Raw genomic sequence first — 72,089 nt, 5'->3', positions numbered from 1 at the left:
TTATTTCGGTGGTATGATGCCACTGTCAGCCGCCATATTGAACTTTACAACGTCACTAATTCTCCAACTTCCCGTGTAGGTAGAAGGCTGAAATTTGGTACTTATTTCGGTGGTATGATGCCACTTTTGGCCGCCATACTGAACTTTTAACGGAAACTGATGTCCGTACTTATTTCGTTGGTATGACACCACTGTCGGCCGCCATATTGAACTTTCCAACGTCACTAATTCTCCAACTTCCCGTGTAGGTAGAAGGCTGACATTTGGCAGGCTCATTCCTTACAGCTTACTTACAACAATTAAGCAGGTTTCATTTCGAAATTCTACACGTAACGGTCATAACGGTCAACAACGTCTGCCATGTTGAACTTTCTTATTTACGGCCCCATCTTCACGAAATTTGGTAGATGGCTTCCCTGAGCTAACCGAAACCAATGTAATGTACTTATTTCGTGGTATGACGCCACTGTCAGCCGCCATATTGAACTTTCCAACATCACTAATTCTCCAACTTCCCGTATAGGTAGAAGGCTGAAATTTGGCAGGCTCATTCCTTACAGCTTACTTACAAAAGTTAAGCAGGTTTCATTTCGAAATTCTATGCGTAATGGTCGTAACGGTCAACAACGTCCGCCATGTTGAACTTTCTTATTTATGGCCCCATCTTCTCAAAATTTGGTAGGCGGCTTCCCTGCACTAACCGAAACCAATGTACGTATTTATTTCGGTGGTATGATGCCACTGTCGGCCGCCATATTGAAGTTTTCAACAGTCTTTGTTACTTATGGGCCCATCTTCAAGAAATTTGGTACACGGGTTCCCAACGCTAACTGAATCCTACTTACGTACATATATACGTCCATAGCCTGCACCTCGGTCAACATGTGAGGTGGCGTTGGGTCCCCCATCCCAACGCCTCCCATGATGTTGGCTGCCTGCCTATATAAGACCGTCCGTCTCTACATTCCCTTCCTTACTTTGCCACGGGATTCACGTCTCCCTACTGATAACTACAGCCTTTTTGTTTAATCCACGGCTTCTCCGCTGTTTTATTGTTTGTTTATTACAATTATAGTTATTGTATAGGTATTTTACACTTACTTTACATTGCTCAGGTACCCATTTCCTTTATCATTCCAACCCCATTACCATGTCTATCGAGATGATCACTATCAATCAAACAACTGTCACTTACTGAGTGGTTTCCATGCCCGGAGATACCACCTACCTTTTCCATTCTCTTTGTTACATATTGCACGGCCATATCAGGCTCACTCTTGATATCCGGAGGAACATTGTGTCTTATGTATTGAATGACTGGGAAAGGTTCAAGGTGTGGACTGATGACGGTACAGGAGATAATTATACTACACAGGAGCACTAGAAGAGTGAAATGCTTAAGCCCTTCACCTATGGTTCTGAATGTGAGTTGATGGCTGTCGCTGAACTGTTTGGTTGTCGCTTTCAAGTGTACCGAAATGGCCAAATATTTTACACCTTTCGACAACCGCCATTGCCTCTTAAACATCTTAGATTCACAGGTGACGATTTCAGTAGTGGACACTTTGATGTTTATGAATGTTTAAACTCTCAATAGCTGGATGTGATTTTATCGATGAAACCGGTTGTGTGTTTACAACGCTTGACAGATGCCAAATGTCACTTCAACACAACAAATCCTGCAAATACTGTCATAATTGAAACAAACCATGAGACTCAAACCGATTATGACAACAGCAATCCAAGCTGTGAGATTTGAGACAAGATTACTGTTCACATGGCCAACTGTACGTTACATGCTCAAGAGTAAGCTCAGCACACAGCTAGGTCATATTACAACCGGAGGGCCGAACTGACAACATGGTATACAAAGAGATCCTTAACAAATAATTATTGGCATATTTTCCCTCAGTTTAAAAAGGTTTATTTTTCTTCTTAATAAAAATTTTAATGCAGTACTTCGCCGCTGCGAAGAGCGGGTATTTTGCTAGTCTATACTAATAAAAGGCAAAGCCCTCACTCACTCACTCACTCACTCACTCACTGACTCATCACTAATTCTCCAACTTCCCGTGTAGGTAGAAGGCTGAAATTTGGCAGGCTCATTCCTTACAGCTTACTTACAAAAGTTGGGCAGGTTTCATTTCGAAATTCTACGCGTAATGGTCATAACTGGAACCTATTTTTTCGTCCATATACTATAATAGACTTTTGCTCGATGCTCGTGGGAGGCGGAGTTACGCCTCCCACGTAATTTAGTGCCTGCCCATATAAGGCCATCCATCAGCAGCAATCCAATAGAAACACTGCCGCTAAATATTCAAGAGTGAAGGACTGTGCTTATGCAGAGGAAGATGAAATGGTCAGGTTGGTGTTTGGCACAAACTCGGCGAATCTGCGAGAGAAACTTTTAAGTGCCGGGTCTTAGCTAACATTAAATACAGCCGTGGACATCACACAAGGTGGCACCAGCACAGCTGGGAACCTTCGATGCATGTTCACCGAGCGGCTCACGTGAACTGACGCAGTGCACAGACAAAAAGCAACAGTTCCAAAGAGTGCTGAACAAAAACTGAATTACACAATTGAGAAGGCAGCAAAAAAATATGAAGCATGTGATACATACAAGCATATTCATAAGTGCAGCTACTGCGGAAGCAAAGCATATGGTGGAAAAAGTCAATGTCCCGCTAAAGGAAGACAGTGTAAAAAAAAAACATGCATGCAGTGTGTCACGTCTCAGATAAAGAGGAAGACAAGCTGTTTATTGATGCAGTAAGAAACAAATCGATGAATGAAACCTTGTTATTTTTACAACGATTGACAAACACGGAATGTAACTTGAACACAACACATCCTACTAATACAAACCTAATTGAAAGAAATAATAATAATCAAATCCTTGATGACAGCAACACTCAGTAACACTCACAAAACAATTACTGTATATTGACAGTCATGTTACGTTATTTTTAAAATGTTCCCTTTTCTTTTTCACAACTTCTTTAACACACTACTTCTCCGCTGCGAAGCGCGGTATATATATGTATATATATACCCCGATCTACATACTCTCAAATAGACAAACCACACGCCGTGGCGCAATGGTAGAGGCTTCGCCTCTAGTGTCGACGTCTGAGGTTTGATTCCAGAGAGGGGGTGCACTGAGTATGTACGCGCGCTTCCCGATTCATTTTACCCTCGCATCCCCTTGGTTTGAGACGTATGAAAAAATATGCGGTTAACGCAGAAAGACAGATCACCAATAGAAGCTTTATGAATAATGGATACTTTATTCGCCATCAATGATTGTTTTGGTAAAGCCATACTCAGTGTATTCATTAGATGAACGGTAAAAAAGTAAGAGCGAGGGGAGGGTGACTTATTGAGGCACGCAGGCAAAACCACAATAGCACGCGGGCTCGATGTACTGTAGTGCACGTCAACTCAAACCTGCATTGCGCGATCACATTCGAAAAAATATATCTTTTCAAGTTCTATTTAGTCGACACAAATATCTTTGGTTGGACTGTAATTCGAATTTACTCTTTACATTTGTATGGTGAAGAAAAATTTATGCAATGATGCCTACATTTAACTTACATTCCTACCAAAGATATTTCTGTCGACTAAATAAAAATTCCTTTTATTTAAAATTTAAATAGAACTTGAACAGATACGATAGTTCATAATATCCATGCAGACTTGCATGTAAGAGCGGAAGTCACCCGTTTTAACAAACAGCATATTGCACTGATATGAAATAGCCTGCCCATTTAATTATTTAGGAATGGATAAATAAATTAAGATTTTGTACAAATAATGTTTTTCATTTTTCTTTCTTGATGGATTCTGGCACCCCCAGCAACAGCTGCTCGCACCCCAAAGAGTGTATATATATATATATATATATATATATATATATATATATATATATTGTGGACTCGAACCCAGTGCCTCCAGCACCGATTCCACCCGACTTCTGCCGATAACTGGAGGGAGGCAGCCCCTTAAATGGGAACCCAGATGGGCTCCAGCTGCTTCCTGGCATTCCTCCGTAGCCACACCCCAGTGTGGCGGAAGTGCCAGCTGCTCACCCGGAAGCCGTCCGGGTGTCCCATGTTATCTTCCCCCCAGCACTTCCTGGTGTGGCGGAAGTGCTGGGCTCCCGGGATATTCAGGCACTGGGGCGCCGCCTGGCGGTGGCCACAGGTCCCTACAGGGCTGGGCTTCTAAGCCATTTACCCGACGCCCCTAACATAACCAGGGCGGACGCCCCCTCGCGGTCTGGAGGAGGCACAAGCCCCGGCCGGGTACCACTATATATATACACAGACAGGCAGACATGTTGTTTGTCACCATCACACGTATTTTATTTACAATATTTACAAAAGATTACGTCACTCAGACTTAGTCCAAACAGTGCACAAACCCCAACACACACAGTCCTGGCCACAAATGCCTTCTTCTCGGGCCGCCTCCACACCTCTCTCGTGCCTTGTCCTTCTTCCACCCGACTCCAGCCTCGAATGAAGGGAGACGGCCACTTTTATTCTCTACTGGATGAGCTCCAGATGGCTCCCGGCATTCCCCTCTTGGCCACGCCCCAGCGTGGCAGAAGTGCCGGCTGTTCTCCTGGCAGCTCCCTGGGTGTCCGTCTAATTCTTCCCCCCAGCACTTCCTGGTGTGGCGGAAGTGCTGAGGTCACAAGTCCCCAAGGCATTGGGGTGCCTCCTGGTGGTGACCACGGGCCCCTACAGGGTGGGGCTTCCATGCCCTGAACCCGTGGCTTCCAAAGCAACCAGGAAGGCGGCCCCCACTTGATCCCAGATGGGCACACGCCCACTTCCGGTCCTTCAAGGCGTCCCGACCGGGTCGTGGCCCCTGGTATCCTCGACAATATATATATATATACTAGCAAAATACCCGCGTAATGTGTTAAAGAAGTTATGAAAAAGAAAAGGAAACATTTTAAAAATAACGTAAGATGATTGTCAATGTAATTGTTTTGTCACTGTTATGAGTGTTGCTGTCATATGTATATATACAGTATATATTTACATATCTATATATATATCTACACATATATATTGTGGAGCCAACCCGGACACAGACAGGTGGACATGTTGTTCAATACCACCATATTGTTCAATATTGTTTTTATTAACAATATTTACAATAATTTCTCTGGTCACACAGACCCAAATAATGGTCACTAAGACCCAGTAGTACACACCTTAACCCCAATACAAAGTCCTGGCCACAAATGCCTTTCTTCGGGCCGCCTCCACACCTCCTCTGTGCTTCGTCCTTCCTCCTCCCGACTCCAGCCCTGAATGAATGGAGACGGCCCCTTTTATATGGTTCCCGGATACTAATAAAAGGCAAAGCCCTCACTGACTGACTGACTCACTGACTGACTGACTCACTGACTCACTGGCTCATCACTAATTCTCCAACTTACCATGTAGGCAGAAGGCTGAAATTTGGCAGGCTCATTCCTTACAGCTTCCTTACAAAAGTTGGGCAGGTTTCATTTCGAAATTCTACGCATAATGGTCATAACTAGAAGCTATTTTTCTCCATTTACTGTAATGGAGTTGAGCTCGAAAGCCGTGGGGGGCCGGAGTTTCGTGTGACATCATCACGCCTCCCACGTAATTACGCAGTACGTAGAAAACCAGGAAGAGCTACAAAAAGCGCTGAAGAAAACATGCATTATATAATTAAGAAGGCAGCGAAACATTTAGAAGCGAGCGAGTGACATATAAAACCATATTCAGCGGCTCACATGAACTGACGCAGTGCGCAGACAAAAAGCAACAGTTCCAAAGAGTGCTGAACAAAAACCGAATTACACTGCTACACTCAAATAGCTAAACCACACGCCGTGGCGCAATAGTAGAGGCTTCGCCTCTAGCGCCAAGGTTTGATTTCCAAGAGGGGATGCACTGATTATATACGCACGCATTTTTATTCATTTTACCTTCGCATCCCCTTAGTTTGAGACGTATGAAAAATATGCGGTTAATGCAGAAAGACAGATCACCAATTGAAGCTTTATGAATAATGGATACTTTATTCGCGATCAATGATTGTTTTGGTAAAGCCATACTCAGTGTATTCATTAGATGAACGGTAAAAAAGTAACAGCGAGGGGAGGGTAACTTATTGAGACACGCAGGCAAAACCACAATAGCACTCGGGCTCGATGTACTGTAGTGCGCTTCAACTAGATCTGAATTGCGCGATCACATTTGAAAAAATATATCTTTTCAAGTTCTATTTAGTCCATATGTGTCAAACTCAAGGCCCGTAATTAAAGGTGTAATTAAATTCGGCCCACGAGATTATTTTATAGTACTGTATTATTTTAATGGCCTGGGGAGACGAAGCGCTGGTAACACAATAAACTACAGATCCCATAATGCAGCGCTTCAGCTGCCTTGCCGAACACTTACCGCGTTAATCAAGTCTAGCTTATGATGCTGCAAGTTATTGCGAAGCTAGCCCACACGATGCCAAAGAGAAAAGGTGATTCTGAACATAGAGCCTTTAAAAACCGATGGGAGGCTGAGTATATGTTTACTGACATTGCTGGTAAACCCGTGTGTCTCATTTGTGGAGCTAATGTGGCTGTAATTACAGAATTTAATCTAAGACGGCACTATGAGACAAAACATCAAGATAACCTGAAAGACCTGAATGCAATGCACAAGATACAGAAAGCAGAAGAGTTAAAGAAGAATCTGACACTTCAGCAGACGTTTTTACCCGTGCAAAATCACAAAGTGATTTCAAGTGAAGCTACTTTTATGGGAGACACAAATGCACCAGTGCAACTTGCCCCACTTTCCCTGTTGCCAAGTAATGTTGAACCAAATCGGCACAACGGTGTTCCCAAATACACATTTTGCTGATAAACTGAGCGCACTGCGCATTGAGTTCGCGGCGCTTTGGTGACTTTGAAGAACAAAAAAAGAATTTTGAGTTGTTTCGCAACCCATTTGCCGTCGATGTGGAAACTGCACCTGTGCAGATTCAGATGGAGGTGATTGAGCTGCAGTGTAATGGCACACTGAAGGCAAAGTGAAAAGTACGATACTGCACGGCCCGCACAGTTTATTCACTCCATTCCCGCACAAATGCTCCAGCTCCGTCTACATGCGGCTCGAACCTTGTGCATGTTTGGTACCACATATCTGTGTGAGAAGCTCTTCTCAGTCATGAAGACTAACAAAACAGCACACAGGAGTCGCCTCACTGATGAGCACCTGCAGTCCATCCTGAGAATCTCCACAACACAGAACCTCACACCAAACATAAACGAACTTGTTGCCAAAAAAAGATGCCAGGCGTCCAGCTCTGATAAAATGACATAAGAGCAAAGACAACTGAATGATTTGATTTGTTATTGCTGAAAAGAACATGGTTTTGTTATGCACCATGTTCATATTTGAATTTGTATAATTTTGACAGGATATATTTTTATGGAGAGCAAAATCTTTTGGGATATTTAAAATTTAAGTTTATTTTTATATAAAATTACATAAGAGTAAAGAAATTTGAATGTTTGTTCTTTTAACATTTACTTTATTTCTAACTTGTATAATTTAGACAGGATATATTTTTATGGAGAGCAAAATATTATAAGTTATTTAAGGTTTGAGTTGATTTATTCCGGAATAATATTCTGTCGACTAAATAAAAATTCCTTCTATTTAAAATTTAAATAGAACTTGAACAGAAACGATAGTTCATAATATCCACGCAGACTTGCACGTAAGAGCGAGAGTCATCCGTTTTAACAAGCAGCATATTGCACTGATACGAAATAGCCTGCCCATTTAATTATTTAGGAATGGATAAATAAATTAAGATTTTGTACAAATAATGTTTTTTATTTTTCTTCCTTGATGGATTCTGGCACCCCCAGCAACAGTTGCTCGCACCCCAAAGATTGTATATATGTGTAGATTTGTATATATATATGTGGATGTATGTGTATATATGTATGGATATATATATATATGTATGTATAAATGTGTGTGTGTATATATATGTGTATATGTGTATATGTATATATGTATGGATATGTATATATATATGTTTATATGTGTGTGTGTATATATATATATATATGTGACAGCAACACTCATCAATCACAACAATGACAAAACAATTACATTGACAATCATGTTACGTTATTTTCAAAATGTTTTCTTTTTCATTACTTCTTTAACACACTACTTCTCCGCTGCGAAGCGCAGGTATTTTGCTAGTATAGATATATATTGTCACACACGTGCGCATGGGAGGCAGCTAAAGGGCTTGAGTGAAGGCAGTTCGGAGGCATGCCGGGATGTGGCAGAGTACACTGACTCTTTTTCTCCCTTCCCTGTAGACCATTCCCGGGGGAGTCCACCTGGCTCTATTGACATCACTTCCAGGACCGAGCCAATGGAAGTGGACCTCACCAGCTCCGGCCCCTCTGATGTCACGTCCGGCTGTGATCCAATGGTTGAAGACCACGTGCTTGATCCTTATGACCTCACTTCCTGTCTTCCCCTTTAAAAACCTGCCCCTTTTCCCTTTTCCCTCAGTCTTGTTTTGGACTCGTTTGTATGTACTTCAATGCTGTATATTCCCATAAAAAGAACGACTTTGCAGCCGAGATACCAGATTATACGGATGGCTGCCCCAAATCTTTATCTTGAGTATGTCTCGTTATTGTGACACTCGTTATTGTGACAATATATATTGTAGCAGACAGAGGCGTGGTCCACCTCTAACACCCTCAGGTACCACTCTGAACACCAGGTGAAAGTATAATAACTCTTCTTTTTATTATTATACTGTGCACAATGCACTCTCCACTCTACACTCATAAATTACAAATAACACTATTCTCTTTCCTCCTCGCCCAGACACTTCGCCCTCCTACCTCCCAGCTCAGCTCAGCGTCTGGACTGAGGCACCGTCCTTTTATAGCCCCTGACCCGGAGGTGTTCCTGTCCCAACAGTCCACAGTTCCTTTTTCCTTCCGGGTCAGGGCAAACAGTCCTTTTTTTCAACCTGGGAGCACGTCATTCCTTCCTGTCACATGACCGTAACGTACTCCCGGGTCATACAGCACAAAAGAGCCCATAAGCCCCCACAGCGACTCCTGGTGGCCCTCAAGGTATCCAGCAGGGCTGTGTATAAATACTACAAAGTCCATGAGGCCCTGCTGGACCTCGGGGCACTATCCTGCTGTTGGGAGAGCTCCTCCTGGTGGCCTGGGGGTGAGGACCGGCATGAAAAGCCGGCAGTCCTCCACTATATATATATATATATGTGTGTGTATTTTGTAGATGTGTATGTATATGTATATATATATGTTTATATATGTGTGTGTGTGTATGTATGTGTGTATTGTGGAGAACGCACCCCCAAACACAGACAGACTGACACCAGGATGTCCAAAGCACACTCCTTTATTTTATTTTTTCAATGCACCACAATGCCTTCTCTCACCAACTCTCTTTCCTTTCTTCTTCTTCTTTCTTTTCTTTTTCTCTCTCTCTCGACCTCCTTCCTCCTCCTCACAAGCTTCGTCTCCTTCCTCCCAACTCTGGCTCAATGTCTGGAAGGAGGCGCCCCTTTTATCATGACCCGGATGAGCCCCAGGTGCTCCCCTTGACGTCACTTCCTGGTGTGGCGGAAATGTCAGGAAAGCACCTGGAAGCACTCCGGGCCTTCTTGGAATTATTTCCGGCAGCACTTCCTGGTGTGGTGGAAGTGCTGCCATCCAGGATTCTCCTACTGTCCGGGCGCCCCCTGGCGGTGGCCATGTCCTCTCACAGGCATCCCAGCTCCGTCTTTGTGGCTCCCAAACAGATCCGGGCGGCTGCCCTCTCGTGGCCGAGGAGGAGTATTGTCCTAGTTGGGGACTGTCCAGGCGTCCCGGCCGGGCAGTGTCCCCGTACATCTGTGACACTGCCCCCGTACTGGCTGAAGCCCATCCGGCAAAGCGGCCCGTCCCGCGAGGGTTAACAGTTTCCCAAGGCGGCGTCCCGGCACACCATCTTCCATGGTCTGGACCTGTAAAACAAGAGACAGGTGCAGAGATGTCGTCCCGACGCCGCCTAATGGCATCTTTGTGCAGGGCAGGACAACATCTCCACAAATGCCCAGCTCCATGGCACCTGTAACACCGGCGCACCCCTTGCCTTTCAGGTGTTCTCCGGGCCTGAAAACAGGACGGGAACGCCCGTGCCTGTATCCATTCAGCTTGGCTTGGGGCAGCTCTCCATTGCCTCGGAGAGAGCTCTCTCACCGCACGCGAGCTCTCGTTCACTCTTTTCGCCCTGTCGGGAGACCCCTCCATTTTTCTCCGGGGCCTCCCATTACTCTGGAGTGCTGAAACAGCTTGGATCCCCTTATGAATTAAAGCGGGACCCCGTGCTGTTTGCACACCTCTTGATCGGGTTCCGAGTGCCGCCGCTTCTTGGCGCGGGGCGGTCTGGGTGCCGACACATATAAGCCGGCTCCGCCCCCCCCGACTCCGCTTGTACTGTGGTCTCAGTACTTGTCCCCAATCTACTGTCGTTCTGCTACTTGGATCCCTTCCATTACATCTGGGTTCTTTTCGCTAGGGATTCCATAATCATGTTCGGTACCGGTGTCACTTACCTGTACTGAAGCATCAGACTGACTGGAGAATCCCACGTCGCACTGCGTTAACCGCCCTAGCAAGGCTCTCAGGGGCGCGTCCGCAGTCTCCTCCAGCATCTTGATTACTCCCGTCAGATTTTGGAGTACTTGTAAAAGAGGTTCTACAAGACGAAAGACTTTCTCTAATTCCTGTACAGCCAACAACAAGTCACTTAAGCCAAAAGCGCTGAAGTCATACATTTCTCTGACTCACCTGCCAGCTGGGAGCCGTGGAGCTCCTGCGCATGCTCCACTGGGTCTTCGAGCGTCCCAGGATTGAAGTTCGTTGGTCCTGCCTTCTTGTACTCATCGGCGGGCACACAACACACACTATCCAATCCTGTACTTGTTTTGGGGAGGAACTTCCAGTCTTCCAACACTCCCTCAAACCTATGAGCGGACGCCATCGGGGAAGAGACTTCCGGGCAGCTTTCGCCATGCAGCCATTCTGCAGTCGACAGCAGCTCCTCTTTGTCTCACGTCGCCATCCCGTCGGATTTGACCACCTTCCTCCTCCTCACAAGCTTCGTCTCCTTCCTCCCAACTCTGGCTCAATGTCTGGAAGGAGGCGGCCCCTTTTATCATGACCCGGATGAGCCCCAGGTGCTCCCCTTGACGTCACTTCCTGGTGTGGCGGAAGTGTCAGGAAAGCACCTGGAAGCACTCTGGGCCTTCTTGGAATTATTTCCGGCAGCACTTCCTGGTGTGGCGGAAGTGCTGCCATCCAGGATTCTCCAACTATCCGGGCGCCCCCTGGCGGTGGCCACGTCCTCTCACGGGCATCCCAGCTCCGTCTTTGTGGCTCCCATACAGACTTGGGCGGCTGCCTTCTCGTGGCCGAGGAGAAGTATTGTCCTAGTTGCCCGGCCGGGCAGTGTCCCCGTACATCTGTGACAGTATGTATATGTATGTGTGTATATGTAGATATGTATATATATACTTTGTATATGTATATATATATATGTGGATGTATGTGTATATATGTATATATATAGAGAAGGCTGCGAAATCGGAGCCGCTGCAGCTCAAAAACACGCAGTAGCTGCGAGGCTGCCAGGAGGCACGCCACTGCATCCGGAGAAGGGGAGACAAGATGGCCGCGGACCGGAAGTCTCACCCGCTGACAGGCACGGGATTGGCCGGTGTGTCTTGTGTGCCTGCCAATGACTGTACAGATGTGGGACCAAGGAATGCCAGTCTCATGCCTGGAAGCGACCCGATTGGGCCAGAGGGAGTGGCCCACAGGAGGCGGACGACGAGTGCGGCTGATGGACAGGTAAGCCCACCGACGTCTGTCTCCCTGTTCTTGCCGGTGGCTCTGCGCGAGCCAGAGGAGTCCCTTCGGCCCACAGAGTCATCTTTATTACTGGTGTTACGTGTTCTCACTGTCGGGTTGGAGAAGCTGAAGGGGAAGGCGGTCGTGTTATCGGAGACGCCGTGTGATACGGAGGAACGGCGCAACGCTGGAGCCTTTGGCCGTGAGAGTATGGCGGGGAAGGTGAGTCTTGCCCTCCCCGTACAGCATGAGGGGGAAGTCGCCGAAAATGGCTGTGACTGGCAACAAGTAGGCAATTCCCCAACAGCAGATGCGGCGTTGCAGACTGCCTGTGGAGCGAGGAGAGCGAGATCGCATGGGTTAGCAGGACAGGGACTGATGAGTGCTCTGGGTCCTAGCGCCCTGTGCTTCAAGCCCGCGGCAGTCTCCTGTCGCTCTGCAGGGATGCAGACGGGGCTGGATTTGAGCTTTCACCATGCTCAGACCCAGACTGTCAGAGCGTCCAAGAGGAGAAGGAGGAACCGAGGGGTGAATGGGCGTGTCACTGGGTGCGTGCGTCCAGTGAAGGGCTGTCCTCTGCAGAGGCAGAGGGAAACCCCTGGGCGGGTGGAGGAGCCGCCTGTGAGAGCGGTCCCGCCAAGGACGACTGGACAAGCATGGAACCTGTGGCGGAGGAGCCAAACAGGCAAGTCGCGGGCTGTCGGCAGAGGGGGAGAGCGCTGTCGGTACAGAAATCGGTGGGACGCTCGGTGCGAGTGTCCAGGCAGTGCTTTTGGCCCTCCCTTTTATCTTTTTGCACGAGCACGAGGACCGGCGCTGTTAGCGCAGGGAAGCCACCTACCAAATTTCGTGAAGATGAGGTCAGCCTTCTACCTACACAGGAAGTTGGAAAATTAGTGACGTTGGAAAGTTCGAAAAGTGGCGGACGTTGTCGACAGTTATCTACCGTTTTGAACATTACGTGTAGAATTTTGAAATGAAACCGACCCAACTTTTGTAAGGAAGCTGTAAGGAATGAGCTTGCCAAATTTCAGCCTTCTACCTACATGGGAAGTTGGAGAATTAGCGATGAGTTAGTCAGTGAGTGAGTGAGTCAGTGAGGGCTTTGCCTTTTATTAGTATAGATATATATATGTATATATATATTATCACACACGTGCGCATGGGAGGCAGCTAAAGGGCTTGAGTGAAGGCAGTTCGAGAGAGGACTAGAGGTGGCCAGGAGAAAGGCAGTTAGACTGTGAGGCCTGGACTTTGGGGGATCGGTGAAATAGGCACTGGGGTGTGCACAGAACTTATTTATATAGTGTGTAAATAAACGTGTGTTGGGTGAAATAATGATGTCTGTCTGTCTGTGTCCGGGCCATCTACCACAATATATATATAAAATCAGTAATAACAATAGAGCAAAAGAAAGAATGGAAGATTGAAACAGACATAAACAATTGAAGTTCTTGGTCGCCCTATTGTTCTTTCCCTCTAGCTAATGGTGTGGTATTTGAGCTTCGTCAAAAAAGTAAACTATTAAAATGTTGTGATTTATTATGTGACAGTGTTCTCTAATGCATCAGCTGCACAACCTTCCTAACAGCCTTCACCTATATGGATGTTATTACCCATATACTGTGCATGGATGTTGTCACAGGCACTTCCAGGTCTACAGTGGCTCAATGATAATTCACAAGGCTCTGCTGCCCTCTGCTGGCCTCTTGTGTCTCTGACACAGGGGTTCTCAAAATCAGTCCTGTGGGCACACCACTGTGGTGGCAGGTTTTTGTTCCAATCAGATTCATAATAAGTGACAACAACTGATAACACTGATCATTATCTGGTATTTTTCTTTCTCTTCTCCTATTCTACATTCAGAAAAGCACAGCAACATGATTTTTTACATTTATAAGACACTAGCAAAATACCCGCGCTTCGCAGTGGAGAAGTAGTGTGTTAAAGAAGTAATGAAAAAGAAAAGGAAACATTTTGAAAATAACGTAACATGATTGTCAGTGTAATTGTTTTGTCACTGTTATGAGTGTTGCTGTTATATATATATACAGACAGGTATATATATGTATATACACACATATAAACATATATATACAGTACATATACATATATACATACATACATACATATATATATATATATATAAATATATAAACATACATACATATCTATACTAATAAAAGGCAAAGCCCTCACTGACTGACTGACTGACTGACTCACTGACTCACTGACTCATCACTAATTCTCCAACTTCCCGTGTAGGTAGAAGATTTGGCAGGCTCATTCCTTACAGCTTACTTACAAAAGTTAAGCAGGTTTCATTTCGAAATTCTACACGTAACGGTCATAACGGTCGATAACGGTCGACAACGTCCGCCATGTTGAACTTTCTTATTTATGGCCCCATCTTCACGAAATTTGGTAGGCGGCTTCCCTGTACTAACCAAAATTGATGTATGTACTTATTTCGGTGGTATGATGCCACTGTCGGCCGCCATATTTAATTTTTCAAATGTGACTAATTCTCCAACTTCCCGTGTAGGTAGAAGGCTGAAATTTGGCAGGCTCATTCCTTACAGCTTACTTACAAAAGTTAAGCAGGTTTCATTTCGAAATTCTACGCGTAACAGTCATAACGGTCAACAATGTCTGCCATGTTGAACTTTCTTATTCATGGCCCCATCTTCAGGAAATTTAGTAGGAGGCTTCCCTGCGCTAATCAAAACCAATGTACGTACTTATTTCGGTGGTATGACGCCACTGTCAGCCGCCATATTGAAATTTCCAACGTCTCTAATTCTCCAACTTCCCGTGTAAGTAGAAGGCTGAAATTTGGTACTTATTTTGGTCGTAAGATGCCACTCTCGGCCGCCATATTGAACCTTTCAACGGTCTTTGTTACTTATGGGCCCAGCTTCAAGAAATTTGGTACGCGGGTTCCCAACGCTAACTGAATCCTACTTACGTACATATATACGTCCATAGCCTGCAGCTCGGTCACCGTGTGAGGCGGCATTGGGTCCCCCATCTCAACGCCTCCCACATTGTTGGCTGCCTGCCTATATAAGGCCGTCCGTCGCTCCAGTCTCTACATTCCCTTCCTTGCTTCTGTGGAAGACGAATGTTCTCTTCGTTCCCTTGTACTAATTCATGTCTGAGAAGTAAGCTTTACAAAACCAAGTAACAGCATGCTTTGTTTTAGCAAACAGAAAAATATTTGTGCAAAGGACTCAAGGTCTGAGCATTCCACACATGAGTCTGCCTTATCACATTTTCCCTTAGCTTACATCTGAACGCCATAACAAAAGGGGCCAAGAAATCAAGTTGCATAAGGGACATTGAAGGGGCTCAAGGATTGTGTATAATAAAGTGTTGACTGTTACATTTTATAATGATATTAAATTACGCATTTTAGTGGTATAAAACTGGACCCCACCCAACAGACGGGGTTCAGAAAAGCCCTGACGCTGTCATGTATATTTGATTGTCTGCTTTTCTGGAACTCTTCTCACCGTGACTCTGAAAAATAAAGCTGCTTTATAACCGCACCTGCTGTCGGGTTTGGGTTTTCGTCCACACTTCGCCACGGGATTCACGTCTCCATGCTGATAACTACAGCCTTTTTATTTAATCCATGGCTTCTCCGCTGTTTTATTGTTCGTTTATTACGATTATAGTAATTGTGTAGGCATTTTAGACTTACTTTACATTGTTCAGGTACCCATTTCCTTTATCATTCCAACCGTACCCCCATTAACATGTCTATCGAGGTGATCACCATCGATCAAAGAACTGTCACTTACCAAGTGGTTTCCATGCCCGGAGATGGCACCTACCTTTTCCATTCTCTTTGTTACATATTGCATGGCCATATCAGGCTCACTGTTGATATCCGGAGGAATATTGTGTCTTATGTATTGAATGACTGGGACAGGTTCAAGGTGTGGACTGATGACGATACAGGAGATAATTATACTACACAGGAGCACTAGAAGAGTGAAATGCTTAAGCCCTTCACCTATGGTTCTGCATGTGAGTTGATGGCTGCCGCTGAATTGTTTGGTTGTCGCTTTCAAGTGTACTGAAATGGCCAAATATTTTACACTTTTCGACAACCACCTATGCCTGTTAAACATCTTAGATTCACAGGTGACGATTTCAGTAGTGGACACTTTGATGTTTATGAATGTTTAAACTCTCAAAAGCTGGATGTGAAGTTATCGATGAAACCGGTTGTATGCTTACAACGCTTGACAGATGCCGAATGTCTCTTCAACACAAGTCCTACAAATACTGTCGTAATTGAAACAAACCATGACTCAAACCGATTATGGCAGCAGCAATCCAAGCTGTGAGATTTGAAACAAGATTACTGTTCACATGGCCAACTGTGCGTTGCATGCTCAAGAGTAAGCTCAGCGCACAGCTTGGTCATATTACAACCGGAGGGCCGATCTCACAATGTGGTATACAAAGAGATCCTTAACAAATAATTATTGGTATATTTTCCCTCAGTTTAAAAAGGTTTAATTTTCTTCTTAATAAAAATTTTAAGGCAGTACTTTGCCGCTGCGAAGCGCGGGTATTTTGCTAGTGTCCAAATAAATAAAATAACATTGAAAAAAAAGTTACTGGGCACCAAGACTTATCCAATCTTCCGAGGAGAGCAACTTAAGTTCTCATTTATTTTCTTGATTCTTCAAAGAAGAATATGTTAATAACAGCAAATATTACATTTTAATAAATTGTACAGCAATTCGAAGTATCTAGTTGGGGATCTGTAATAACAATGTCCACCAGTGACATAAAGGAATTATATTTGTGCAGTCAGCCATAACCATAAGTACATGAACTTCCGCATCTTCCATCCATCCATCCATTATCCAACCCAATATATCCTAACTACAGGGTCAAGGGGTCTGCTGGAGCCAATTCCAGCCAACACAGGGCGCAAGGCAGGAAACCAACCCCAGGCAGGGCGTCAGCCAACCGCGGGGCTCCTCATCTTCTAAATATGCAATTTCAAATGTTTCAGTTCAGTTTCACAGGGCAGAGTGGTAGCTCTGAGACTAGGGATCTGCACTGCCAATTGGAAGGTTGCCAGTTCGAATGCCGAAAAGGGACTCTGCTCTGTTGGGCCCTTGAGCAAGGCCCTTAGCCTGCAATTGCTGAGCACTTTGAGTAGTGAGAAAAGTGCTATATAAATGCAAAGAATTATTATTATTATTGTCAGGCAGGCTATTTTCTACATCTGCATTATTAACTTTGTTCATTTTGGTAGATTTATGTCTTGTAGCTTGTACTGTATTGCAGGACGCAGTTATGAGACTACATAGGTAAATTATATCCTGGTCCAGTAATAGCCTATCACTGAAGTGATTTTTTTTTCTACGGTCCACTCCTTGGCCATGAAAGCATCACTCCTAGTGACACAGTACTATATAAGCAGTTTTGTTACCACCATGTTGTAATATTTAGTTTTCTTGGTTGAGTACTGAATCCAGACCAACAAATTGAAGGTAACTTTCAACCAAGAGGTCGGTCAGGTCAGTTTAGCATCAAGTGAATTATTGACTTTTGTTTAGAGTATAAGCTTGTGATTATGTATTCTTACTGTTAAAAGTAAAATTTTACAGTTGTCCATTTCAAAATAGTTACCTTTGTTTTTTATTAACCTTAAGAAGTTTAAATGCCCAGCTGGGAAGGCAGTGTCTGGGGCAAGGGTGCACTGAAGCAGCAATGGACAGGGAAAAATCCAGTAGCAGAGCACAATTGTGGGAATGTGGGGATAACCAGCAGATGGAACTGAGCTCCCTAAAAGGATATCAGTTTAACATAAAGTGAGATAAATCAAACTGCACATTTTCATGTGAAACTTTTGAAGGGTTCATAGAAAGGTGTTATACAAATATGATGGGCAACAAGCACCTATAAGAATGGACCAACTGCCTGAAAGCTGAAAGACTGTGCATTGCCAAAGCAATAAAGTGAAAAAACAAGTCAGAAATGGGGAATTGTTTTGTCTTTGACAGTTTGACACAGAAATGGTTATTGCAGCCTGTAGTAATCGCATAAACATTCACTCATAAACATACTAGGTGCGGGGGCCGGCTCTATGCTGGGGCAAGAGGAGGCAATGCCCCCTTAAACAAACGTCCTGCCCCATTAAATCAAACTTTTAGAAGTTGAGAAAGAAAATAATAGATTACCCACAAACTGAATATGGACAAGATTTACTACAGTAGCTGAAAAATCCACTGGAAAAGGCACAAATGAGATGATAGGTTTCACCGCTTGTTCGCTCTTTCCTTCCCTGCTCTGTTTGTCCACAGGCTCAAACAGCACTTGGCAGAGATCCCCCCACTCACCCTCCCCCCAGCTAAACATCCAATCACTGTTAGTATGCAAATAACCCGGTGTCAGGTTTCTCAGTAGGCAGGGCAGAGCAAAATGAGCTGCGCAACAGCAGGAGGCTTTGAGGAAGCAGCAAATCTCTGTTTTCAAAATCATAGCGACTCGTGAGATAATTAACAAAAACTAAAAAATACATCTATATTAGTACAGTCAATGGGGGACTAGTCCATTGTTCTCACAGTTTCAGTCTGGTAGAGAAGTGTTTCTTTCTCGATCCTACAAGCACCACTGTGAGCCTGTCTGCTGCATAGAGCCGACTGGAGGACCTGTGTCTGTCTGTCAGACCCCGACACAAAGCCCCACCCCAGCTTTCAACTCTGCACTCAACAGTTTTCTCATTTCATATACTGATGTAATCACAGCAATTTTTTAGTAAAGCTTATTCACTTTCCACCCCAGCTTCCAGCAGCTCACAAAGGGAAAGTTAATGCTGTGAGATGCATCTTTTTTTCAAGCTTTTTAAAAGTGTGGCGCTGCTCCTGCCTGTACAATAGCAGTAGCAATGATGCTGCTGCTGGTACATCAGAGACAGCAGCTAGCATGTCTACTCCTGTGGCATCAACAGGCACTGCTTCTCCTGTACCTCTGCCAACAATTGCTGCCCCAAAGCAACCCGCTCAGCTACCCAGTGACTTAAATGGCAATACACCATCCCAGCCAATACTGGGTAGTTACCCCAAACGTGTATTTAGTGGTACAACATTAAGATCATTCAATCCTGCCTGATACCGCACACGACAATGGCTGGAGTACTCTGTTGTACGGGACGCATGCTTCTGTTTCTCCTGTCGGAAATATGGCAGCACAGTTAATGAGAGGGATGTACCTTAACTGGTTTAAACAACTGGAAAGCAGCACTTGATCGAGACAAGGGGCTACAGAGGCATGTGTCCAGCCACAACCATGTGCATGCTTCAACCATCTGGACTGAGCATAAAAGCAGAGAGGCCACAGGGGGACTGTGGATTCAATGTTGGTTGGTAAAACACAACTTGAAAAAAAACATTACTATGTCAAGAGTATTGGTAGTGCTATAAGGTTTCTCTGTGTAAATGAGTTGGGGCTCGTGGGACTGCAAAAACCTTGAGACATGATGCAGCGGTAATGATGATGACATTGCTTCAGGTATTTTTCTAAAACTGATGGAATATACCTTAGAGAAGGATGAGAAGCTAGCAAGCATTGCTAAGGGTATCCCAAAAAATGCAAAATACACATCTAAGGATATCCAAAATGAAATTATCCAAACACTGGCTGACATGGTGCTTGGAGAGGTCAGGAAAAATATGAAAGTGCTGATTCTGCAGGGTTTTGCCTCAAAAGTGATGGGATTAGGGATAGCTGCAATGTAGAAAATTTGTCTGTGATAATGATTTGTCAGAAATTCCATGCCAGAGGAGCATCTTATTGGGTTGCTTGACTTGCAACAACGTGATGCAGAGTACATCACCTCTGAGATACTGTTACACCTTTCTGATGCTGGCTACAGTGCTGACAGTATACTGAGTCAGTGTTATGATGGGGTTAGAGGTGGTGTACAAGCTCTGCTCCAAAAGAGGCTTGACAGATATGTCCCATACATCCACTGCTACAACCACCAACTGCACTTAGTGGTTGTGCATGCCATGCAGAGTGAGCCGTGTGCAAAAAGATTTTTTAGCCTATCTAGTTCACTCTACAACTTTTTTCACCACCACTATGTGCTCAATAAACATGATGCACCTTGTCTAAAAAGGCTGCTTGAGATCAGATGGACAAGCCACTATGAGGTGACAAGGTGCACTGTGGACAATCAAGAACAAATCCTTAGTATCCTATCTGAGATGACAGAGGATGATGATGGTGCAGTTGGCCTGTGCACTGAGGCATTAGGCCTGCTATGCCAAATTAAGAGGCATCACTTTTTTGAGATTGGAAAGTTCCTAGTGCGGGTGCTTGGTGTCTTGATACCAGCAAATGCTATTCTTCAGTCTCGGTCAGTTGATCTGTGCAGCACGGGACTCCTTAAAAAACATCCGTGAGGATGACTGTTGGGGAGTGTCATCTCCTGCTGAGGATGAGTCACATCCAACAAAGAGAAGGAGAACAATGAGCAAACACCTGGGTCAAAGTGTTGTGCTCTCAACTTTGGGCCATACAGACTCTGGTGACCCTACCATTTCCCCCAGCAGTCTCTGAAAAGATCCCTGCTCAACATCCTTGACAGGGCCATTTCAGAAATGGAAACTAAATTTTCACACAAGAATATTGACCTGATGAGAGCCATATCTAGTCTTGCACCCAAATCTAGCGCATTTCTAGATCCCACCCTGTTGCACCCTCTGGCTGTGATGGCTGGCACTGTAGCAGATGTTGTAAGTCTGAAAAATGAAGTTCTTGTGGCAAAACAGATGCTGCTCAAAAAATGTTCAAAGGAAACAGACCTGTCCACTGTGTGTAAACTCCTGCAGGAGTACAAGGAAGCCTTTCCTGAGTTGCATAAATTGTATGTAACAGCCCTGGTAATTGGTGTGTCTTCAGCATCATGTGAGAGTTCCTTCTCCACTTTGTCACGGGTCCTAACCCCCTATCGTTGCACCATGTTACATAAAAGAAAGAGGAATTTGGTGATCTTAGCCCATGACAAGTCTACAGTGTAACAAATAACTTGGATATGGATGAATTTGTGAAGGTTTTTGCAAAGGGAAACAGGAGACTGTTGTTGTAGAGTGGATTGTGGAGAAAGGAGAGTGGAGCTGTTCAGTTACAAATAGAGAGTTCAGTTGCTTGCAAAACAAAGAAGCTTAGAACAAGACAAAAAGACAAAAAAAGAAGAAAAAAGTTAAAATGTTCTGTTCTAAATCTGTTGTGTTCTTCAAATTAGTTTGAGAATTGTAGGAAAAGACATGGTGAATTTTTTTTTTTTATTACTATGCCAACCATTTTTAGTTTTGTAAATATTGGCTATATTGAGAGGTCTTATTTTATTCTTACTAATTAAGATAATTTTTATGCTGTTGGTTGTAAAGATCTGGATGGATTTTATTCTTTATTTTATTTTATTTTTTTTATTATTCTTTTTTACAGTTTTATTTTTCAAGACTTGGTGAATTGATTTTTTTTTTTTTATAACTTGGCCTACCCTTTTTAGTTTTGTTAATATTGGCAATGGGTGGAACAGTGGCGCAGTGGGTAGCGCTGCTGCCTTGCAGTTAGGGGACCCAGGTTCGCTTCCTGGGTCCTCCCTGTGTGGAGTTTGCATATTGTCTGCGTGGGTTTCCTTCCAAAGGTGTGCAAATTAGGTGCACTGGCGATTCTAAATTGTCCCTGGGGTGTGTGTGCGCACCCTGCCCAGGGTTTGTTTCCTGCCTTGCGCCCTGTGTTGACTGGGATTGACTCAAACAGACCCCCATGACCCTGTAGTTAGGATATAGCGGGATGGATAATATTGGCAATAGTGAGAAGTGTTATTGTTGGGTTCGAATATATTTGATATAGGCCATCCAATTAAGGTAAATGTCATGTTTTTAGTTGTTATAATCTGATGAGGAATATTTTATTTTATTTTTTGTTGTTTTATTTTTCAGTTTTCCTCCTGAGGGATTGCCACCTTATTGTGGTCAGGGGGTTTGCGTGCCTCAGTGACCCTAAGAGCTACACCAGCAGAAGCTTAGCCTTCAGGTGGGACACCCAAGTTGGACAGGTCTTAGGGTAGAGTGCAATCCAATTACATGACAAAAACAGTTATCCAGAGCACCCCCACCCCCAACACCACCCCATCCCTTCACATTTCTGCCTGCCCCCTCAAATATTCCTGTCTAAATCCAGCCCAGCTAGGTGCCTTAGAAATGTAACATGATTCAGATATTTTTCTTTGCAGGAAATTTTTGATGGAAAAGGATTGTACTTCCATTAACATTTTGTGGAAAAAAAGAGACATAGCAGGCAGCTACCACATGGTGAGCTACTTTCAAAATCAATAGCAATTACTAAAGTACAACACTTCAAAAGAGACTGTGTAGCATTTTCTTACTTAGTATTTAGAATGCAACATTTAGAATGCAACATTTATTGGTTTCAGTAAAAACATCTCTGTGGCAAAATTCTAATTAGTGAACAAAATGGGCCAGTTTTAGAACAGTAGAACCTTTTAGATAACATCATTTTCTTATTTGGTAATTGGAGAAATTTCTGACTTTGTAGGCCATCGTACAATGTATATCTTTTTGTAATCTGAATTAACTGATACATTCAATTAACAGTGTTTGTGTGTGTGTATGATTCACCCCAAGGTCTTTATTTGTGTGATAAGACATATAACACATCATTTTCAGCATTAGCTGGGCTGAGGTAGGATCTGGGCCTGTTGTTCACATTTAATGGCTGTGTAGGTACTTTGTCCCAAGGACTCTAAGGCAGCAACAGTATGCGGTGCATCACTGTTCCTACTGCATGTATACAATAAATTTGCTTTTTAATTTTTATTTTCATTTAAACAGGTTTTTGATTTTGACCTGAGCAAAGAAGAGATGGACGCAATCATGAATTATAACAGAAATTGGAGATACTGTCCAATGCAGTGGTGAGTTTAGTAAGAATGAATGCTAAAGTAAGACAAGAATACATTTCTGGGTGTGAAAGCATGAAAAACATTATATTTTGTAAAAAGAAGAAAAAACAGTTAAGGTAAAAATTGCATTATTAACTAACAGCTGTGCAGTCTTTGTTTTGGATCAAAGACATTTTTTTATTTAAATTTATTCAAAATATATTTTTTTTACTTGTGGGAATCTAATGGATTTCTTCATTTAATCTCTGAAACTTTAGTTAGATATTTTAAGGCTCTGTATGTTTTTTGTGTATGAAATTATAATTACAAATTTGGTATTTCCCAAGTCAAAATTATTTCTTTACAATCATGGTATATAGTAATTTGCTAAATGAAATTACATTCTAAAATGAAAGAAATTGTGTAACTAAATAACTAGCCCTCTCATGTCTGTTATAATGAAGCTTATGGGTCCCATTGTGAAAAAAAGCCTGTCAAACTTACCAAATACATACATTTTTCAAGTATTGCAAAATATTGTACCCATGTAATTTTAAAAAGTAAAAAGATTGAGGCTTTTTTAAGAGGACACTGTCTGTGTGCTTTAATTCACTGCTTGTCTTCCTCCACAGCATCCTTCCGGGCCAGGGATGTGAACTTTCATTAGAAAGTCATTGTCAAGCATTGTTATTGACATTGTTGATGGCCAGATATGAATTGCTGTCTCTGTTCGGTAGACAGCTTGAAAATAATAACTGAAAAACGATACACTTAAAATCCTTACAGTGGAACCGCGTTTCACGACCATAATTAATTCCAAACCTCTGGTCGTAAACCGATTTGGTCGTGAACCGAATCAATTTCCCCCCTAGGATTGTATGTAAATACAATTAATCCGTTCCAGACCGTACAAACTGTATGTAAATATATATTTTTTTAAAGATTAAGCACAAATATAGTTAACTACACCATAGAATACACAGTGTAATAGTAAACTAATGTAAAAACATTGAATAACACTGACACAAAAAACCCAGGCTCCCTGCTCAGCTGCATGCGCAGGCTCTCTCTCTCTCTCAGCAGCACGCACCATCTCTCTCTCTCTCTCACTCTCAGCAGCGCCGCACCCCCTCTCAGCAGCACGCACCCTCTCTCTCTCTCTGCAGGATGCACTCTCTCTCTCTCAGCAGGACGCACCCTCTCTCTCTCTCTCAGCAGCACACAAGCCCGCGTGCATGCTCGCTTTCTCTCTCTCTCTCTGTCAGCAGCATGCGCGCTCTCTCCCTCTCTGTAACATTGCAGCAATTCGCACTATAGCCTTGCAAGCTGATCGCTGTATAAACACCTTATTTTAATGAGTTTTAAGCACTGGGGGAGTGGGGAGGAACATTTAAACAAATCCGAACTTTATTTAAAAACCAACCACAAGCAACCAAGAAAATAACATTACAGGAGTTCATGCTATGGCCTTGCAACCGATCGCTGTATAAACACTTTTTTTAATGAGTTTTAAGCACAGGGGGAAAAAAAATGAACATTTGAAAAAAGTGAAAAGTAACACTGCAACAATTCACGCTATGAACTGAAAAATTAACATTTGAAAAATCCGTAATACAAAATCTAATCATAAACCACCAAGAAAACTAACCTTGCATGAGTCGAGTTCTGGCATGAAGTGAGGAGGAACTGGGTGAAGAGGAGGTTACAGTTTTGAGGGAGAGTCTGGCTCTGCGATGGAGGGATGTTTTCCTTCAGGTGTTTTCTCTCGTGTGATTTCTTGGGTTTCTGGTGTTTTTAGCTGCTTAGCTGGTGGGAGCGAAAGCCTCATGCAGCCATTCCAAAAACAAAGTCCTCGTGACCCAACCCTTCGTGTTTGCCCTCCACATCACTGGCAGTCTGGCTTTGTTTACATTGTGCTGCTTAAAAGCACAAGGTTTCTGAAATTGGTAAATGAGTAAACTGGCAAACAGTTTTTCCACCTCTTCCAGCACTTGAGGTCTCTGCCTGGTTAACGCTGTAACTCCTTTTGCAGCATCAGCTGATTTAATAGATTCTTTCTGCTTTAGAATAGTCGAAATCATAGGTTTTGAACTTCTTGTACTTGGCGGCAAAATCAGTAACACGAATGCCACGCTCAATATTTTTCAATAATTTCTTTCTTTACTTCAATTTCAATTTTCTGCAAAACTTTCTTCTCACCACTCTTCACTTGCTTAGAAGCCATGGATAATTGCAAAAGCACACGAAATACTGTAGAGCACAAAGAGATCACAGATAAAGCACACACGTCTGACTGAGAACAATGAGCAGAGAGCGGCTCAGCATGTGCTTAAATACAGTAATCGGCGTGTACCAACTGGAAGGGAAATGAAATAGAGCACAAAGAGTTCACAGCAAAGGCATGCACGCATGTGCATGCACGCACGTCTGACCGAGAACAATGCAACATGTGCAGAAATTATCAGTGCACACAAACCGAAAGGGAAACTGGCTTGTTCATATACCGAGTGTGTGGTCGTGAACCGAGGCAAAAGTTTGGCGAACTTTTTGGTCATAAACCGAGTTGTATGTGTACCGAGACGTTTGTGAACCGAGGTTCCACTGTATATTCTTTCACTATATGGAAGCTTATTTCATTATTTCACAAAGATATTGCGTGCTGCCTTAGGATTTACAATGCACATGTGTGCTTCACTGAAATAGAACTGTGAGCACACAAGTAGCACTCAAACAAGTGGCAAGAACAGAACAGATGCTTTAGACATACAGTCATCTATCTTCTAAACACATATAGCCACTCCCCCAACACACACACATACACACACTGACACAACCTAGGGCTAATTTAGCAATGTCAATTCACCTGAGTTTAATCAGGCTGAAGTTTAATAAGTTTAGTACAGTTTTGGTAGCTCAGAGTTGTGATTCCGGCCTCAAAGTGGCAGATTCTGCATGGAGTTTGCACGTGTTCATTGTGTATTTATGAATTGATTAGTATAAGTTAGTTTAATTAAGTTTACTCACTCGAAAATGTTATCTTTACCTCATTTATGACCATATACTTAGAAAAGCAACTTGTTATGCATTAAAAAATTGCATTATTGATTTGTGCCGCTTCTGCTTCTGAATTTTTTTTTTGTCCTTGTGCACTACAATCCATGAATAAAGCTTGACTCTTTTAAATATCGGAGGCTTTTATTAAAAATAAAGCTCTGGTTAATCAGTTCAGTTAAGATTTACTGTTACTTGTACAATGTACAATAAAATATATATGTTCTCTTTTCACTTCGCTGCCACTATGTAAAATAACACAGAAGGTAACAGGAGAATAGTAGGTGTCATGTAGGAAAAAATAATTTATATGATCTTTGTAAACTTCTGTCTCTTATTGCAGACCCTGGCTGAATATCGCTGTTGAAAAAACAGAAACATAAAAGCAAAATTAGGATTATAATCAAAATATCGCTTGGTTAATGAAGGATATTTATGACTCCACTCACGAGGCTTGCAGTGAGCAGAAAAGTGAGCAAAAAATGTATCCTTGCCTTAAGGAAACAGAGCCGAGAATATGTGATAAAATGTATTGTTTCAGTTTACTTCTGTTGTAACAAGCCTCAGAATGTCAGAAGTCTAATTTTTTAAGCAGCATAATTTAACATTCTCAAACCTGCAGCACTTAATTAAAACCTGCAAAGTCAACTTCGGTTTAAGGTAGGTAAATGAGCAATTCCATCATACAGCCTGTTTGAAATACTGAGTAACAGAAAAATATTAACAGCTTTAATTAAATCCTGAAGCTTTTTCCAGTACATGTTTGAATTAAAATGAGGCCTGCATCCAGCCATATTGGGTGAAAAAAATAAATATATCCTGACTGGCATGTCAGCCCAAAACACAGATTTGGTATAATGCTCATGTAATCAAAGTGTTATTCTGTTTATTTTTGTTTAGCAGTCTTCAGTGAGTGCAGGCACAGAACACTGTGTGAAGTTTCAGGTAAAACACAAATACAGACTTTACAAATTATTGATTAGAGATTGAGTAAATATATTGGTTTAAACGGTCAAGAGAATGCAGGCAGAAATCAGGATACCCAGTGTAGTGTATAGGGTGGTCACAACCTATCCTTAAACCCAAATAACACTGAAGGAAACGAAATTATAAAATGTAAGTGGGATTTATTAAGGGAAGGTTAAGTACAAGGTGGAGAACACAAAGCACAACTAAAAGGTTAAAACAGTGAACAAGTTCTGCTCCACAGGGCCTACCTAAACAATTTGGACCTCAGGCTAGGATTGCTGGTCCATTACCCACAGTACCCAGTAAGCACTCTCTGGTCTTCACCTTTTCCTGGAAGTTCAGCCCTTTCCCAACACTCACCTGTCAATACTGGACTCAATAACCATATGGGCAAAAATGGACTTTTAAAGCACAACCCTGAAAAACTGAGCTCACTTCTAGCATCCTGACACAAAAACCTTCAAGAATGAGCTCTTTTTAGCAGCCCCAGGTTTTCCTGCACATTCAGACATTGCTCCAGCATTGTCATACCATGGTGAACCCAAACATTAACATCCATTTCCCACTGGCCTGCAATATTTTGTTCAGGGTTTTGTAAGGCTACCTGTTCATCTGGTAACAGATACTGTTGGCTAGAAGTAGGACAACTACCTGTATTCCATTCATACCAGTGAAAACCTACATGAATAAGGGGAGGACATGATATCTCCACATATGTAATGATTGAGTCAGCATGAAACATTGGTCCCTGCCTCTTCTGCCTTACTCTCCTAAATCAGAAACATGATGATAGTTTCCCTCTCACTTCATTGCTGAATAATATTTAAAGAGGAAAACATGTCTTATAGGTCATTTTGGCAGATTGAATATCCTTAAAGATGCATTTTACCTTCAAGTATGAGTAATACTGGAAATAATGTGGTTAGATAATTGGAATGCCAAATTGGCTCCAGCAAGGTTGTGTGCTGGAGTGTGCCATACAATGGACTGGTACTCTACTCAGAGTTGTTTCTTTTCTTCTGCCCAGTACTGCCTAGGTAGGCTAAAGCCTTATGTTTCCCTGATTCAGGTTAAGGGGGGGTTAGAATTTGTTTTACAAATAGATGCACCATGTTGCTCTGACCAGGGGTTGCAAGTGAGCCAATATATTACCCTTTCCAAGGTCTTCCAGGAGCCACCATGTCTTGGGAACTGATATCACACAAGGTACTTTCCATATCATTGGAGCCTTTGGTAGGATCAAACTCAGACTAAAGAAACACCAAAAAACTACACACTATTACTCAGTACACTACAGCAGTACTTTTATTTATGTTATAAATATGAAGTTAGGCCTACTTTCACTTTAACTATAACTTGCTTCAGTTGAAAACCTCAGCTACATAAATTAATAGAAATTGTTTGCTTTACCTCCTCAGGTCATTGGAGCACAAGGATTATCCTTTTAATGAGGAATACTGAGGACATGATGGAAGAGGCATACTTCTACCTACATTTTTAAGTTCTACAGTCTGTTGTTCCCTTGTGCATGAAATGTGTTTCTCAATCTTTCTGTTATTCATCTCCTTGATTAACCACAATGAATTAAATTAAATTTCACAAACCTGATATACAGCAGTGCTTAATAAGTTTAATTTTAATTGTTCTAAAATAAATAAGTATAAATAGTAAAGAACATTTTCACACCAATAATATCCTTGAGCTCAAGTTAGGTTTTAATGGATGATTTCTTTGGATAACATAACATTCTCAGATCTACCTATTTCAGGTCATTTGACTGTGTATTGGAGTGACATGGCAGCACGGTGGTTATATAGGAGATGAATTTGCACCCTGTTTTGAATTGCACTTAACTTGTGACGCAGGTAACTGTTAAAAGGAGCCCAACTTTATTATCTGCTGGGGTTGTGCTCAAGTTTCATATTTTTAACATCTGAGGCACTAAGAAAATTCGTTTTTTAGTTATTTTATAGCAAAAATATATAAAGCTTAAGAGAAAAGGTTATATTTAAGACATAGCCATTGTTTTATTGTTATGTTCAGGCAAAGTTTCCTGTTAACGGACTAAGAAAACATATCGTTCAGAATGAATGTGCAGCCTGTGCACGGTGTGTTCTTTTAACACTCATTAAAGTCTCATACTCCTAAGCTAACAGAACTGACAATCAACTTAGTGGACTGGGCTAATTGTGGTTATTTAAGGTATCAATGTTTGTCATGTCCTGTTAGCAACTGGGTGTAACCAATCATGTTAAACGTTTTCTGATTATGTAATGAGTTTCTTGGAATTGTGATCCAATCAATGATTTGAATAAATATAGCACAGAGGATGCTCCTTTCTATTGTAACACTTGCTAATAAGATATGCTGTGAGTGTTGCCTCTTGCAAGACTTAGATAATAAAGAATAATGATTGACGCATTTCTCCTGCCTGCGTTTATTGCCTATACATTACACTACTTCCATTTATTATTTATTTTATTTATGTTCATTTATTTTATTTCTATTTATGTTATTTATGTTAATTGTATGTTTTTCTTTAATTCTATTATTGTAAAGCACTTTGGCCACCGCATTCCTATGCTGTTTTAAATGTGCTACATAAATAAAGTTGATATTGACAAAACTACATTTTCCTCACTTGAAGGTGAACTTGGAACCAAGGGGTGAGCCAAGATAATGGTTCAACTAGCAAACAATGGTGAGTAAAGATTTTGAATTATCTCAAGAATTCTACAAAAAGCTTCCTGGACCCATTTCAGTTTAAATACCGAGCTGGATGGTGCAGTGAATTTATGTCTAAGCTTTATCTACTTACACCTTGAAATGCCAGGGGCATATGTGAAGATCTTGTTTGTGGACTTTAGCTCTCCTTTCAACACGATCATCCCAGAGCTCCTAGATAAGAAAGTCACCTAGAATGTTGCACAGAATGCTATCAAGAGAAACTTCTAGGCCACATTAGTGTATCTAGCCAATGAATCCATCCATTGTCTAACCCGCTGAATCCGAATACAGGGTCACGGGGGTCTGCTGGAGCCAATCCCAGCCAACACAGGGCACAAGGCAGGAACCAATCCTGGGCAGGGTGCCAACCCACCGCAGGACACACACAAACACACCAGGGCCAATTTAGAATCGCCAATCCACCTAACCTGCATGTCTTTGGATTGTGGGAGGAAACCAGAGCGCCCGGAGGAAACCCACGCAGACACGGGGAGAACATGCAAACTCCACGCAGGGAGGACCCGGGAAGCGAACCCGGGTCTCCTAACTGCGAGGCAGCAGCGCTACCACTGCGCCACCGTGCCGCCCGCCAATGAATCTGATTCTGAAATATTATCTAACAGTTTAGAATATATTCATGAAGCCTACTTAGTCATTGGGATGGAGCTGATCCCTGCAGCACCAAAACCAAGTTTAGAGTCTCCAGTTACACTTTACACTGACCCAGGACTCTGGAGTGAAGTGCAGCTATCCACTGTGCTGTCCAAAATTATTATTATGTATGTAAAAAGTACATTATTTAAATATATATTTTCGAATAAGTCCATTACAAGCTCCATTTATAGCTTTAACTGTTTGTAAAAGTACAAGAATTAACCTGAGTGTCATGACAAACATTTCAAGATTATTTTGCTGTTAGTGACCAATACACACATATAAGCTGCTTAGAGCTACTTTTTCAAGTCAATATTTGTTTTAGATGTCACAGAATTATCATTTTTACTTGCTTTTAACTTAACAGATAAACCATGGATGGGCAGATTACGGTCCTGTCAGGTTTAACAGAAGTTAGCGCACCAATATTTTGAGAAGTATTTGGAATTTAAACAGTGAGCTGTTTGCAGAACACAAAAGAATAAGCTTCAGTGCAAAGAATAGATCCTGCATAAAAGAACCTGTGTAGTGTGGCATCACAGGGTGATATTATACTGTTTGTAATATTTATTTTTTACACATCACACCTATTTTTATTCTGTTTTCCACATATCAAAAACAAATTGAATTCAAGCAAGGAGACTTGGTGGTGCAGTGATAATTGCTGCTGCCTCAAAGTTCCTGGTTTTAAGTTCTGCATCCATGCACTGTCTGTATGAAGACTGCATATTCTCCCTATATCTGTGTGGGCTTTCCCTCCATCTCCATTTTTCTTCCTACATCCCAAAGACGTGCCAATCAGGTTAATTTGTGTGGTGTGGATGAGTGTTGGTGGTGGTGTTGAACTGGCATCCTGTCCAAAGTTAATCTCACTCACAATGTGCCAGATGCTGCAGAGATATGCATCAAACTCTTGTGACCCTAAACTTGATAATAAGGTTAGAAGATGAATGAATGGACTTTGAAAGCAGCGGGGATTGTATGAAATACCTGAAAACATAATCGACTTTACAGGATGGCAGAAAAGCTGTTCATCGATAAGAGGACTCATTCTATAGTAGGTTATTAGTCATGGAAAGAAACAGATCAGGGTAGTAAGTGAACTCAGGAGGTTTAACCCTTTCATAACTATGTGCTGATGATTTTACAAAACTTGGACACTGAGTCCAAGCTACTAGCCAGAGAACAGGTGCAGGTTACAATTTTTAAACAAGCAGTAAATGAAAAAGAGTGCTATTTGGCTTTACAAACATCTATCCATTCATTTTATGACACATTTTTCCAATAAGAGTCACAAAGAGCCAATGGCAATCCTCACAGGAATGGGCACAAGGTTTGAGCCAATGCTGGGCAAGATTCAAGTCCACTGTGGGGCCCGCTCATGCTCAGACAGGTCCACTATAGAGTCACCAATTACTGAAACAGATTTGGGGAGAACATGCAGATTAATTGAGTTCAGGATTCAAATTCAGGATAATGAGACAGCAACACTAATTTCTGTGCCATTGTGCTGCTCAACTGTCACTTGTCTCTGTCCCCAAAATGTCTTTTCTTAATCTAAACCTGTAAGAAGTCTCCATATTCACGAATACTTCATAAAATATGAACAATCTATATTGATCTCAAGGAATCAGTGTTGCTTTTTGCCCCCCATAAGCGTCCTCATCAGTGCTCTATGGTGGAACCAGACAAGCAGAAGCCCCAGAAGAGTTCTTCAGAAGAAATAAAGGAATCACAAGATAAGAAAACAAACATTTTACTTGATTAAATATTTTTAAAGGTATCACAGGATAAGAAATCAAACGTATCACTTGATTAAATATTTTTAAAATGTTTTTTTGGAATGTATATAGCAGCAAGAGTATACTATGCATTGGACTTTGGGCCCACCAAATGCAATACGCATCTACATAATTTTACCATAATTTTACCAACAAAGCAATATGAAAGAAATTAAATTTCACCTATTGATTTTCAAAACCTGCTTTCTTTGGCTTAGGATTACAGGAAGGCACAGTCATTCCTTCCATCATTAGGCAAAATGCAAGGACAAATTAAGGAATGGGATGTCAGTTTATGGAAGGCCAACACAAAGTCCCTAATGAACAAACTAACACATCTTTGATATATGGGGAGAAAACCTGAGCAGACAGAGAAAACTGAAACAGACACGGGAAGCATGCCAGTTGTAAAAAGGCTAAGAGTTAAACCAAGATTCTGGGAGTTGTGAGGCAGCAACACTAACTACTAAGCCAACATAATAGCCATCATACGAACATGCCCATCTGGATAGCCTTTATTTCCTCATGAACAATACACACCTTGACTGGGAATCATTCAAATAAGATTCAAAGTAACAGGTGCCACTGAACTTGAAATGTGTTGTATTTACTCAGGCTGATAAAAGTCCATGCTACCCAGACTTCTGCTATGAGTGGCTGATATGTTTTGCTTCACAAGCCAGTTAGTAAATCATTAAGTATACTTTCTGAATTATATCATTTTTATCAAATCTGTCATAAGAAACAATTATTGTCGGGGGATGATAAACAGAAAACTTTCTTTGCTGAGTAATGGTGTTTAAGCAATAAAAATAATCTACACATTTGGATTATTTTATTAATAAGTAGTATAAGCTGAGTGTACTCACGTCAGGAGGTGTGTTAGCTTGACTGCAGAGTTCTGAAAGGGAGAATAGGTGTTATATAGTGCAGCCTTTTTAATCTTTTTTGAGATGTTCTTCAGAAATTTTCTAGCAGGTTGCTCAGTTTTCTGTTAAACTTTTTTTGCATTGTATAGTTTAATTCTTTTCATGTTTAGGCCTCCCATAACACTAAACTGGGTTAGGCAAGTTCAATAAATGATAGATGGATATTTAGGCCTCAGTAAGTGAGAGACTGAGTGGTGGTTATTAAGCACAAATAACACTTGGGGGTACTTTATAGATTTTATAGGTGTTCTTTACATATTTGAAGGTGCTGAGTCCAAATCCAGCAACAGAATTGCTCTATCACATCCAGTTTTTGAAAGATGGAGTTTAAAATAAAAAAAAACACTATTTTAAAGAAAAATATATTTTAAAAATTATTTACACTTGAAAAAAACAATAAATTTAATTATATTTACATAATTTATATTTAGTTAAATACTAGGGGGCTCCACCCCCTGCTTGCGTCGCTTGCCCACCCCCGGGTTTGGTTACTGATATATAATTTAAAGAAATTGTTATTTTCATGGGAATTGTTACATATGCATTATTTTCACTTTTACTTTAAAACTTTTCTAAAAACATTATTTGGAATTAACTTTTCTTCTAGATCGCATTGAATTTTGATTCCATGTTTTGACTTAAATCGTGACAACGTAACGTACTGTATAACTGCATATAAGTGAATATTGTTTCTTTCTCTCTAATAAATAAAATGACTTACACGAATGTCTGTCCATTCTCTTTCTTCTTTGCATTGTCGTTGACGTGTCATCTCGAATGTATAAACTTATTGTCATAAAATTTATAAGAGCTGAGAGCGCAGGAAGTGTGTCTGACAAAAGCATTCACACAACTGAGGTTAGATGACCATGGTCTTGTTTGAAAATAGTTGTAAGTAGGGAGTGACTTGAAAGAATCTCATGTTAAAAGCCTCCGTCTCATGGGACTTCAAGTTTGGAATCTTTTAATTCTTGCTGGCAACACGAATTAGAAAATCTACAAGTCTCTGACTTAAATTTTAAATCCGAACAATATATTCAATCTCTTTTTCCTGTTCATTTATTTCACCGAGTAATAATTTCTGTTTGTTTGCACTAATGCGATCTTTCCAATCCTTTTTTTGAGACTTTAGAATTTTTATATTTCCATTATCTCTAACCTGCTGTGCATGTGTACCAAGCCAACATTTTTGATTTTTTTACGACATTCTACTTTGTCATCTACTCTTTGTCTTTTATTTCTAGACCCGGCCCTGGTTAAATTGCTTTCTCTCAAGACGTATAAGGCTGCTTGCGTTGTGAAGTGGGGTGGGCTGAACACACGCTAAGGAGATGTGTTCGGATGCTGTCTTGCTGCTGCTCCTGACGAGCTGCGTGTTCTGCTTGTCATGCTGCGGGTAAATTATTTAAAAGCCTGTACAGCAGCTGTCCTTTTGCCACTTTGCGTCTTTGCTGCTTGCGTTGTGAAGGGGGCTGTTTGAACACATGCTAAGGAGATGCGGTCAGATCATCTGCTGGTGAGCTGCATGTTCTGCTTGTTGCACTGTATGTTGATCATTTAAAAGCCTGTCAGGACGTCAAAGTGTCTTCTGAGAAGATCATGTCTCATCTCCCTCGATTTACTCCCAAGATTTTTTTTTATAACGGACAGATAATTATTACTTAGAAAAACAGTCACTTGGTATTTTTTTCTTTTATAATCATCTGAAGGTGTTTCATGCTGAAATTACATTTACTCTAATTGGTTCATTGGTTTGCACCATCTGAATATTTACTCTGATTGGTTCACTAGCTTACACATCCAAATAACATACCTAAATAAAAGTCTCATTCTGTTACATTCTTTATCCTTGCTTCATCTTGGGTATGATGTTAATCTGCATCCAGCCCTGCAAGCAGGTCCTCTAGTTTACAGGGAAAACTTGGGTTGGTGGCAGGATTGTCACTCCGGTCACTGTAAAAAACCTCATACTGTTCCAGTGTGGTGCTGTGGTGTCACCCGCTGCACTCGGGTCCCAGTCCAGGTGGTTCGTCATGTGGTGGGTGTGGTGACACACTATCAGCGAATGCTCCCAACCTCTTTCTCTCTCTCTTTGTCCTTCAAGTTCAGCTCTTGCCCTTCCATGGAAATTGTGCACATGAAAGGTCATGACATCAGCCAATTTCTTGAACCATTTCCAGGAACATTCTGTTTGATTACTTAACCATTTTAGCAGTCTCTTCATGCTGTTTCTAACATACACTGCACACCAAAATACTGCATGCACAAACTCTGTTATGTCTGTTATTTTCTCACAGTAGGAAATTGTTTTTTAAAGGCAAGTCTGCTCCCAAGTGATAAGTAGGAAGCGAGAAGCTCCTCAACTAGTTACTAGTAGTTTTCTGCCTTTGTACTCACAAGAAAATTGCGGCACATACATTTTTTTTCAATAAAAGAAGAGCATGTACCCTTCTTGTAGTTCTTACTATTTACCTATTAAAAATTTTGCATTATGGCCAAATAACTTGACTTTTCACTCATTTGTCCTTTGAGAATGTAAGAAATTATATAAATAAAAGGAGGGTATTCGGTTCATCCTGTTTGTTTGGTAAGCTAATACTTAACCATCCCAAAGGCTCATCCCAGTATTTCTTAAAAAATGGCGTGATCCCCTCTCTATCTACATGACTTGGGATTTTGCTCAAGATTCTCATGATCCTTTAGGAAGGCCCAAGGTTTGCATTTGTCTGTTCTTTGTATCTGAGGTACGTATCTGGAAAAAGATTTTGGTGGCAGTCACAAGTAATTGATTTTGACAGTGGAATGTACTGTTGTAGAACTCCGAAGTTTGAAGTTTAACACTTTTTGAATCTGATGCATTATTCTGTAAAAGTAGTGAAGTAAAGCTCATATAATCATTGTTAACAAAGTATGGGTTTGTAGTTTATATTTGGCATCATGGATTTTGAACATCTTCTGAGTCTCAATTGTCCTCCATGATCAAAGATCTCATGACAAACGTGATAACTGAAACTACTGTATATAAAAACTGAACTAAAGCCAGCCTGTTTCAGAAAATAAAAACTAAACTAAAACTGTTAATGTACTCATAATATTAACTGAAAATAAGCTGAAGTTAAATACATGCATAACAAATTTAAAAAAATCTAACACATTTTTTTAAAGTCTCATATTGTAAATCTGGATAGGGTGGACACACTGTTGGGTTTTTAGTGGGTAGAAGGTGTGACTAATCACAATGGCAAGGGTTGCAACCTAAGAACTCACAGAATGTACAGAATTTGCCCTTTTAGAGTTTGTAGGAACATAGACTTAAACTTTATACAAATGGTAAAGTGTGATTTTGTGGGAATGGCACAGACACCATGTATTCTGGTGATAGCCAGTTGTTTAATTCTTTTTGGTTCATTTTCAAGACTATCTGACAGCGATATCTCAAATGGAAAATAAACAAATGTATCATTTAGTAATAACTGAATTATTATTGACAATTTACTTATGCTATTGCTTAATTAATATATTTTATTCAAACAAAGAAATACTTACATTTGTAATTGGTAATCATATAATTTATTTATGCTATTGCTTAATTAATATATTTTAGTCATACAAAGAAATACTCTTACATTTGTAATTGGTAATCATATTTCCAGACCCTGTCTAAGAGTAAGAAGGCGAAAGCTTCAGTATGTGTGCATAAGCGGTTTTCGGAATTTTAAACTACATAATGAACTCCTGGTGGTGGTTAGATGTACTGTTATAACGTCTTTATTGAGATAATAAAAAAATGAGAGCGATCGAGGAAAGGCAAAGGGGCATGAACTCATACTGAACTGAATATGGGAGCTGCTACTTTAATTACTCACACTGCACTGAAGACGATGTTTACCATCGTATCTATTACAGTCCCACGTTTTTTTTTCCGTGTTTAGGCTGCTCTTCTATCTTTTCGCATTTGTGAAAGCTCTCATTTGGGTAGAGGAGGTAAACTCGAATATTTGAGCGCAGCCCGCAGTGAGTGATGGAGTAGGGTAGTTGACCAAGACAGTACAAGAGCTGCGATTTTAACTCTGGTCTGATGAGATGCGTCTGCTGGGACAGATAGCGCCCATCAGATCTCTCGCGATATGTACAATTTACCTAAAAAGGACGGATAAGATGTCCAGTATAAAAAATGAGGACGTAGCGCTTGTGGCGTCTAAGTAATATAAATGTCTGTCAGAACACGCATCAATGTTAAATGCAATTAGAGGTTTTCTTAAAATTTTAAAGTTATGCAGCTGTTGACTACAAACGCAATATGATGACGTAGATAGATGTCGCGTAGAATAACGTGTTGATTGGTATTAATTTTACCCAATCAAACAGCTCGTCACCTTTTTTTTTTGCTTTTCATGCCACAGTCGGTATTTAAATTCGCTCCTCGGAGTTTGGGAACAGCTTTGTTTTTTCAGTTGAAGTTACGAAAACACAATGGGGACGCATGTACAACTGAACACCGGTGCCAAGATGCCAATTATAGGGTTGGGGACTTGGAAGGTAAGACTTGTTAATGCAACTAGTATTTTTAGGGAGCAACATGAATGGGGGCCGCACCCGATTAAGAGTCTCTGATTTCAGCGTAGAACGTGACAGACTGGCTGATGTCAAATAAAACGAGAAGTATCCAGCTGCAGCCAGCACTGTTTTGGGCAAAACGAAAAGCGGGTACAGGGGCCCCCTAGATGGTCTATGAACTTGAACAAAGCAATAAGCGAATTTGCTATTTTACGTTCATTTCCGTTAATGCGCGCTGCACCTTTTTAAGATCGTAACGAAAATACGGTTTCATCCATACCTCGCTGTAGGGTTAAATTTTTTCCGCCCAGAAGGATCAGTGGTGATAAAGCAACGTTATATAATATTAGCTAAAGCTGCCCTCATGTGAACGCTAAATATTTGGAAGCGAGTGTCGTAACCTCAAGTTGAGGCTTATCTGATTCCCGTGGGATCTTAGGTTTTCATCTCATCGACTGTTCTAAACCTCGTTATAAACTGGTCAGTGACCCGCACAGTCTGGAAGGGGGGCTTTCCTTCATTCACTGATCTCCTCAGATGCTCTTAATAGTCGATCTCTGCCCTTGTCTGGCGCCTCCTAAAGATGTCAAACTGTAGTTTCAATCCAGCTGCAGTTAGCATGTACTGTATTTATAGCTTTTTGTAGTTGTCATCAGAATTGAACACATTGGAATATGATGGGATCACATATAACTCCAGATGTGCAATTGTAAGTAAAGCTAGGGATAAATGAAAATGTACCCATGAGCAGAAAGCTCCAGAGTTGATTAAATTATTAGAAATGGAGAGATGTATCAAAGGAGTGGTAGTTAGTTCTACCAGTCTTCAGTGTTACAATATCTTCATTTTAATTTAAATACTTCATTCTTCAACTCTATAAAACTAAACCCTGTCTGGCATTCCCCAAACCTCCTAGCCGTCTTCCTCTATTCTGGTTTGGAGTTTGCAATAAAATATCACATGGTGTACTTCTCCTTTGTAATGTTTGGGTGGGGTGTTTTTATTTTATTTTTATTTAACGGTATATTTTTATTGCACAGAGTGATTCACTTTTTGAAGTTATTTCACAGATAACAAAGTACTACAGTACCAAATATGTATTTATGGTAATTGGGGAATTAAAAATGAAAGCAGCATCTCTTTCAGAGTTTCTGGTACAAGGTTTTTATGGTGTTCCTTTATAATTTTAATAACTGAGAAAAGCTTCAGACAAAAAATTGCTCTGGTGAATGAATAACTGTCTAATGCTATGAACATTTTCACAAAGCCTTTGCTTTATTTTTAAAACATGTTCAGCTTATGATCATCCCCTAAACCTAACGCAGACAGGTTTCTAATTACAGTGTGGCTATTTTTGGAATATTACCATCAATGCTGTATGGGGTCTGCCTTTGTCAGGTTTTGGATCCAGAGGCAGGCCTAAGTAGGGACCCTGCAGTGACTAAATGTATAGGATTTTGAGGAAAATTCCATCCCAGTTAGTGTTTAGTACTTGTTGAATTAACTGTTTTTATAATTGTTTGGTGTTGTGTTTCTGCTTTGTCATGTTATATCTGTGTCTTTCTCAGTTCTCTTATCTAGATTGCTTAGACCTCAAACTGTTGAATGTGATGACTGAGGTTACGTATTTTTTGGGAGGAACATAAATGCTATATACATGCTTTCAATAGTCTACACTTCTTCTGCATTTTAATGAACAATGGATTTTTATAAATACAGTACTTACAGTAGATATTCATCTAGTTGGGATATGTAACATCTTGGCCAGTCAACACTTCCTGCCAGTTAATGGTTGTGTGTGGATTTTTTCTTTTTGCTCACACTTATAATCCTTGTCTCATGTTTCTCTTTGTATTCAAGTCCTTTATCCCTTTCCTAATTCAATTCAAGGTTGAGGGTCATTTGAAATTGCTCATTATTTACTGGTTGAATTTATTCTAATGTGTACGTATGTTTGTGCAGTTTGCCTTTATAGCTCTGAGTTTATTGTGCTGTCCATCTGTCTTTGGTGATGAGTGCTATACAAATTCCAAATAATCTAATGCACATCTTTTAGAAGTGGGAGGCAAATATGAATCCTGAGGGAAATCATCTGACATGGAGAGCATGCACAAAGTCCACAGAAGCAGGGCTGTGGTGGACAATTGAACACTGGGTATTTCACACTAATCTGAACACTTATTTGTCAACCAGTAACTGCTTAACAGACTCTCTAACCTACTTTTTTCCAGGTTAACATGCTTGCTGTTAAAGTACAAGTCTACATTAAATAAATGTAATACCTCAGTCAATTTACAATGTGTAACTTTATCTTATTGTATTGATCCTTATTTCAGTCAGCTCCTAACAAAGTCAAAGATGCAGTGAAAGCAGCCATTGACGCAGGATACCGTCATATCGATGGTGCATATATCTATGAAAATGAAAGCGAGATTGGGGATGCCATTGCAGAGAAGTTCAAAGAAGGAGTTGTAAAGAGGGAAGACCTCTTTGTTGTCAGCAAGGTACTGTAATGCCATAGTTTGGTCATGGTGAGAATTTGCAGACTGATAATGTGGTACTGTTTTGTGAATTGGAATATCCTGTAGTACAGATTAAAAATCGGTATATTCTTGTATAGCACCTGCTTAGAACTGCAAAGGACTACAAAGGATGGTGAAGGCGGCACAGAATATTCCTGGCATTAAGCTCCCTTTTATTCAGGGCATGTAGAACATAATCCTTTAGAAAATCAGTTTTATTAACGACTCTGATCTTCCTGCACAATTACTGTTATCTTCTGGCAAATGATACCAGACTGTTTGCATGCTTTCTGGGACAGATTTTAATGCACATATCTTAAGGTTACCAAGCAGTCCTTCATGATTTATTGGTTCCTTCTGTAAATGAGAAATCTTCCATTGAATAAACAGGTTTTTGTTTGCTATATAAACAACTTGAAAACGTATGAATTTCAGGTAAGCTCTTCAGACGTTTTAAACATGTTGTGTTAAAAATGATGAATATCCCACATTAATCTTGGTAATTAGAAGTGCTTGATATGCAATGTTTGTGTTCGCTTTTCAATCACAGAAGTTATTAGTAGATGGAAGTGGTAGTAGTGGTATATTGTTGTGCATGGTGAAATTCTTGCTTGCATATCTAACCAACAGGTAATACATTATCTCTCTCGGCTCCATGATACACAAGATTTAATTCTTACATAAGCTATAAAGTGTGGGATACTTTGTAGCTGTTATATTTGTGGAATGGCCAGAGTTAAAGTGTGTATGTGCCCCCACAACAAACATGTGAAGCTCCATTCATTTAAAAATGGATTCCATATACCCAATTAACTTGTGTAAAGTTTCTTTCTTGCCTGCAAATGATTTTGATAAATTAATACTGTTTGGTTAAAGTATGGGTGGCATGGTGGTGCGGTGGTAGCGCTGCTGCCTCGCAATAAGGGTTCGCTTCCTGGGTCCTCCCTGTGTAGAGTTTGCATGTTCTCCCCATGTCTGCGTGGGTTTCCTCCCACAGTCCAAAGACATGCAGGTTAGGTACATTGGCGATCCTAAATTGTCTCGTGTGTGTGCCCTGTGGTGGGCTGGCGCCCTGCCCAGGGTTTGTTCCTGCCTTGCGCCCTGTGTTGGTTGGGATTGGCTCCAGCAGACCCCCGTGACCATTTGTTAGGATATAGAGGGTTGGATAATGACTGACTGATTGACTGACTGGTTAAAGTATAATACTCGTGGACTATTGTCATTGAGGATCTAAAAGTTCTAAAATCCCAGATTCAGTTCTAGTTCCTTGACACCCAACAAAGCCTAAGTTTCACTGTGCGTGCTGATCACTTTTGGATATTTAAACTCTGAACTTGTAGTAATAGTGCAATGCATATTTGGGTTAAAAAGGAAGTTTCCTCAATCTGAGTACTGACTTCGCAGTTTGTTCCAGATTCTGATTTTTGTGGGTTCTGACCAAAACGTCTTCGATCTCAGTTTTTATCTTATCTGCTTCTGCTCTGTGCTGGCGGGAGCCTTATACTGTGTAGTAATTTCATATTTTGCTAAACTGATTAAAAGGTTTGAATGAGTTAGTGAACTGGGAAAATTTAAACAGATTATAATTGATTCTTCATTCAGACTTGCCAGATTTACAACAGTTGTAGCATGTTGAAACTGGAAGAAAATCCCTACTGACACATTTAAGGCAAGAGATTGGATCAAGACTTGTGCATTTAACAAGCAGAATAAATATAACAATGCTGTTCATTACAAAATGTGGGGTACTGCTGTATGTAATGTACAATGAAATTCTTTTTATGTGCCCTCTGTAAAAGCACAAGTTCACAAAGTTGCAATGGCTTCTAATGTGGAGTTCACAAAAGACCACAATCAGATTTGGTATGTTAAAGATCTGGATGAAGCTACCTACCAGTATTTAACAAGTCTATGGGAGAGGGTCATTGGGAAAAGGGTGTGTGTTTATTTATTTAGTTAGTTAGTTAGTTAGTGTTTTAAAGTTTCTTAATGTCTGTCTGGTAATATTTTCTTATAGCTCTGGTGCACTTTCCATGAGAAGTCAGTTGTGAAAAAGACTTGCCAGAAGACTCTGTCTGACTTAAAGCTGGACTATTTAGATCTGTACCTTATTCACTGGCCCATGGGATTTAAAGTAAGTTCTTTTCTTTCATCTGGCGTTTTTATAGTAAAGCTTTACAAAATATATGAAGGCGCTTGGTTAATCAGTGTTCTAAAACTATGTTAAACACTTTATGGTAACATAAGCAGCATTATTTCCACCAACATCAAATTGTCACAGTACATACAGTATTTGAAGATTGTGTAAACATAGATTCAGAAGTTAAAATTTCATATAACCCTGCATGTTTTTGACTATTCAGTGATTAACTGTTGGCTTCACTGTCATTGGCATCTCCTTCACATTAAGTTTAAAAATTTCTAATGAAAAGTATTAAAGCCTGAAATAATCATGTCTGAGATTTCTGCTAATAACATAGGCCCTTTAATTCACATCTATGAAAAGAAACTCTTACTGTATTGTACATCCTCCAACTTAAAATGAAACCCTTATCCTAAAGTCTTCTCTGGCAAACTTCCGTTTTTGGTATTTACTGCAAGAGGAGAATTTGGCTTATTCCATAATTCTATTGGTTCTGAACTGTGAAATAGGTTTATATGCAATATATCCTGCTTTAATGTTGGGGTCATCCATTTATCTTGCCCCTTGACTGGATGGCATGTTTACTGAGTATTTCCAAGTATACTTCATTAACTACACTAGTGGCTGTCCATCCTAGTTTAAACTTTCTTACTCACCTCTTCCTCTAGGAAGTGTTTGTCATTTGCGTGTGTGTGTGGTGGTTTTTTTTTTTTTTTCCTTCATCTGGTTCCATTATTGGCTTCCTTTGTAATTGATATGCTCTTTAATATCTGATGTGCACCTATGCTTTTTACAGTGATTGCAATATTTAAACTGTGTAGTGGGTAAGGAAAGGAAGCTTTATCCTTCTTAAATTGGAAAGAAAAGACTTGAATCATTTTGAAAAATATGCACAGTATACTGTTTAAATTGACTGACTCTATTTTATGAGTCTGTATTCTTGTTTTTGTTTCTGGTGCTGTTTAATTCTGACTTTCCTCTTGGGGGTTAAAGTTTATCTAATCTAAACGATCCATTATCCAACCCACTAGATCCTAACTACAGGGTCACGGGGATCGGCTGGAGCCAATCCCAACCAACACAGGGCACAAGGCAGGAAACAAACCCCAGGGAGGGCTGCAGCCCACCGCAGCTAATCTAAACCATGGCTTCTAAAGCTCCTTCCAAACCAGAACAAATGGAGAATTATATTAAGCACCCTGTTTCTAGATTACTTAATTTGGCTTTGCAGTAAAACTTTGGGTACTGTGCTGATTATTTCACATCTTAGTGCAAAACATGTATTTTAATACAATTTGTTTGGTGGCTTTTAAGTGATGTTTTCACTGTCTTAGGCAGGTGATGTCGGCTTCCCATTGGATAAGAAAGGTTTAGTTCTGCCAAGCAACACCAATTTCCTGGATACCTGGGAGGTACTGTATATATATATAAAAAAAAAAAAAAAAAAGGAATAGCAGATTTGCATTACTTATAGGTGCTTTGGATTAAATAAGGTAAAAATATATTTTTCTAGAAAACTTGGTTTATTAAATTTTTATTCAGAGGCTGTCAAAACTGTTTAGAAGTACTGAGAAGGTTTTATATACCTTTCAGATTAATGCTTTTTGTTTACTTGTATTCACTCAAAACAAATGATTCTGGCTGGTTCTATAATGTAATAGGAAATCAAGGAAAAGTAGTCCAGCTTTTCTAAGCTGTTATGTAGACAATTGGTGACAGCCCTGGCATAAGTTACAATATACATAAAACTTGAAAATGTAGGTTCACTGTCACCAAGCAAAATTTCTTGTCTGAACTTTCATATTTTACTTTAGTGTTTGGTTTTGGGCATAGGTAGTGTGGCCTTTACTCAGAGGAGTTAGACTGTAAATCTAATGACTGGTTTAAATGAAATTTCTCAATATTTCAGGTTATTAAGTAACACTATGCTGTACAGTGAACACCAAAATGAAGTCAAGACACCTGGAAGTACAAATATAGCAAAGAATGTAAATATGCAGTCTGTTGTCATTTTAATGGTACTGCAATTTACAAATGTCATTTTGAGCTCGCAGTAGGTTTCAGAGCAGCAAATATTCTGTTTTTGTGTGTGTGTGTGTGTGTGTGTGTGTGTGGTGTGTTTTTATTTTTATTTTTTTTCCCTCTCTCATTCAGAAGAGATATAGGGTATTAATAATTGTTACACAGAAGGTGACATTCTATAAATATACAATAAAGTTTAGAGCTAAATGTCTGAATGATTACAGTAACCAATTTGTTAGTCATGAAAATTAATTGTTACATGTTATCTTCATTTTTAAGGGTATGGAAGAGCTGGTAGATGCTGGTTTGGTAAAGGCAATTGGTGTTTCCAACTTCAACCATAAACAGCTTGAGTCGATACTAAATAAGCCAGGCCTGAAATATAAGCCTGCTAACAATCAGGTAAGAATATTAATACAAATTTTTGGCTCCTTGTGGGTGCAGAGAATACAAACCAGTGTTACATTTTGTCTAGTTGCAAAAATATAAATACACAGATCTATGGTCTGTTGAGTTTCACAACCTGCTTATTTAACCATTGGGTCTCCCCAAACAGACACCTGAACAGAGACCTGCATGTCCAACTTTTGAGTTTGAAGCCCTGAGAGAGCATTTCTAAGCTGTCACACTCGCATCTGAAATGTAAAGTGTTTTTGTCACTAAAACCGATGTTCTCATTGGTTTAGCTAGTGTGGTGCTGCTTCCTCAGAGATCCTGTAAACCTGGGTTTGAACCAGGCATCCAGTCCCTGTCTCTTTCAGGTGTGAATATTCTCTTTTGCAGTTCTGAACTGGCCCTATGAGTGCGGGTCTGTGCAGGACTAGCCCTTGCAATGGGCTGGTACCTCCTCCAGGTTGTTTAACACCAGCTAACTGACCATGAATTGGAGTATCAAGATTTATGAATGAAGGCTTGTCAGTCAGTCATTACCCAACCCACTATATCCCAAAACAGGGTCATGCGGGGTCTGCTGGAGCCGATCCTAGCCAATACAGGGTGCAAGGCAGGAACCAATTCCGGGCAGGGTGCCAGCCCACCACAGGGCACGCACACACTAGGGATAATTTAGGATCACCAATGCACCTAACCTGCATGTCTTTGGACTGTGGGAGAAAACCAGAGCACCTGGAGGAAACCCACGCAGACACAGGGAGAACATGCAAACTCCACGCACGGAGAACCTAGAAGGTGAACCCAGGTCTCCTTACTGTGAGGCAGCAGTTCTACTGCTGTGCCACCGTGCCGCCCCATGAGGTTTTGTTTGCTTTCTTTTTTTTTTTTTTTGCCCCTTCCCCTGCTAGGCATTTGAAGGCCAACACTGACACAATCAGAATGTGCAAACACTTCACGATGAACTAGCATGGGATTTGAGCCCTGAAGTCAGCCAGTCGTTGTCCAACCCACTATATCCTAACACAGGGTCACGAGGGGTCTGCTGGAGCCAATCCCAGCCAACACAGGGCGCAAGGCAGGAACAACCCCCAGGCAGGGCGCCAGCCCACCGCAGGCCCTGAAGACTGTTACACTAAATAGTGAAGTGTTAATTTATATTACAGATAATTCAGAGAATTGTAATATCAGTTTGTGTTGAGTTGTTAGAATTACTCATGGCACAGTCAAGGTACATTTTCTTAGCCATGTAAAACTTACTTTTTTGAAATGCTTGTAACAAAGTTGCAAAACAGTAATGCAGCTCTGTTGGTTGCTGAATAGTAAGCACATTCTCCTCATGCCATCACTTATTTAAGCTCCTGTAACCTCTGGTAAAGAAAAGGGTTGTACTCTAGTGTATGGATTCTCTGCACAAATGTCTTAATACTTCATAAACTGCTTTATCAAATTTCATATGTTAAGAACTTGCCAGTGCTTGGTTGTATTTGGGACTAAATTGTCATTCCAAAAATCCTACTGTTCTGTTAAGATGCTTCCAGTATTTGGTTGCTTTATACTGTAGCCAGAGACCTAATTAATGATGAAGATATTAAGTACATGATTCATGAACAAAAAATATTGCCTACGTTTAGTGCAAAACACTGCAACACTAAGTTTGTAGGAAATTTTAGCAGTGAATATTTTCATTAAGTAAAATTAGCATAAGAAATTCTAAAAGATTTAATTTGACTTTAACTGCATTTTTAACCACTTTGGTTTTTAGATTGAATGTCATCCCTATCTCACCCAAGAGAAGCTGATAAAATATTGCCATTCAAATGGAATCTCTGTCACTGCATATAGTCCCTTGGGCTCACCTGACAGACCCTGGTAAAGGCAAATTTTTGTTTTTAAGATGTGATATACATTCATTTTACCATTGCAATGATTAAAAAGCAGTTATAAGAGCAAAAAATCAGAAATATTACCCATCAAAAACCCAAAGGTATCTGTCATTCTCCATTAAATTTCCCTAGCTTCAAAATATATGGAGCTTCATGCTCTGCAGACCATTTTTGGATGGTTTGGTTTTTACAGTCTGGAAGCTTGCAAATCAACATAGATCTAGCTGCATAAAGGCACAGATTAGAAGTAACCTGCTTTTGAATTTGGAATAACACAACTCTGTCTTAACCACATTCAAGGTAAGGTACTTTAGAGTTTCAGGAGGTAGGCTATTGCAGTGTTTAGTAGCCTCTGCCCTAAGGTTTTACATTGTTTCTGTAAACCAACAATCCTTGGCAGGGCCAGGCTAATGCACTGGTTAGGGGCGGCAGGGCATGTTTCTGACAAGTAAACTCAAGTGTTGAAATCTATTTCTGACTGCTTCAAATAAAGTATCACTTTAATTTAAAAGAGCAAACATTTGGACTTTGTGATGTAACTCTGCAGTTCTCAAAGTGGAGAGCTTGAGGGAAATTCTAGGGAGCAACTGACATCAAATATTTTGTAAAATCCTGTGTAGTAGTGGGGTGTAGTGGAATGCAGTGCTTCAGTAGCATTTTGTTGCTATAACAAATTATTGCAAGTTTGTAGAGCGGTGTATAGTTTAGATATGTTCATTATTGAAAGAATTTTTATATATAAAATACACTCTGTAATCAAGATGGGGAAAGTGTCTCATAAAACAAAAATGGATAAATCTTTGTGTTTTAAATTGAAGATCATTTCTAATGGTTTCCTAGAGTAGATAAACATAAAGGTGGGAAAGTTGAGAGCACCAATGTTGAGTGATTTCCAAACTCCCCTATGGATTTACCTGCTTGCCTTTTGAAGTTGAGCCCTAGCTACTTGATGTACTTTGAATTCCTTACCCATGGCAGCTTAAAACCAGTCATTCCACATGATTAAATACTTATTATAAGGGCTGTTATAGTTGGTAGGAAATTAGACCTAAAAGAAAATGTATGGTAAAGAACTAATTTTGTCTTTAATGGCCAAGTCCAAAAAGCCTTGAATGATTCACAAGAGCTTAAGTTTGCCAACTTCCTTGAAATGAGTAAAGCACATGGTAAGCTTACAACCCAGCCTGAAAAAAATCCCCTTTTCTGTGGTAGTTGTGAAGACGCCTTTATAACCTGGCACAAGGCATTACAGGTCAGATGTTTACCTAATTGGAGTGCAAATTTTTTTCCCTCTGGCAGATCACTTCAGCTGATAAGTGGGTCTTCTCATCTTGTATTAATACAATAAAATTAACTTTTTATATAAAAAAAAACAAACTTTTTTGTAAGCAAAAAAACTTATGGGGTGGATTTCTAGTTATGACGATGTTATGAGGAGTCTTCCTGGCCACTATGAGACCAGTTCCTAAAATTCATTATGGTATTTGTCCTTGACAGAAAGATGCCATAGCTTTCCCCTTGTGCCCTGAAATTGTGGCTATACAATGCTTGCCAAGTGTTTCACCAAATGGGTGATCCAGAGTGACATCTTTGTCCCATCCCTAAAACCCCAATTAGGTTAATCTGGCCCTGCTTGTGATGTACAAAATATCTAACACTTCAGAATGTAAACACTAAACATGCAGGACACCTTTACCATAGCCCCATGTGCACATTGATAAAGGAGAAGAGAAATGAGTTGGCGGGTAATGATTAAGTCTTTATACCAATGTTTTGAAGCTGTTAAAATCTCTTGGATTTAGTGGGCTAGAAGTAGATGTATTGCAGGATTAGCCCGCTTCTTATGAAACTGTTTTATTGAAAATCTCTTAAGACTGGTATTAACATGTACAATAAAGCTCAACCTGTTAGCTGAAAATTGTTCACATGACATCTTTTAACTGCATTCTACTTTGTACCCTGTCCTTGAGTACATGTGGTCAATTTTAGGATTTCATTAAAACACCAGCATTTTTTTGCTGTCTATCACAAACTTCAGAACCTTCCTCAAAATTAGATGTAAACTGTCATTTGTGTAATTTGAAGGGTAAAATTGCCAAAAATGGGCCATGAAGCTGTTGTGGAAGCTGGCCTGGCCACAGACAGGCAGACACGTCAATGTCACCCAGAACACGTTTATTACAAAGCCGAAGCGCCATATTTACAAAAGTCTCCAAAAGTCCTTGTCACAACACAGTGCCTCACTTCTTCAGGCCGCCTCTTTCTCGCCTCCAGAGCTCTGTCCACTCAACTCCCGTCTCTTGCCATCGTATGAAGGGAGGCGGCCCCTTTTATACGCACCCGGATGTGCTCCAGGTGCTTCCCGGCAATCTCCCACCGACCCTCCCCAGTGTGGCGGAAGTGCCGGCTGTGTACCCGCAAGCACTCCGGGTGTCCCCAGTCTTTAACCAGCCTTTCCGGATGTGGCGGAAGTGCCGAGGTCCAGGGCTACAAATGCACGGGCTTCTACAGGGTTGAGCTTCTAAGCTCTGTGCCCGTGGCCCCCAAAGGAACCAGGGCAGTTGCCTCCACATGGTAAGGGGTCGCCACCACAGCCGTCTCCGACACTGTACAGCAATGAATGTCCTTCTACAAGTTTAATTTGCATACTGTCAGACCATTTTTATACAAATTTTATTTAAGTGAATCATCTTATAATATTAAAATGTTGTATGAATAACTGGAGGGAGAGTACTTTGTACTGCTATGATAAAAGCAAAATATGCCATTTGTCTGGACCTGCTTTTGGTCAGTGATATATGCTTGGTATTGGGATTTCTAATAATTAAAGTGATTAAGTGAGGACTTTTTTTCTTTTGTGAGACTTGGCTTTAATCAAGCCTCTTGGCAGGGGAATAGGCCTTGATTGCCAGCAGTCTCTATAAACTAAGCAAATGTTTTGCATTACTAATTTCATATTTGATTTTACTTGGTGGATGTGTCATGAAATAGTGCTTTGTGTGAAGCACTGTAGTCCAACAAATCTGTTAGCTACTGGTAGTATACAGTCCTTAATGTTATGCTACATTAGTTCTTTGTGTTCACTACTGTATTAGGTCTGTAGTATGCCTGTATTTTTTTTTCTCCTAAATCTTGTTCACTTTTAGGGCAAAACCTGAAGATCCATCCTTATTGGAAGATGATGCAATGAAAACCATAGCTGCAAAACACAAGAAGACCCCAGCTCAAGTAAGTAAAATGCTGAAGCTATAAGGTATGATGCAACAAAACTAATGAATATGTATAACTATTAGACATAACTGTAGTTGAGACATGAATGTATTTAATTTTCTAGCTAAGGTTTTTTGCAATATGAGATAAATGACTTATTCTAACGGATCTCTATTTTCTTCCAAATGCATTCAGTTTGCATCATTGTCCTGTGGGATTCCATTTTAAATGAAATGGTTGTAATTTGTCTTAGTCATTTAAACTCCCAACAAATCCTGCTTCATTTGAAGGACATCTCTTCACCTCTTCATCTCTTCATTTCATTTCCCCTCAGTTAAATGTAAAGTTGTGAGCCAAATTTTAAGTTGTATTTAAAGTAATTAAGTTCAAAATGTGAAGGGTGTAAAAACTGATTTTGAATCTTTCTCATGTAGACACTTTGTTGATTTTTGGGACATAAGACTGTCTGACTAGGTGAAATACTATATATACAATTCAATTTCTTTAACTTTGTTATCAACATAAATCCATTCATTTTGAGATTGTGATTAAGTCTTCCTTATGTCAGCTCTGTTGTACAAAACCTTGTTCTGTATTGGAGGTGTGTGGTGTAAAATGCTACACTATGACTTCCTTGATTCTAATCTGTTCTCTGCTGCATCTCTTACAAATCGCGCCTTGCAATTTTAACTTTTTGCTAGCCAGGAACATTTTTAGCAGGGCCCCAGACCAATTTATCCAGCACTCCATCCTGACCTAACCCAAATAAGACTAAGATGACACATTACATTTTGAATGCATAATAAAACTGTTGGTTTTATAATGGATATTTAAGAATTCAGTTTCTTCTTCAGACTTTGTCCTGTCCCTCCGGTATTAGTCTTAGAGTTAGATGCAACATACTCTGGGGCAAGTGGACTACCTACAGTGTTTTGATATGAACTCAAAATATCTGCCATCATTATGGCCAGGTCCTTTGGCCCATAAGTACAATTTGCTCTGTATGTTTGCATGAGAGCCATGTATAGTTTTGAACTAAAGTTCCAGTGGAGATCCCCACAATAATAATCCCTAGATCAATGCTTAATGAAGTTTAAGTAAGTGATTTATTTTTTTTTTTTTCTTCTAATATGAAAGTATTAATTTTACTTTGAGCAAAGTAATAACATGCTCTGCCCTGTCATCATGACAGAAGCACTGCATGAGGCACTTTCCTTTTGAATATTGCTGCTCTGTAGTTCTTCAAACTTCCAAATCTTTTTCCAAGTTCTTCTTGCAATGTCAGTTTTCTGTTTGCTTGTGCAGAGAAGTTCCAAAAGTTTTAATTTTATGGGCCATTAAGTTTGTTTAGAAATGCAATATCGGGACAGCTTTTCTGTGCACTCCTACAGGAGGTCTGTTTAAGCTGGCCTGCCCCCCTGGCATTAGGCATGCAAGTAGAAACCAGATTGACACAGATTCGTGTAGCTTCACATTTGAGAGGTTTTTTTAATGGTGGCAGAGGTTTAGTTCTTCTGGAAAGGCTCTTTAAATGCAAAAATATTAGCCTGTCTTGTTGGAATATGTGCTACTCCATTGGCTTGGTCCCAGTCTTAAATTTGTTTTTAGGATTGGTAGCAAGGTGCTCAGTATACTTCCCCTGTCCTATTAAATTTCTAAACTGGGGTGGGGCACTGTTGGCTGCCTCTATTACTAGATGCAGTAATTCTTAACAGCTGCAAGGACATAGTGTATAGTCCATTTCTAAATGCATTGTTTTCAGCTCACATTTACTTTTGGCATTAGAATACTTTTCCACATGTTTTATAGAAGGTTCTACACCTTGATCACTGAAATAAACCCCTAAATGTACAATATTGCCTGCTAGAATATGTAGGGTAAACTATGAAAGTGCATATTGACTAGTCTTGCTTAAAAGTGAACCTTCAATTGCACTCCTGTTGTGACAGGTGGCTGGTGTCCATACCCAGTCAGGACGCCCCTGCACACGATATTCAGGGGGAGCAGCCCTGGACATTGCAATACCTCCCCCTGGACGCTACATGGCCGCCTCCCTGGGGTAGTGCAGTGCCTTGGGTTCCTGCAGGGCATCCTGGGAATTGGAATTGGGTGCAGCCTTGTTGGGTCCCACAAGCACCCCCAGGGGGCACTTTGTTTGGGACTACTGAGCCTGTATTTTGCAACATATTCCTCACACCTAGAAGTGCAGCTGGAACTTGGATCAAGCACCTGGAGCACGTCCGGGTGAACTATAAAAGGAGCCAGCAACCACCACTCAGTGGCCAGAGTCAGGCGGAGGAGGACAAGGTTGCCTGGGAGGAGTGGTGGTGCCAAGGAGGAAGAGAAAGTGCTTGTGTGCTTGGGACTATGTTGTCTGTGGGTACGGGGAAGGCGTAGCCCACAGACAAAGAAAAATAAAAGTATTTGTTTTATTTTACACATGCCTCCCGTGTCCAATCTGTGCCGGGTCAGGCACTATATAGTGTATCTTACACTGTTTATACTGGCCCTATCATTTTGACTTGTCACCAATTCAGATTAGCAAGTTTGGCACTACAATTTAATGATAACCCATGAACTGTGATTTGTTGCTCATAAAACAATGCATTGTCTTTAAATATGTAAATGAGAATCTTTTTAGATAAAGCTTTCAGTTGAAAAGTGTTCAGTCTTGGACTGAATTTAGTATATACAATTCAAAAACCATTATAAATGCAATTTTCACCAACCTTTGTTTTAACCGGTGTTATCTCTTAGGAAGAAAAGTGTATTGTAAAGGGATATTACAATACTTATAGTAGTAGCTGGCTGACAGGTCAAATTCCTGCTTGAAAGGAATTCTGCTTTTACACTTTAATGTAAGCTAGGTATGCTTAATCAAATTTGCTGTTCAATATTTTTGCAGTAATTTTTTTTTTTTTTTTTTTGCTAATTTTCTTTTTTTAGGTCTTGATTCGCTTTCACATACAGAGGAATACCATTGTTATTCCAAAGTCTGTGACTTCCAGTCGCATTGCAGAAAACTTTCAGGTACTGAATTTTATGTTTTCTTTGATCTTGTGGATGCTTTCATGAAGCTACAAATGGATTATTTACAACTGTCTCTCTGCTGAAGCCTGTACTCTTTCAGAAATGCATTTTTCCATTCTAAGAAATACACTTTTCCTGCTCTGACATGCAGAAGATGTCTGGTAGATCCATTTGTTGTAGTGTAAATGAATGTTCCCAGTGTGTAAATGCACTTGGTAGTGTTCAGTATTCATAGTGTACTTCAAGAGAGTAAATGCAAGCTAACAAACCGGCTTTAGTACAGATCTTTCAATGAAATTCATTCTACAGTACAGTTTCATTATAATGGTGGAGGAAATGCTAGTGCACACGTGTTGCTGCTGATCCTCCCTGTTAACAATTTTCATTAAAATTCATATTGAGTCTTGCACTTCTTTCTCTTATTGTAGGTATAGTTCATGGATGCAATTGGTTACTTTTTACATTAATTTTGGATTTTTTTTTTTTAATGGACTTTTTGTGGCTCACTGGATGAAACTTTCTTTTGATTGCTCACTCCTCCCTAATGCCTGATTTGTGAACATTTTCTTGGAGAGCTAGGAACTGGAAATGTTCTTTCTTAATTAAAATGGATACACTCGATCACTGTCAATGCCTTCTATATGTGCCTCAACTGTAGAAATTATTAATAAATGTTCATGCCCACCCGGCTTGCAGCACTAAGGCAATCAGACCTGCTATTCCCATGCTTATATGTATATGGGTGTGTTGTGTGTGGTGTGTTTTTTTTTTTTTTAAATGGATCAATCCTCCATTGGCATCGGTCTATACTTCTACTAGTTTCTTGCTTCAATGCTATCACTGCTTATTTGAGACACCCCACCCTGCCAGTCTCCCCTTCTTTGCTGTACTGCACTGCTTTAAGTAGACTCTACTACTGTCGGAGAAGTATTGGCTTTCTACTATGCTGAAATACCATAGTGATAATCTCCAGCATATTAAACGGTTTGTACAGAGCAAATGGTCAAACTGGAATGTCCTAAGACATTGGTATTGCGCGGCACCTGAAATATTTGCATTGCCGCCACCGCCAGGCTGTGAATGGAAGCACCCCCCAACACACAGGGCTTTAGAAATTAGAGTGTCTGTCTGTGTACCAGATTTGCAATATGCTGAAATATACCTTGTTTGTGGATCTGTGCACAATGGCCCTCATTAGTTAATATTGCATTATTTATAATAAATAGCAAAACACTAGTGCTATCAGAATTCATTATAGACTCCAGCCCTGATAAGGTATGATTAACAAACTTACCAAACGCCAAATTAATTGACAGCCCTTGCAGAGCTGACACTATCTGGATATGTTTATTTCAGAGGGGGTCACAGCTCAAGCAAGGCAAAGGGGGTTGCAGTAATTGTTAGAATCCCAATTGACTGTCCAGTGTGGGGCTCTTTAACTAATAAAGAAATATCTGGGCTTGTTCTCCACAGTCCCCCAAAATACAATGCATTTTATCTGATCTGACTGAATTAACTCTTAAGTTCCCTTTTCCAGACAGTTGTCATTCTTGGCGATTTCAACATCCAAATTGACATTCCTAAAAGTTAACTAAAATTAATTCCTGTCCTTGCTGGACTGTTTTGACTTGGTGCAACATGTTGATTTTCCTACCCACTCTGGTGGTTATATATTAGACCTGATCTGTACATCTGGCTTATCTGTTGCAATACTTTATAGCAGCAATTTGGGCCTCTCTGACCATCAAGCAGTACACAGTCTAAATGCTAACATCTAAATGTTACAATACTGATTCGGCCCAAAGGCATACTGCTGTCTAGCATTCTCTCCACCCCTTTTATATGGCTGTAGGCTTCTTTAGCGGCCAGTCATGAGCGATGTGGTAGGGTATCGCCCTATCCTGTTTTATGTCTCACAGTAGTTGTGTCAATGTCTCATTGACCTGCCCATAAAGTGCTATAATGTTTGTTACATTTGCATGCACTTCCAAGATATCCTGCAGCACTACCTTCATGCCGTTGACTTTTCCAACGTATCTCATGCTCTAACTTATGTGCTGCAATCAAAAAAAAAAAAAAAACACAACAGTAAGTTTATCATTTTAACTATTTACAAAAGAATAAGCTGACTATAAATAGTTAGGCTGTCATTAACTGCTTCTACTTTGGTGTAGCAGTAAGATGCTATACCACAGTCTTTCCCTATTTCATCCTCACTAGCTGGTCTTGTTCACTACTATAACTCGGCCCTTTATTCAGCACTAAATAAAGCCGCTCCTTTAAAACATAAGGAGGTTTCCTTTAAGCATTCAACCCCATGGTACAGCTCAAAGTGCTTACAGAGATGCACTAACTGCAGCAAAGAATACGCATTCTGGAGGAATAATAGAAGCTGGGCATGATAACTTAAAGGTATTTTTTCCATTGTTGTTAATCTATTCCAGCGTGCATTTGACCCTGATACCTCCTGCTAACACCTGTAAAATATTGCTTCATTTTTTTCTGTAATAAAGTTAAAAATGTAAATCAACTAAAATAAATCCATCATCCATGTATATTTCCCGGTCTTCCCACTCCATCCAGCTCCTTTTCTAAATTTTCACAAGTCGCTTCTGCATTTTTTTTTTTTTTTTTAATGACCTGCTTTTATAAGAATGTGTACTGGACCCCACCACACTGTTTAAATCCTGCCTTCATGCTGTAATCCCAGCTGTTACAACTATAAATACATCTCTTAACAATGGCTTTTCGCCAACCACTTTTAAAATTGCTTCTTTAAACCCAGTGTTAAGTCTGGTCTTGATCCTGACAATCTTCACGATTTTTGGCCCATTTCTCACTTTTTCTGTCAAAAGTCTTTGAGTGTGTTGTAGCCTCCCAACTCTCCATTTATTTAACTTTAAATTTACTGATGGAACCCTTCCAGTCTAGTTTCAGAGTGCAGCACAACTGTACAACTGCTCTGCTTTTGATAACTAATGATTTCCTTATGCCAGCTGACTCTAAGCATACTAACATGTTAATTCTGTTAGACCTCAGTGCAGCATTTGACACGGTCAGACATGACATTGTACTGTCCAGAACAGAACATTTTAGGTATCTCTGGCATGGCCTTCCAGTGATTTAAGTCTTATCTGACTGATAGGCAAGAGTTTTAGTCTAGGCAACAGCAGGTTTATCTCGGCACCAGTCACACGGAGTTCCTTAGGGCTCTGTCCTCCACCCTCTGCTCTTCTGTATCTATATACCGGTACTTCCCCTTGGTGAAATTATTTGTAGCTTTGGACTGGGTTATTTTTATACAGATGATACTCGACTCACAACTTTTCTCCATGAAATTTAAAACCTGGATGGAGCAGAACTTTTGAAAATTAAATTGCAGCAAAACTGAACTCCTGCAAATTGGCACTAAAGCAGAACCTAAGGAAATGTAAGCTCTTCTGTTCTGGTGTGTAAAATCTGCAATTTTGCATCTGATGTGTACACTTATTCCTGATGAAAATAAGTAGAGGGAAATATCACGATACAACATGCCCCTTAAAATCTTTTATCACATCTCCAGTTGATGTAAGAGTCCTTACATAAACCATTAACAGCGAGTACATAACGCCCATCCTGCTTTGTGTTCATTGGTTCCCTGGACATTACAGGATTAAATATATAAAATTCTATTAACCTACAAGCTTTAAAATGGCCGGGCAACTGGACTACATCAGTGACCTCCTCCCTCACCATGCTCCTACTCATCTAGTAAGGTCCACTAATTCTGGCAGTCTTATTGTGCCTCCACACTAACCTGCACTCTATGGGTGACAGGGTCTTCAACTGTATAGCACCCAGACTTTGGAATGACCTCATGAAATTAATTGGATCAGCTGACTCAATTGTCGTTGGTTCAGGGAGGCTTAACTCAACCTAACATTCTGCCTATTCTTTCAGTTTACTTCTCTGTCCAAATGCTTTGGATAATTGTGTGTATTATATCACACATTGTATAGGCTTTTCTTCTAGTATTGAATTTAGTATTCTACTCATTTGTTGTCTTTTATTCTGTTAAATCCTTTGTGTATCCTGTATTTATGTAAATGCAAATATATTCTGCATAGAAAACTAAAACATTGTTACATATACATTGTTGTTATTTGAGACTCTAAAGTGACTTGAGCATGGAAAGGTGCTATATAAATGTATTTGATTGGGGCAGCAGTCTAAAAAATTAAGTCATTATAGATTTGTCAGCTGTTTGGCAGAGGAGTAACTGTTGACTGGGATGGACCCATAGGCAGATTCTGAAATAAAAAAAAAAGTACAGGGAACTCCCTTCTCCAGCATTAGAACAGTTAACAAGATCCCCAACATGTAAAGCAGTAGTGAGAAGCTCTTACCCGATTTACTGGAGACTGAAAAAATAGCAATCAAAATTCAGTTCAGTCATTGGAGAATATAAGGTAAATCCTTTCAGTTCCCAAGAAATTGGCTATTACTATTACAAAGAAATTTTTAGTTTAGTAAAAGTCTTTACTCTGTGCATTCGAAAAATCTGCGTAATATGAAAAGGTCACCCAAGTTTTATTTTTGAAGCAAGGAGTCTACATTTGGTTAACTTAAATTTACCAACCCCATCATTAACTGTCAGTCACAAAAGAACCTAGGTCTAGGCACATTGGATTAATGTAGGATGTTTCACCCAACTGATTTCCAGAACCTTTCTTCACTTTACAAAGCAAGAGTACAATATGAAGCACCATAATTGTGAAAATTTCAAGGATATAATTGACAACCGGCATTGACATTTTTATTTTGTGACATGTGGAAACAATGCATGAATTTTTATCCAAGGTACAATTTCTAAATCCATTCTTTTTAAAATGGTTTTTAAAATTTGAAAAATGTGTACATCATGCACTGCTAGATCTGAACAAAAATTTAACTTTTCTGGCAAAACTATTTGAATAATTGTAATTTAAACAATTGATACACTAGGAGTGTACCGGTTTCATGTGGACAGAGCCAGACATGAACACACTCCTAGATGTTTTTGCATTTTATACAAATACACAAACTTCACTTCAGTGCATCATGTAAATTAAAGTACAAAAACCAAGAATACAAATATTTGAAGCCACATCAAGCACTTACTGTTCTGTAAAATGTCAGGTTTTTCATAACCTATGTGAACGCTGATGCAGTTTTAGTAGAAATTTGTTTTTGAAGAAAATAGTCCCTTTCAGGGATTCTTTTCTGTGAAGATGTTCTGAACATTTGAACCTCTCACACAGTAAGCTGTCATCTGATCGTTTGCATATTTTTGAAAGGTATTTGAAAGGTCTTCCTGTAGGATGCAACTTTGTCTAGTTATCTGGGGATTTTAAAAGGAGTCACTTTAAAGGCTTCAAAGGGAACATAATGAACAGCAGTCAGAGAGCAGTCTTTAAAGTGAGCAAAGATTGGGGGTTATGAAAGCTTCAGAATTCAGTAAAGAAGCATTCAGTGTAGAAATCAGTTTGCAAGTAACATGGTAAAGTTATTAAACTTTCACAAGCCTTTATAGTTCATGAACAGCTGCACCTTTGTGTTCAGAACTGTAAAACAGACCTGTAAATAATTTGTAAAGCATTTTTAATGACCCTCATGAAAGTTAGGTCTTACTGTACATTTGGGTTCTACATATCTAGATTGGGTGGGTCAAAGTGAACTTTATTGTCATCTCAACCATATACAAGTATAAAGACAGATAAAATTGCAAAGCTCAGGGTCCACAGTGTAACAACATGACGTGCAAATAATAAATTTAAAAATAGAATTAAAATTTTTAAAACTAAAACAAGACATTGTGCAAAGACTATATATATATTATATATATATATATATTATATATATTATATATAATATTTTTTTTTATTTCGCCTTATACAATTTCTTTATATTTATTTATTGTCAAATGTTGGCATTTACTTAAGCTTTTAGTTAAGGTGTGCCAATGGTTTTTATAAAAGCCTTGTTTCTTTGTTCGTAGTTTTACATTGTAATCTTTGGGTTTTTAAAAATAAGTCCCCTAATGAGAGATTGTACTCCTTTCATAGGTTAATGAGCTGATTTTTTTTTTTTTAATTGAAATTTCTTTATACGTTCACATTAGCGTAATTATTTATAAGAGCATGAATACTTGGTCTGGTGCTTATTACCACGGATCATGTATACAGTATACTTGCTGTCCCCTTTATAACTAGTATCCTTCTAAATTCAGTACTGTAATTTTTCAAGTATTAAATGTAAGCTTGCTGCAACATCATGAAAGGACACATATTTAATAAGCATTTTACAGCTTAACTTGATGGCATCTATCTACAATGCATGGAACGCACAAACTATTAATCCATCTGAAAGTGTAAAAAACTGTATGCCATAAACTCCTTTTTCACCCTTTCTGTGCATAATGAGAATGTACACAACACAAAGGTTTTCATCAGAAAGTAACCCTACCTGTTGCACGACTGTCTGTTCTACATGGATCGAGTATTAATAATCTGTGGTTGGCTTTCCACAGGTTTTTGACTTTGAACTAAGCCAGGAGGAAATGGATACAATTCTGAGTTTTAACAGAAACTGGAGAGCATGTCCAATGCAGTGGTAAGTCTATCAAAAAAATAGAGAAATTTAGTTCTGGGCCAACAGATGCCTGTATTCATATGTGCATTAGTTACAGACACTGCACATCCTAGTCTTTCAGATGGTAAGACCATTCTGATTTGTCTTCAAAATGTTCATGAACGGTTAGAGTTTACAAAAAAGTTCAGATTGAACAAGCTGTAGTCTAATACGGCTTCCAAAAGGTCTAAATATGAACTTTATAAATTTTTAAGTGATATAGATTAAATAGCGTGGATTTGAGCTCTAAACAGATTCACTGTCATTTAGGTAGGAGGGGTGAAGGCAGGTGGGTAATAGATGTTAAGATGTTGGTCCAGGAACCTAAACACTCTATGACTTGTGATGAGAACTGAACATTACTATCTTAACTGATTGGTAAAGCCAAGTGAGAAATACTTTTGTTATTTGAAATAAATGATGCAGGCATGTTTAACACTAGAATTACCAGAGCCTACGAAAAAACTCGTAAATCCGTCCCACCTTAAATCGCTTCTTAAAATCGTTCACAGCTCTCCACCAGCGTCTTTTGTCATCTGAATGTGCTGATAAAATCAGGCTGCGCGCAGCTGGCTATTCCATCCCCCCACCGACTTAGAACATGCACAAACTTCTCCCAGCTCATGCCTTGATTGATTTTTCTGGGAGTGAAGTGGAGTTTTAGAGTGGAAATAATAGATCGTTGTTTGGAACACACGCATTTCATGTCTGTTCCATTTCTACAGTAATCTGTGTAAACACATTGTTAAAACGGAAACGTTTTTTATATTCTAGTAGTAGATGACAAAATGTAGGCATAAACTATATAATGTATGAAGCCTGAAGTCCAAATAAAAGAAACACTTTCACAAAAGGTACAAATCTAACACAACAATTGCGCTTCTATTCAAAAATATAACTGCAGAAACTAAAAGCCGCCTTAACATGCAACATTGACACCTGTTTATTATGACTGCCTCTGTGGTGCAATAGAATCAGCTGCTGACTGGGAATCAAAAGGTCGAGTGTTTGATCCTGCACCACTCTGCTTTGAGAAGTAAACTGCTCTTAGTCTTACTATTTTAAAATAAAAACATACATTTGATTTCATTCTGTAACAGCCGGTGTAATTTATGATACTTGTAAAGGTTAACTTTGGTTTTTTTTTGGTCAGTTTTATTATCTCAGCTGCGTTCACGAGCCCAAACACACCCCACCCCCGCATCTGGCATTTGTGCGATGATGTTTTCACATATATTGTCTCTTTCTTTCAGGTGTGTAATAGAAACCACAGCATAGAGAGTAATGCAATATTATTTGAAAACGAACAGCGTCCGATCAGCTGTAAAAATATGGCATTTCTAAATGTTTGCTTTTTCTGATTCTCTGTCAGACTGTATATTTGTCTCTTATTCAGTGCACGCAAGAACATGCAGGTGGCCAGATGCTGTGTGCTACAACATGCTGGCGGTGACCAACGCACATTTTAAAAAAAGAGAGACAAAATATGTGACATTTTGAAGAAATCATTTTATGACACGATTTACCTTTTTATTTATTTACTTACTGCCTAAAGTCACAAATAGTGTGCAGAGGGCATGCTCAAAACTGTATGTAATGCCACAAAGTGCCTGCTGACACTTTAGTATGCAAGCAATGGTATGTGCATTCTTGCTCTGATTTAGAAGGGAGCTGAGTTTATCTCTGCTATAGCACGTCTATGTGAAAACAGCAGTGTCAGATGCGGGGGTGGGGTGTGTTTGGGCTCGTGAACGCAGCTGACATAATAAAACTGACTAAAAAAAAAAAACCAAAGCTAACCTTTACAAGTATCATAAATTACACCGGCTGTTACAGACTGAAATCAAATGATTGTTTGTATTCTAAAATAGTAAGACTAAGAGCAGTTTACTTCTCAAAACAGAGTGGTGCAGGATCGAACTCGCGACCTTTTGATTCCCAGGCGGCAGCTGATTCTATTGCTCCACGGAGGCAGTCATAATAAACAGGTGTCAATGTCGCATGTTAAGGCGGCTTTTTGTTTCTGCAGTTTTATTTTTGAATAAAATCGCAATTGTTGTGTTAGATTTGTACCTTTTGTGAAAGTATTTATTTGACATTTGGACTTCAGGCTTCATACATTATATAGTTTATGCCTACATTTTTTCATCTACTATTAGGATATAAAAAACATTTCTGTTTTCACAATGTGTTTACACAGATTACTGTAGAAACGGAACAGACATGAAATGCATGTGTTCCAAACAACGATCTATTTCCACTCTAAAACTCCACTTCACTCCCAGAAAATCATTCAAGGCATGAGCTGGGAGAAGTTTGTGCATGTTCCAAGTCGGTGGGGGGATGGAATAGCCTGCTGCTTGCAGCCTGACTTTAACAGCACATTTAGATGACAAAAGACGCTGGTGGAGAGCTGTGAACGATTTTAAGAAGCGATTTAAGGTGGGACGGATTTAAGAGTTTTTTCGTAGGCTCTGGTAATTCTAGTGTTAATAAAATGTACTATTCAGTTTTATGTTTTAAATGTAGCAGTCTATTAGTGATGTGCCACATGCAGATGCATGAATTTTCATTTATTAAACAGCTAAAGGAATTTCTTTAAGCTGCCTATTTTGTTTCCTTTCCAACTTCCAAACAGTATTGAAGGATATTGGTGGAAATGTAGCAAAGATATTAAAATGGGTAAATACTAAGGTAATGTGGTGAAAATGACCCTATTTGCGTTCAATATGCATTAAATTTCAGAAATAAACTGATTACTACATTACTCTGAGTAAAGCTTATTATAAAGAACAGAGTATCCATTTCGCTGGAGAAAGCACAAACCTGAGTCGCTGCCTGTTTGCCAGATGGGCTGCTTCTTAACTAAAGGCTGCAATGATGGAATCTGTGCAACTCAAAAGGTTTTTTCTCTGGGTTTGTGCTGAGTTAGACACCAGCCATTTGTGGGACATTGGATAGACTATCTGCTAAATAGTAATACTGAGTTTGTGTGGATTTTTTTTTTCTTTTCCTTTTTATACTCATTGATATGCACTCCAAGTTTTCATGCTTTCTTATTAAAATACAGATGTAACATGTAGTGGGCAGTATTTAAATAAGTTTTTGGTTAATATGTCATCTACCTTTTGTGAAGAAGATGCAGAGTTGTGTTCTTCCCCAGCAGTGGTTTTATTATAACCTGAATTTTAAGGAAAACTAAATGTGTTGTATATAATCAGTTCTAATCTAAAGACATTTAAAATATTGTCAAGTTTTAAGAGTCATTATTTAAGGAGAGAATAGTTTGAAATACTTGAAAAGCTGGTTCCTGTATAGTACAACAAAACCCTTGGCTTTACATTTCATTTACAAGTATCTGCTTGTCAGTCATTGTCCAACCCACTATATCCTAACACCAGCCAATACAGGGCGCAAGGCAGGAACAAATCCCAGCCAGGGTGCCAACCCACCACAGGGCACACACACACAAGGGACAATTTAGGATTTCCAATGCACCTAACCTGCATATCTTTGGACTGTGGGAGGAAACCAGAGCACCTGGAGGAAACCCATGCAGACACGAGCAGAACATGCAAACTCCACACAGGGAGGACCCAGAAAGTGAACCCAGGTCTCCTTACTGCGAGGCAGCAGTGCTACCATGCTGCCCTTATCTGCTTGTCTCTACATAGAATTTAATCCCAGTTTGAGACACCCACTCTGTGGATATTAAATCCGTGAAGAAGGGCTTCATAGGTTTGTGCTGTACAGCAAATAGCAACTAATTTAGATCGGCTTGTAAGTTAATTGCTTTGTAAAAGCAACTTCAGAGAAGAACAGCCAGTCTTACCCTTAATGTTTTTTTTTTTTTTTCCTTGTATAATTTTAACTTTAGTTTACATTTACTTTTCTCCAAAGAAGCATCTATTTAAAGGATTTTTTTCAACTGAAATACTGCAAGATTATGCCACTTATTTAGGGCTCTTGATTTTTGGTTCCTGTTCATGGTCTAACATGGACAATCTATTGCCTGAGGCCTTGTAATTATTAATATTTTGGCTTTGAAAATTCCAGCTTTGTGTACTGTGTATGTCATATGTGCTGTTTTTAAATCTGTAATCAGATTTTGAAATGCATGTATTTACTGTTAAATTAAATTAAATAGTAAGGTATTTAAAGGCAAATGTTGTTTTGTGGTGACTAAGATCTTGTTTAGGTATGCACTTTTGTGATGCCTTCTGGTGGAACTACACAGGGGGGCTCAAGCTTTATATATCTTTGTGCCACACTTGGTGAATCCCTAAGTGCAATAATTCATTAACTTGAATATAGTTCTATATCCAGCAGTAACATTTAAAGCTCACTGTCCAGCCAAAAAGAGGGAGAGAATACCATGTAATAAATGGTATTTGGTTAGATATTGAGTAAGTTCCCTGAACAATGGATAATTCTGGTAGAGGATGCCACATACCATAATGCTGCAATTGTTCTGTGTAATTTACTTTGAACTATTGCAAGAACTCAATTTGCAGCTGTATGCAGCTTTAACTGATTTGTAAAGTGGTAATATGGTATTCTAAAAGGACTGTCGGGAACAATGATTAACTTTTACAGTATTAAAGGGTTCCACATTCTGCATAGATAGGTTTTCTGTTATCATTGCTTTTTCACCTCCCAGGTAAACTGAAGCTTATGCATTGCTACAAAAATATTGATCCAATGTCTTCCTAAATAACACCTTTAAAGTTTGAAAGCACAAGTTGCATACCTTCTATGTATATTTCTAATACTGTTGGTCACTGTTATTCTTTCATACAATTGTAATCTGAGCTTCAAGCTTTGATCTACCTGAATAAGTTTTTTTTGTTGTTTTTTTTCTCCCTTCAGGGGTGTGGAACACAAGGATTATCCTTTTAATGAAGAATATTGAGGGGACTGAACACATGATTGGAAGATGTTATTGCACACTCCAACCCAAAACAGGGGTAGAATACCATCTGGTATTCTCCTTATCGCACAGATCAAGCTGTTCGTTTTATGTGTGGAAGTAGTTTCTTATTTTCCTCTTCTGTTTTCTTGTTCAGTTGACCAGTGAGCTTTTGTGAATATAAGCTTTGAATAAAGCTGTTTAAAAAGTGTTGGTAGTGCCTTTTATCCAGAGTCTTAGTGTATTTATTCAATCTCGGCAAAAGGATTGTTTAAACGTAAACCACTAGTGTAAAAGGACACCAATAGCCATGTTTTGAAGTATTTGGATTCCTAATGCAAATTGCCATATCTTAATTTTGTCAAGTATGTTCTGCTTTTCCTCATATCAGATGAATGCTTGGCTGTTGGCAGTTCCGGTATGTCCATGTGAGCATGTGGCCTTCAGTGTGTTAATCTTCCACAGTGGAAACACTACAAGCACAGTAGGAACCACTAGCTAAACTTGGTGTTGGAAATTGATCAGTCTTTGCTAACAAACCCTTGTGAATGCTACAGACCACTTTCCCTTAATACTTGACATGTATGGTCAAGTCCTTCTCTGTTGAACCGAGAATTTTGCCTCATTTCGTGTGATCATGTTGAATTTATTAAATGTAGATCATTGATTGTCATACACTTGGACTGCTTTAGTGCACTTTGATTCTGAATTGTTAGCATAACTGAAGATTTCTTGTCCATAAGTTTATGCTGCAACCTGTTCATTCATTTTCATCCTAAAATGCTATTTTGTACAGGAATCTGACTCTGTATGGACCATTAGACTAAACAAAACTCCCTTTTTCAAATTCATGTTCCCACCTTTAGATGTTCTTAAACATGGCATGCATGCATTCCCTGTTTTTAACAGATACTTATTAGCAATAAGATGCAAATGACAAAGGGACCAGTAGTAGTGATGGGTGGAGTGAAGCCTAATGAAACACAGAAACGTTTGAATCAATTGTGATGGAAATCATATCAAAGCTTCTAAGTATTTGACACTCACCTCTCTAGTGACATCTCCTGGCCGTTTGCATTAACATTACTCAAACTCATACTGAAGTTCAATGATGTCTGTTAAGATTATATTTATTTTTTGTTTCACTGCTATCGATTGGCAACAAAAAGAAGTATGTATATTATTGTTCACTCTAATCTTTTCTTGAGATCATATTCAATCAACCATTGTTTGGAGTTCTGCAGCCCTAATGTTGTAGGTTAAAAAACATAAATTGAAAATGAGCCTTGTCTTTTGTCCTCAAATGTTTTTTTTGTTCTGACCTATTCAAAACCAAGTAGACAGAAAATAAAGGTTTAACTCTCTACTTTGCCATAATGTAAGTGAACACATTTGAGAAAGATGATAAATCCTTCAATTAACAGATGTTATGATTCCATCAAATAATGAAATATTTATTTATTAAAACTTTATAGTATTTTGTGACACTCAAAATGAATGAGTTCACACTGAAGAAAACATGGCATCACAGTCGAATCTATCATATGAGCTGATGGTGCCATCCTGTGGCTCGGCCGACTAAGGTGGTTGCTGTTTGTATTCTGCCAGTAGTGCAAACCTGGTTTCACGATGGTTTAAAGAGTCACCTCCATTATATAAAAAATGATCAGGAGCTATATATGTATAATCTAAACTGACAAAATAATTTTAAGTGATCCTGTGGAAGGATCACATATGAGATTTGTTCTGGAAATATTTCCACAGAATTGCCATCAAAATGCAATGCCTAATTTGCAGAAGGCAGTTGGCGTGTTTAAATAATCCATCTTCTATTTATTGCTACTTGAAATCTATGAATCCTCCCATTGAAAAGAATGACAACAAACCCACTGCGGCAGATCAGGCTGAATTCACTCTACTGGACCCAAAAATCAAAGGTGTCAATCCAGAGCATGGCAGAGAGATTCAGAGACACGGCGCAGACACAGTCACCAGCACGCTGTCACATATACAGGACACTCCAAGGTGACCAATGTTAATATTAAGTGATCCGCACTCTGTAGTTCTACTGTACTTTGTGAAGCCGCAGCTCGTACAGCCACTCTAACCCCAGCACAGACAGACACAGAGATGTGTTTTGCCACACTACACCCGGTTTATTTACAAACCCCACAGTCCAACACACAGTGCACAAATCATCAGTAGGACAATACACAGTCTCTTCTTTGCCACCAGTCCATCCGCCTCCACTCCTGCTCAGGCTTTATCCTCTTCCTCCCAACTCTGGCCATCCTGGTGGTAACTGGCCCCTTTTTATAGGGAACCTGGAAGTGGCCAAATAAGGCCCTGGAAATGTCCGTGTGCTCCCTGGCAGTGGCCACAGGCACCAAGAAGGTTGGGCTCCCATGCTCTGTTGGTCCGGGGGAAAAACTGTCCTGAAAATACTCTCTCCCCCGGTCCTCCTACACTCAGGGTGTCCCAGCCAAGTCAGGATTCCGGCCATTCGCCACAACATGTAAAGTGTAATGTGAATAAAAGTATGTTCTGTACAACTAATTACAAGTGTTATTCAAACAGAAACAGCTCCATGGACATCGCTTTTGACACCTTTGTGGTGAAAAGAGAATTCAGAGATTCCTACAGAGGTCGGTATTAAAGATCTATTTGAGTGCTGCATCAACAAAGAGCAGCGGGATAAACACATCTGGATCTGCTTTCAAAAAGCATCTGACTTTACCAGCAACATCCATCCCTCATGAATACATTCTTTAAGGTCTGGAGATGCAATCAGTACAAAGTCATCTTGGTCACAGCCCCAGTATAATAATAAAATATTTCCTTAAATAAAAATGATAGGTCTCCAGTCTGTACCATTCCTAACTAATCATCCAGTTACAGAAGCACAGTTCCAGTTACTAACACTTTTATCATGTACCGACCATTATCAATGAAAGTAAGAACACATTCCACCAGAGTAATATTTAAGAATTTAAAACCCTGAACCTGCAATCATTACCAATAATAACAATTGAAATTGTCAAATATTTTGTTTTGTTATACACATGAAACAAGATGCACATTTACTTTTGATATATCTTTATAAATTAATGATAAGAAGCAATGAGAAGTCAAGGAAAATTACACCTTTTTTTCGGCTAACTAAAAAGATTACAATATGCAAGCTTTCGAGGCAACTCAGGCCCCATCATCTTGTCGTCTGAATTACCTCGAAAGCTTGCATATTGTAATCTCTACTGTATATACGAATTACTCTTTCAGCTGTTTGATATACTCGTAGCAACTGCAGCTTGCATTCATCTTGGACTATAGAAGATCAACTTGCTTTGTTCCGTAAAGTATTACCCTTTCCAAAAGGAAAGTGAATTACATGATGCCTTTGGAAGATTTTATGCAAATTGTTTTTCTCTTTTCAGTTTGATTTTAAATATATCCTTTGTGAAAAAACTGACTGTGAAAAAACAATTTATTAATTTGCATTTTATTATGGCAATGGGATGAAAAAACATATCAGTGTGACAACTGATAATTCATTGATAGTTTCCCTGCAACACTCTATAAGGTCATAATCTACCTAGTATAATCTACCTATAACTAGTTACAATACTAGTTACAGTATATCTTCAAATCATAACTTACATGAATGATAATATCACAACAGTTATAACGAGAACAGGCCTTTCAGCCCATGGCTGACTGATCACACTCTGATATATACATTAAAAACAATTCAGTGACCTTTTTTTTACTCAATTTGTCTAGCTAAGTTGATATTTAGATAATAATGATGATAGTAAAAATGAATTATGGATTTCAAACAGCAAATAGCAATGACTCAAACATTGCATGTTTCATTTTTTGCAGCTATCAATATTTAGAATACATTTTAAGTTAATGATGCTCAAATTCTTTTCAGAAGACCTGCAATACAAACCTAGTAACCATTTACGACTAAATATTTTCCTAAATTGAAGGTGGAGTTTATGTACATGAAAATTTCAAACTATTTTGACACACAATGTTAGTAACGCATGATAATTTTTTCATTTTCAATCTAAATATTGACTGAACTTGAGACCAGTGATGTTTGTTTAAATTACTGTATCACTTCTCCATAGGTCTCATTTTCAACTGCTTAGTTGGATCTTTCAGAACAATTTGTAGCATAGTTTTGTGCATGTTGTTTGGTCAAAGTTGGCTACTGGTGGGATATCGGTGACTGACAGTCAATTATGGCCAATTAAACTCACATAATAAGCCATTGGACAGGAGTGAGGTTTTGCTATTGGCTATCAATGCAAGGAAAAACTGTGACTGATAGTCTAAAGTGATCAATGGAATTTCTCAGTATTAACCTGTAGTCAGCCAAGAGTTGTTGGTAGTACTTCATAGTAGAAAAGACTTGAATGTTTCTAAGGAGAGGAATTTAAAATATTAAAAGTTAAAAATTAAAATGTACTGGTAATGCGCTGTGACAGAAATGTAACACAGTAAAAGTATGTTTTTGCTTTACAAATGAGCTCAAAATACTAATATATAAAGTAATGTTGCCAAAAACTACTATGAAAGAGTAAGGCTACCAACCTCTGGTAATGTTTACCAAAAAAGCATTCACCACATTATTACACTACCAGCCTGCACGTATCATGCAAGGCAGGATAGATGAATCCATGCTGCTTAATCCAAATTCTTATCCCTTTCTGGGTATTCTTCTCTGACCTCTTTCATCATTGTAGTGTTTTTACCCACAAACTGCTGCTCACTGAATGCTTTTTGTTTATTGTGCCAAACTCTGTAAGCTCTAGAGAGTAAAATTGCAGCAGCTCTTTCTGAGGTACTGAAACACACATGGCTAGCACCAAAAATCATATCATGGTCAAAGGATTTTAGATCAAATATCTTTTCCATTCTAATACTTGGATAAACAACAACTAAACTGGTTCACTTCATTAAGCTGTAATTACTACGTAATACCAGTATAAGTACAGTGTAACTATGAGTTATTACCCCAAACTCATAATTTCAGCATAAACTCTTATTTTGTTGTTATAGGATGTGAAACTCATCAATGGTGTCTTTCATCGGTTCTTTTGCTAATGTAACAAATCACTTGCTGAGTAGAAACACAGTTAATTGAAGATTTGGGGAATCAAAAGTACTGTGGTGGGTTGGCACCCTGCCCAGGATTGGTTCCGGCCTGGTGCCCTGTGTTGGCTGGGATTGGCTCCAGCAGACCCCTGTAACGCTGTGTTCGGATTCAGTGGGTTGGAAAATGGATGGATGGATAGATGGAATCAAAAGTATCAATTTATGCCCAAGATATTTACTTACACAGGTTCATCGCTTCCTTATATGTAAAATACGTAACCAGAAGTCAATAAAATATCTGAATTTAAATTTACCTTAGGCAAAAACAATTAATTTCACCTAAGTACAACTTTGAACATTTACCTTGAAGTTTCACATTAGTTTATACATCACAGTTACTCATTGGCTAAAAGATGTATTTTAAATGGGCTTCCATATTGTTCTAGCACAGTGGTTCCCAAACTTTTCTATGTCTCACACCTTCATAAATGTTTGATTTATGTTTCCACCCACCACACAATAATACAATATTTTAAAATGAAGAAGTCACATTTCTAATATTTAAACCACATTCAGTACTGCAGATGAACAAATTGAACCAAAAAAAAATCTTTTTACTCAGTGCATAAAAGTTAAGTATAAATTGGGCAATTTACCTTTATAAATTTCATTCATCTTGAAATTGTGTAACTTAGACATTTGATTGATGATCCTGGGGGGTTGGGGTATCCCGCAAAGCATCAACTGCAAGGAAATGACACACAATCAATGATCATTGGGTTTGGGGAATTGGAGACCCCAATGAAGCAACAGGTGGTGGCGCACCGCTAAACCATGAAAACACAGTCGACAAGCTTTGTCCGCTGATCATGCCTGCATTGCAGTTAACAGACTAATGTGACACACAGTCAAAATTGCTGCATTACTGCCAGGACTGCCAGCAGGAGAGATGGGCTGATGGTAAGCAGGAGGTGTTGCATCCAATTCAGTCCCTTTTGTCCCCCATACCCACGAGGCAAAAATGTCAATCAAACCTCAAAATCAGTTATATTTCACCATCTGGGCTTACACAGAAATCAATACTACACCTCGCCCTTCTCTGTGGATCATTGCAAATTCGACTCTCTTAAATAAAGTTATTCACCTTTATGAACGCTCTGCCTGCAGCAAAGAACTCGCAAGTACGCGCATTTCTGCGGCTCATTCACAGGTGACAACTACGCACAGTGCTTGATTCTTTTCACACCATAGAAAAGGAGCACAGACTAATAAATGACCTACAAATGAGGGCACACTGCAAAATTCCAATTGATTCACAATAAAGTTGGACAACGCACCTCATCACATAGCCATCCTCTTTGCTACCTCAAGCGGTTGAGAACCCATTGTTCTAGATAGGATCTTAACAGTTTTCACCTTTCATTGCCTGGAAGAAAATAAAACTTACCTACTTTTTTATACGTTTTCCAGTCCATTCCTGATAATGTTAAGAAGTCTTTCTTTACAAATCTTGATGCAGCCATACATTTATTTATATGAAATGAGAAAACGCTCTGCATGAAAAAAGAAACAAACACAATATCCACTTGTAAGACCAAAAGCAGAAAGATTCATGACTGTATCTGATTTTTAGTTTTTTCCACTGGGTAATGAACACATCAAAGCAGATCATTATCTGATGGTTCAAATAAACATGGAGTATTTGATATCTGTAAAGGAAACATCTGAAGGCAGTGATGCTACCCTTATACAAATGAATCATTCTTTATCCGCTCTTTAAAATGCACCCTATTTATTATATGGAAAATACACTACATTTAGACCTTTAGAGGTGTGTACATACATACATATGTATATGCATTACAATCCTTAACCACAAATATAATTTATCACTAAAATGTTTAGTTGCATGCATGTCAGAAACTACAGAATAAATAATTCTGATCTCTGTCTTAATTTCCCATTCTTCATCCACTAAGAAGGATTTACTGTCAGTATACAGAGAACAGTGACACCTAGGCCATGGGTGAATTATTATAGACCCTGATGGCTGAGGGTAGGGATGACCTCAAATTGCACTCCAATCTGTTACTAAAGGGGCTCTTCTGTTTAGCCAAGACCTCATGTAGAGGGCAAGAGTTATTGGCCAGAATAGTAAGCAGTTCCTTGAGTGACCTCTGTTTCACTACTTTCTTCAGTGAATCGAGTCAGATCCCCAGGACAGACCCAGCCTTTTTAACCATTATGATTATTCTATAACTTTCCTCTTCTACAAACTTTTGTCTTCTGGGTAATTTTTTTTTTTTTACTCTGTATGTAAAGCGACCTTGGGTTTGTGAAAGACGCTATGTAAATGTAACTTATTATTATTATTATTATTCTGTTGGCCTCATCTGCACTGATGTCTTTGCTCAGGCACACTGTTCTGTAGAAGAAGGCACTGGATACTACAGACTGATAGATACAATGTAAGAGTGTCCTGCATACACCAAATGATCTCAACCTTCCCAGGAAACAGTGGGCAACTCTGACCCTTCTTGTCTGCAGCCTCTGTGCTAGCACTGCAGTCAAGCCGGTCATTCAGTTATATCCCAAGGTGCCCTCACCACATTCACGTCTTTGCTATTGATAGGAACCTT

The 72,089-nt window shown here is 39.6% G+C and overlaps 1 protein-coding gene across 1 annotated transcript; it reads left to right on the top strand.

Annotated features, from left to right (window-relative positions):
- Positions 1-37,296: 37,296 nt before the first annotated feature.
- On the top strand, positions 37,297-64,569 carry LOC120539464 (aldo-keto reductase family 1 member B1-like). The gene is made up of 10 exons (XM_039769538.1): positions 37,297-37,566; positions 39,921-40,088; positions 42,124-42,240; positions 43,584-43,661; positions 44,551-44,673; positions 46,427-46,533; positions 49,694-49,775; positions 52,704-52,787; positions 59,335-59,417; positions 64,305-64,569. The coding sequence occupies exons 1-10, from the start codon at positions 37,501-37,503 to the stop codon at positions 64,345-64,347; spliced, it is 951 nt and encodes a 316-aa protein (XP_039625472.1). The 5' UTR covers positions 37,297-37,500; the 3' UTR covers positions 64,348-64,569.
- The last annotated feature ends 7,520 nt before the right edge of the window (positions 64,570-72,089 follow it).

This window comes from Polypterus senegalus, chromosome 11, assembly GCF_016835505.1.
Source record: "Polypterus senegalus isolate Bchr_013 chromosome 11, ASM1683550v1, whole genome shotgun sequence".
In the NCBI taxonomy this organism is placed as follows: domain Eukaryota; kingdom Metazoa; phylum Chordata; class Cladistia; order Polypteriformes; family Polypteridae; genus Polypterus; species Polypterus senegalus.
Note: the sequence above shows the minus strand (reverse complement) of the source record. Positions and strands in the feature narration are given on the sequence as shown.

Bases quoted from the DNA above. Each gene is read 5' to 3' on its own strand.
- LOC120539464 (XM_039769538.1), top strand. From the start codon at position 37,501: ATGGGGACGCATGTACAACTGAACACCGGTGCCAAGATGCCAATTATA. The intron at 42,241-43,583 runs GTAAGTTCTTTT...TCACTGTCTTAG, and splicing joins ACTGGCCCATGGGATTTAAA to GCAGGTGATGTCGGCTTCCC. The intron at 43,662-44,550 runs GTACTGTATATA...TTCATTTTTAAG, and splicing joins ATTTCCTGGATACCTGGGAG to GGTATGGAAGAGCTGGTAGA.